Source organism: Apium graveolens, chromosome 11 (assembly GCF_009905375.1).
Source record: "Apium graveolens cultivar Ventura chromosome 11, ASM990537v1, whole genome shotgun sequence".
In the NCBI taxonomy this organism is placed as follows: Eukaryota; Viridiplantae; Streptophyta; class Magnoliopsida; order Apiales; family Apiaceae; genus Apium; species Apium graveolens.
This window is the reverse complement of record NC_133657.1, coordinates 164,558,381-164,628,945: the sequence shown is the minus strand read 5'-3', so window position 1 is coordinate 164,628,945 and position 70,565 is coordinate 164,558,381. Positions and strand designations below refer to the sequence as shown.

At 37.0% G+C, this 70,565-nt stretch overlaps 3 protein-coding genes across 3 annotated transcripts; all 3 read right to left on the bottom strand.

Annotated features, from left to right (window-relative positions):
• Nucleotides 1–17,255: 17,255 nt before the first annotated feature.
• On the bottom strand, nt 17,256–17,729 carry LOC141696090 (uncharacterized). The gene has a single exon (XM_074500278.1). The coding sequence runs from the start codon at nt 17,727–17,729 to the stop codon at nt 17,256–17,258; it is 474 nt and encodes a 157-aa protein (XP_074356379.1).
• Nucleotides 17,730–17,801: 72 nt separating this feature from the next.
• On the bottom strand, nt 17,802–19,166 carry LOC141696089 (uncharacterized). Its single transcript, XM_074500277.1, has one exon. It carries the CDS (start codon nt 19,164–19,166, stop codon nt 17,802–17,804), a length of 1,365 nt encoding a protein of 454 aa, XP_074356378.1.
• Nucleotides 19,167–21,100: 1,934 nt separating this feature from the next.
• On the bottom strand, nt 21,101–22,399 carry LOC141696088 (uncharacterized). The gene is made up of 2 exons (XM_074500276.1): nt 21,896–22,399; nt 21,101–21,781 (listed from the first exon to the last, which is right to left on the bottom strand). Exons 1-2 carry the CDS (start codon nt 22,397–22,399, stop codon nt 21,101–21,103), a joined length of 1,185 nt encoding a protein of 394 aa, XP_074356377.1.
• Between the last annotated feature and the right edge of the window lie 48,166 nt (nt 22,400–70,565).

The following is a 70,565-nucleotide window of genomic DNA, read 5'->3' as shown; positions in this document are numbered from 1 at the left end:
TACGCGGACAACATAGGAAGTTTGGTGGATTTGAGCCAGGTGAATCATGTGTTCTTAAAGGTGTACCTTGTAAGGGTGTGAAGGGTTGTGGTATGAAGGGAAAGCTTAGTCCGAGATATGTTGGACCTTTGATGTTATGGAGAAAGTTGGGAAGTGTCTTACAGAGTTGCATTGCCGCCACAACTATCTCATGTACATAATGTATTTCATGTGTCGGTTTTGAGAGGCTTATTATAAAATATCAATCCATTGCACATAGTGCAGTATCCATTGCATAAGATTAGAGAGGATCTTTCATGTGAGGAAGAAGCTGAGGCTATCTTAGCTCGAGAGGAGCGAGTTTTAAGGAAAAATACTATTCCGTTTGTGAAAGTTTTGTGGAAAAATCATTCGAGAGAGAGGCGACTTGGGAGTTAGAAGAATCTATTCGTGAGAAATATCCGCATTTATTCGATCCGGTAGACTATTTAGTTTAGTTGATTCCGGGGACGGAATCCCATTTTAAGGGGGTATATATGTAATATACATGAATTTTAGATAATAATAATAATAATTGGACTTAGAATTAGAATAGAAAAAGTTATTTTTAATAAATATAGTTAAATTAGAAAAGGAAAAGGAGTGATTATTGTATTTAGCGGTTATTGACTTTTATAGGACCGTTGTGCAATTATATATACCAACACAGTGCACAAGTCCAAAGAAAAAAAAACCTAAGAGTAAGTGCGGCACATAGGTTGGAGAGAAAAAGAGACAGAGGCGCATGGCTGATATTATACTGTGTTAATCCTGTATTGACAGAAGGTACTAGTTGTGTTGTGTAATTAATTAATAAAGTTAGAATAGTATTTTATTAATAAAGTATATGCATGTGTTTTTGCTTCAGAGGGAGGAGAATAGTGTCATGTCATGACATTAAAGTCAATCTGCATGCACAACTGTTTTACATTGTCTTGTTTGATTTTGATTTATTATTATTTTATTAATACAAACTTGTGTCTCTATGATTCAAGTGTTGGAGTATTCTTACATTATTATTATTACTAAAGAATCTAAGTTCAGTACCATGACGCTTCCACTTGCTTATTTTAAAGTTCCTTTTCTTATGATAGTGTGTGAGTTAATCTGATTAACGTCTCTCATTTAATTTATATTTACATGTATTAATTAATTAACATATATCTAATTCATTATATTATTGTTTTGTTTAGTTCCTCTATGTCATGCCTAAGTTCGTTTTAAATTATTAATGTATAGATGTGAGTGTTAATATGGTCGGGTGTGTTGTCAATAAAAAAAAATTTATTTTCGGGTGTGTTGTCATAAATAATTTTATTTTCCTTAGTGTTTCTAAAGAAGTTTGTTTGCACCAGGTTGAAACACTATATACTAAATCATGCATTATGAATTTTATAAAGCCTGGTTAAAATTTATGTACATTAGGCTTTAGTTTTACTATTCTAGTTTATATGTCAAGTTTGATCGTAGAGTCTGCTATACATAATTTAAAATTGGTGATTGTATCTTGTGATATTTGCATGATTATAAATATATGATACGATGAATTAATTGACATCTGAAGTACATGATTTGTTAATACACAAACCATGCTAAATGAATGCGCTAACGTATAATATAAATGTATATATAAAAAAAAGAAACTTATATTGGTTATGAATTATATTTTTAATTAGATTGGGAGCCAAGAGTTTAGAGGATCATTTAAAGATTTCGTTTGTATTAGAGATTGCCATTTTCGAGGTACGGATTCTATCCCCTTTTATTCAGCGCTACTCATCTTAAATTGAATGTCTCTGATTCACTCAATTCCATATTTTATTTGCTCCGTTATATTATCTGATCATTTTGACTTCCGAAAATTATTTTAAAATTTGATTTGGAAAATTTTAGATATCTGTCTATGCGATTTTCAAAATTATTTATGACACCCTTTGTTTTGGAAATCTGAATTACTTGTATCAGGTGATTTTAAATTTGCGAGAATATTTTATTTTGAACCCTTAGTGATTTAGGGTATACCGAGTTAACCAGCTGTAGGGGTACTACAGCCATGTCATTGCGGCACCAGTGACATGACACTTCCGTGACAGTGTAATTGGTCACGGCGTATCCTTCTGTTAGCTCTTGGGAGGAGCTTTTGCGCATTTGATATTTGTTCAGGATACGTGGGTGCACCCAGAGTTTGATTTGTGATTTGATTTATGGTGACGTTGTATATGCCGTACACGTTATCCATTTTGTTGCACATATTAGGTACCCTATGATGTGTGTATTTGTATCTGTTCTGATCTCGGTATAAAATGTCCTAACCCCTCGTTGTTTCAGCCTTACTTATTTTTAAAATTGTTGTTTTATTGAAAATTGCTGATTATTTATTTCTGATCTTTTGTTTTATAAATTGTATTTCAAATCCGTATTGGGCATTTGGCTCATGCCGTATTCTTTTTCTGGCAGGTGCTTAGGGGGATCTGGGACTGTGTGATGGAGAGTTTCCCTTTATTTCGTTCTTAGGATTTCAGACTTCTATCATTATTTAGACTTAATTTCTTATTAGAGATTTCAGCATTATATTGGTTTAGACATTTCGGAGATTTAATATTATTTTGGAGATTTTAGACTGTTAAATTATTGTTAGAAATATATTAGTGCTCTTTTTGCAGGTTTTTGGATTTTAGGTAAGTATCTCCCTTCTAAATTAAAGAAGGGGTGTTACAATAATAATGGATAACATAGTTTGATAGTTGTTTGAATTTGTACTTGCTTTTCAAAGTTTAAATCACTAAAAATCTATACTATCTACTGAAGTGCAATATCCCTACATTACGAATCGATAAGTGTCGTTTATAAACTTTTTCTATATTATAATGAATGTCGGCAAAATAAAAAGTGTGAGATAATTTGATTTATGTACTAGTATTGATCAAAAAAACGTGACACATATAATTATTAATTTATTTTATTATTTACATATATTCAGTTTATATAATTTATAGATATTATTTTAGAAAACTTTTTTTACGGCTGCAAAATATGGCTTAATTGATTATCTTTAAGTCATGTTTAACTCTTTTTTCTAGAGCCCTTTTAATTTAAATATTTAAAATCCAATTTCCATTTCTCACGTCTTAAAGAAATAATCAATCAAAAATTTTGAAAATTGAAAAAATATTCAAATTTAAAGTAAAAAAGTAAAATTTACAACGGGCGTCGCCTCAAGAAAATATGATACAAATTCGCCGCCTCAAGACAATATGATACAAATCAGTATTAATATTCAAAACTTCGGATTTGTGAATTCCAATCAGATTGGAATTTACAACGAGTGTCGGCTCAAAAAAATTTGATAAAAATTAGTATTAGCGAAAATTTAAATACATAATTTATCGCCTATGTATATTTAATTTGTACGCTCATTGTGATCTCTAATTTATATAATGTTATAGATACAATATTGATTTATCAACGAGGGTCGGCCCAAGAAGCGTGACACCTATAAGTGTTGACGGAGGAATTTGGGAACAACAAAACTTGAGGTTAGCAGCCGGAAACAAGATCTATGATGGCAGTTCTTCGTCGGAAACGTGAACAGTAACCGATGAATCCGATGAACAATGTTTGCCGGAAAAGATGAACAGTGTTTGGTGGTGGTGATAATTGGGGGTTGAGATTGCTTAGGGTTAGTGGTGGCTCCTTTGCGCTCTCGCTTCTGACCCCTTACAATGTGCCTACGTACCCCTATTTATAGGGGATCAAGCCCACGTAGTTCTTGGGGAACAAGAAACCTAATGGGCTTAGATTTCTTATCCCGAGGCCCAATGGGAAACCCACTGGAAACCGTCTTCTACTAGCTTTAGGAATGTCCGCCGATGAGGCCCAACCACAAAGGCCCAAGGCTCGTCCGTCGGCTTCGAGACTTCACGGATGAGGCATCTCCCTGGCCAAGGATAACCCTCCGCTACGCAGCTGTTTCTCTAATCCATGGACGCAGGTATAAGCCGTGGTTCACCCCAAATATTGGACACATCCTTATCCCCCGATAAGGAGCCCCTACCAGATTGCAGGACAAGTGATCCCAAGCTTTTGGGTGCAAAGTGCAGGATACTCCAGAGTCTCCCAATGAGGACACCCGTTGACTACAGAGGACAGAGCTCCAAAGCACACACCAGATTTCACCCCACATCCCCAATGAGGACATCCATTGACTACAGGAGGAGGCCTTCAGTCCAGCATACCCTGGAGGTCTCTGACCATGGACACCGCCTTTTCTGTAGATATGCTGCAAGAAGGAGTTCTTCAACAGAGTACCTGCATCAAATATGTTAGTAATAACATTCTCCATCTTCCTTGAGTCTTCAAGAGAATCCATCCAAGCAGCATATAAAAGTTGCATTTATATGTCAAGTGGAAGTTTGAGGGGCGCGCCCTGATATTTCTGTATGTTGGCGCCGCCCTGTGTCACCAGCCTCTGGTCTCTTCTTATATCATTCTATATCATAAGGCACGCCCTAAACTATTCATCGTTAGGGCTCGCTCCAATTCTGTTCAAGCCAATGAGCAAGTCTGTCAAAGCAATCATGTCCAAACAATCCGTCCAGGGGGCCTCCCTTGCCCAAGGCGCGCCCTAAGGCTCACTACACTACAGGTTTCAATTAAGAAAATTATCTCCTCCTTCTCGATAACTGGGCACGCCTCCTCCACCTATTTGAAGGCGCGCCTTTAATACATGATAATTACAACCGTTAATCAGCTACTTAGTCAACGGGGCGCAATCTTTGGGCGCGCCTTCTATTTATGGAAAGTCAATCTCATCTTTTCCCTAGATTTCAGGCGCTTCCCCTTTGACTCTGCTCATTTTATTGATCTTAATCTGAATATTGTTTATACCAATTTTTGGGCATAACAACTACCCCCCAAATTCCATATGTCATTGAAAATGGGATTGGAATTTTTCTCCACCTTTATTAAAACCCGTATAAACAAATCTTCCAATACTTTTTACAGGGCGCGCCCTGAATAGCAGAGGGCTTTTATATACTCAATATTCTTATTTTCCATGCATTCTAGATTGATGCCAACTTATAAGGCGCGCCTTCAAGAGGGCGCGTCTTAAAATTTAAAATAATTCGAAACGGTTTTCCTTATTCTTCGGGAATCGTGACTAACATGATAGTTTTGACAGCTGTCCTTTTCACCTATAAATACAAGTCACCGTCAATCATTTTCATTTTTACTTTTACTCTCCCCTTCCTTTTTATTTTCTCTTTCTTCACCAAAAACTTCAACTTCGGCGACGGAGTTTTGCTCACAACCAGCCTTCCCTGTTATCACACTCCCAATCTCTTCCAGTTAGCTTCTTCCCCATTCGAAAAGGTATGTAAAACTTCTTTCTTCTCTGGATTTCACCGCATAAACCATACTGCATATCCCATTTATCCTTTCAACTTCCTTAACTGTTCTTGATGGTTTACACAAAATGATGTATATATCTGTGTATGTATATTGTATATACGTGATTTGTAGTTCTAGATCCAAAATCGTTGGGTCTAATTTTCAATTTTATGTTTCTGGGAATCCCAAACGTCTATCCCCCAAAAGTATACGCCTTATGGTAAGGCGCGCCTCTTTGTTGATACGAGGCGCGCCCCCTTTTATTTTTAGCCACGCCATTGTCGCCTAATTTCTAGTCTTTATAGATATTTTTTACCTCATTATTGTTTAATAGAATATGACGCGCCTTCTTAGTATATGGCTCGCCTTGCCCTTCTTTTAAGTCTATCCCTACCTTTTCTGTTTCCTTCATTCTTTCGTATCTCGTTCTTTCGTATTGGGCGCGCCCTCAACATTTCTTTTGGTTTTCTTGATAGCTGGAAGACGAGGGCGCGTCCTCTCCTTTTCACCCTTTCAAGAATTTTCTCACCAATTTGGGGATTTATTCGCCCCCAAATACTTACTTCGATCCTCAACCTCCAAACGCCCACCACACTCCTGAATTTCTGAACCGGGTGGCGCGCCTTCTTCAGGATTCTAAAGAGGGTACCTTGATGGCAGATCCTTCAGATAATCCGTCCACGGACAATATTCTTTTATCTCGTTGGCAAGGCAAGCAAAAGTTGGTCCAAAAGGATAGATCTCCAATCCCAGATAGGACAGAACTGGACGATGATGATTGGTTCGAGAGTTTGAATGTTGATAGATATAGGGGTATTGAGAGGGTCGTCAACGTAGGTGCAGGACCCTCTAAAGTATCCTACATAACTGTGTCCCCAAGTCCGTCTCCCCAACACACAGAGGGCGCGCCTACGTCTCCCGTTCCTGAGGGCGCGCCTGAAGCAAGTGCGTCCCCTCTTCGTGATGAAGAAAATTTCTTTGATGAAGACTCCTTCCAATTTTCCACCTCTCCTGAACCTTCTCCAATCCCTTTTCACCACTGGGAAGTTTCTGATAGTGAATTGGATTTTGACTGGGATGAATTTGAACAATGCACTGAAGCTGTGAAGAAGCGTTTCAGGAAGGAGCATGGGAAGCTTTTCTGTGTGGGCATGTCTTCAGCTTGTTCAGATGAGCAACTAGGATGACTTATGGAGTTTTATGACATGGAAGCCATATGGGCGCGCCCTTTAAGCATGATGCGACCCCATATCTTTAATTATGGGAGGAACATTAAAATCCCCAGAATGGTGACCAGCCCCAAGCTAGTATCTTTGGGTATAGGCAAGCCCTTGTTGGATTTTTAACGCAGCGGGGCATGGCAAAACACTTTTACACATACAAAAATCCAAATAAAAGCATACAAATCATGAATAAAAATTCGAGGGATCGAATCTAACCTTTAAAATTAATTCGGAGACAACGATCAGAGATCCTTAGCAGTTGCTCCTCAAGTGTGAAGCACTCCACCGGTATCCACCAAGAAAACGATGTTAAGGAGGAGGAAGGAGGTGGAGAGAATTGGGTTTTCCAAACTTTTTGGGTTTTCGGGTTCGATGTGGGTTCGAATAAAATAGGGTCTATAATAGTGTATTTATAGGCAAAATTTTCAGCTGAAATTTTCCCATAAATATTATTATTATTATCCCATTTATTATTCTCATTAATAATTAAAACACCTTTTAATCATTAATCCTTTTTTCTAAACACTTTAGAAATAATTCTCTCTCTTGATTTAATTTCCAAAAATTAAATCCTTTAATTAATAATATTAAGAACTTTTCTTAATTAATTTATAATCAATTAAATCTCATTTAATCAATTATTAAATTTGCCAATTAATTATTTATTTCACAAATAAATAATTATTAGCCATTATTAATTAATTCCTCCGCCATTAAATCATTCTCTTTTTATGGTGTGACCCTGTAGGTTCAATATTAAGCCGGTAGTAGAAATAAATAATAATAAAACTATTTTATCATTATTTATATAAATTCTCTAATTTATTAAATATGATTAATTAATTAATCACATTTATTCTACATCGTGAGTGATGCTTCTCAACATATCGCGACTATCCGGATAATATGAATTCACTGCTTTGAATACCTAGAACCTGTCAGTGAATAGTTACCGTACAATAAACTCCTTCTACCCTACAATGTCCCGATTAAATACAAGGCATGGATCTCGTGTCAAGCCTATCTAATTCAATCACTTGCTTACCATTTACTATGCGTAGTTCTATGCAAATTAGAAACTCCTTTCTAATTTCATTCACTCTGGCCAGAGATTCCTGAACTAGCATAAGTGGATCAGCCTTGAACATTCGCTTCCTTCACTGGAAGGGGTAGATCCTTTATTGATCATACACTATCTTCGTGTACAAATTCTTATACCCAGAAGAGCCCTAATAATTGTCCCTGGAGACTAAGAACTAAACCAAAGCATGGTTCAGTGTACACAAGATGACTATGAAGACCTTAAGTCTAAGGATACTTGTACAACTATCACTAGGTGAACAACTGCTGACACGTGAGTGAACTCCATCAGTTGTTCAGCTGTGCGAGTCATGTTCAGTGAACTTATTCTATAATAAGCACCTACATACTAGCTATAGTATCACCACACAAATGTCTATGAGAACAGACATCCTTCATAATGAAGCAAGCATAGTATGTACCGATCTTTGCGGATTCTTAATTACCAGTTAGTAATCCTATGACCAGGAACTATTTAAGTTTAGAGTTATCATCTTTTTAGGTCTCACTATTATGATCTCATCATAATCCATAAAAAGCTTTACTCTAAACTATGGTATATCTTATTTAAACACTTAAATAGATAAAGCCCGTAATAAAAACAAAACAAGTCTTTTATTAAAATCAATGAAATCAAAACAGATTACATAAAAGTTATTCCTAAATCCTAATACATGATTGCACTTAGGACATATTCCTTTCAATCTCCCACTTGTACTAAAGCCAATCACTCTGGTATCTAATACCCATCTTGTCTTTATGACGATCAAAGTGACTTTCATAAAGTAGCTTTGTGAGTGGGTCTGCTATGTTGTTATGTGTGTCAACTCTAATTCAATACAATATAAGAAATGTTACCGCACTCCCACTAACCCTTTTGTAGACGCATGGTTCATCTTCGTTTTTGATAAAATCAAACTCTTTGATTGTCTCATCAAAACGAATGTCCCATCTTTCGAGAAGCCTGCTTTAAACCACATATGGTTTGCAGCAGCTTACACACTAGGTTTTCATTTCTCTTGGAAAGAAAACCATCTGGCTAATTGCCAGATCTCATAGTCGTAGTAAGCAGCATTCGCAAGCAAAATCCGAACTGATTTTAACAGGGCTACAGGTAAAAGGTTTCATCAAAGTCAATCCATTGCCTTTGTTTGAATTCTTTTGCCACAAGCCTGGCCTTAAAGGTCTCCACCTGGCCATATGCTCTAATCATTCTTTTGTATCCCGTATACATAGATTTCTTTCCGGATTTCATGGCACTATGCCATTTCTCTGAGTCAACACTACTCATAGCCTCATTATAGGTCACAGGGTCGTCATCATCAATGATCGACAACTCATTGTCATTCTCAATGATAAGGCCATAATACCTCTCAGGTTGGCGAGACACTCTCCCTGATCTATGAATGGGCTGTTCCACAAAAGGTTGTTTAGTCAGAACAGGTGTTTCCACTTGATCCGTAGTAGTTTGTGCTTCTTGAACTTCGTCAAGTTCAATTTTGCTCCCACTGTTTCCTTCAAGGATAAACTCCTTTTCCAAGTAGGTAGCATGTCTGGAGACAAACACCCGATGATCGGTGTAAAAGTAATACCCTAAAATCTCTTTAGGATATCCCACAAAACTACATTTTACGGATCGATATTCCAGCTTATCTGGGTCAACTTACTTGACATAAGCTGGACATCCCCAAATCTTAACGTGTTTAAGACTCGGTTTCCTTTCTTTCCATATCTCATACGAAGTTTGAGGAACAGATTTTGGAAGGCACCATATTTAGTAAATATGCTGAGGTTTCCAATGCATAACTCCATAGGAATACTGGAAGATTTGCATAGCTCATCATGGACCGAACTATGTCTAACAAAGTTCGATTTCTCCTTTCAGATACCAATCTGGAGGAGTCCACTGGGAGACTATACCATTTACTTTGAGATAATCTAAAAACACTCCATTAAAGTATTCACCACCTCGATCTGATCGAAGAGTTATAATACTATGTTTGGTTGTTTCTCCACTTCATACTTATATTCTTTGAACTTTTCAAAGGCCTCAGACTTGTGTTTCATCAAACACATATCCAAATCCAGATCTATCATCTATGAAAGTAATGAAGTATGAAAATCCACCCATGGCTTGCGTAGACATTGGTCCACATACATCTGTGTGTACCATTCCTAGCAAATTTGCAGTCCTCTCTCCATGTCTACTAAATGGAGACTGTAGTGCCACAATGAAGTGATATTTTCATCATCCCTTTTCTTTTATAAGTTTGTTCAATCTGAAGTAAATTATGTCACATTTATACAGACCATTATTTAAAGTACCACGTCCATAAAGAATATTATCTCTAAGAATAGAACATTCATTATTCTCAATAATAAATGAAAATCCAGCCAAGTCTAACTTGGGAATAATATTCCTCACAATCGAGGGAACAAAATAACAATTATTTAAAACAATAGTCTTGCCCGTAGGCTTATGTAAATGAAATGATTCTACATCTTCATCAACAACTCTTGCTCCATTTCCATCAGTAGAATCATCTCCTCTTCCTCAAGAGTCCTACTTCTCCTTGGTCCCTGCAACAATTGCAGATTTGAGAACCACAGGCGGTATCTAATACCCAAGTAGAAATTTGATTTAATGACATATTCACTTCTATCATGAACATACCTGAATCAGAAGCGGTAGTCTCACTACCCTTCTTCTTCTATTCTACAAGGTAAACCTTGCAGTTCCTCTTCCAGTGCCCCACCTTGTTACAGTGAAAGTAAACAACTTTGCTCTCAGGGTCTTCAGCTTTTGGTGGAACCGGCATTTTCTCACCTACTTTCTTCTTCTTGGAAGAGTTCCTCTTCCTTTTCTTAGGATTGGAACCTTCACCAATTAGAAGAACATAACTCTTCTTAGGGGGAAAATTCGATTCCGCAGTCTTCAACATGTTGTGGAGTTCAGGCAGGCTGACATCCAACTTATTCATGTGAAAGTTCACAACAAACTACGAGAACGAACTCGGAAGCGATTGCAAGACCAAGTCTTGGCTCAGCTCCCCATCCATGGCAAAACCAAGTTGTCCAAGACGTTCAATCAAATTGATCATCTTAAGTACATGGTCATTCACAGATGATCCCTCAGACATCCTACAACCGAACAACTCCTTCGATATCTCATATCGAGCTATCCTCCCCGCCACATCATACAACTCTTGTAGATGCATGAGGATAATGTGAGCATCCATATGCTCATGTTGCTTCTGTAGCTCAATGTTCATGGAAGCTAGCATGATGCATTGAGCAACATTTGCATCATCTAACCACTTACGATACATAACATGTTCATCATTATGTGCATCACTAGCAGGTTCAGTAGGCTTAGGTGAGTCAATCACGTATTCCAACTTCTCAATCCTGAGAACAATTCTCAAGTTTCGAAGCCAGTCAGCATAATTAGGACCAGTCAATTTGTGAGCATCTAGTATGCTCCTGAGTGATAGTGCAGAAGACATAATGTACAAATGTAAATCTGTAAATGATAAACACATAACAACACTTAGCAAATATTCGATTTCATTTCAAAACACTATATGAATCGGGTCTTTATTCATAAGTGGCTCCCACTAGTTTTCCTAATTTATTCAACCCCCTACGTGAAAAATTAAGCATTCATAATGCTAGTGGGAATAGGGATCCTACATTCCATTACACAACCCCGGCTGTAGCACGAACCGCCATGTAATGTTCAATAGGCAGACAACTCTTGTCAATTACATCTCATGTTATTCCCTAATCAAACTTTAGCCTCTTAATAATTGAGTCTCGGCTGTAGCATGACAAACTCAATATTCTAAGTCAAGTCTACCCAACATTCCGTACAGTTGAATCAGTCCCCAAAGGCCCACGGTTGTGGCACGTAACGACCTTTAGATTCTTATTCAATGTACACATCTCTATGTAATAGACAAGTATTTCTTATTTCGAAATCAAAGCCCTCGGCTGTAGGCACGAATCGACAATGATTCAAAAATAAGAACTACTTTCTATCATGTTGGAAGGCTATGACCGACACAAGCCCGTTGTATCATTGGCCAATTACTACTTGATATTATTTAATTTTAGAGGGATTATATTACGTTACAATCATAATCATATTATAAAGAAATTCCTTCCTTTTAAATTAAATATTTCAAATCAATAATCAATAATCAGATGATTCCCAGATCGGGTGGAGCATTGTCAAGAGGCGTCACTTAATAACCCTTTCTTACAGATAGAAATCCGTTGTTGACAGAATCATCCTTTCTCTCATATCGAAAATTCATATTCAATTACGTGTTTCATAAACACAAGAATCTCATGATTGTATTCATAATATTATTATTAAGGTTATGAAACAATTTCACTATACTAGGTTGTCTAACAAACGCCTTATGTTATTTAAGTTCACCTAAATCTATCATCGCATGATAAACTAAGCATATATCACATATATCAACATGAATAAACATCAAGGTAGGCATGTTATCATCTAGCACATTAGTCTAAGCATTATACATCTCTATGTATCACATGAAGCATTTAAAAGCAATTAAAACAGTAAAAACAGCTTTAAAACACTTCATGGAAATATAAACAGTTCAAAACTTTTATATAAACTAAAATTGATCACTCCATTAGATCCGTCTCGGAAAAACGAATCCAACGGTATATTGCACGCCCAAAACGGAGTTACGAAACTCCCAGAAAATCAATTTTAAAATAACAGACGGGCTGTAACGCATTACAGGAACGCGTTACAAGCCCTGTAACGCATTCCGGTGATGCGTTACACACCTTTTAATTACGAATTTTAATTGCAAATATGCATTACAGTAGAAGATGTGCAGATGTATATAATATATATATACTATATATACATATATTTACTTATTTAATTACGAATTTTAATTGCAAGAATTTTAAAAATTCATAATAAAAAATCTATACATCCTAAAATTATGAAAAAAATACCCAGACGATCTACAACACTTGTAGAACCCAGATCAACATACAAAATTATTCTGAGAAATGATTTCTCATCAGACAAAATTAATCCATAATATAACTTATAAAAATCATAATTAATTCATACAAGCACATAAAATTCTGAAATTTTTACCACAGATCTATATGCATACAACCTATGCTCTGATACCAATGTTGGATTTTTAAACGCAGCGGGGCATGGAAAAATACTTTTACACATACAAAAATCCAAATAAAAGCATACAGATCATGAATAAAAATTCGAGGGATCGAATCTAACCTTTAAAATTAATTCGGAGACAACGATCAGAGATCCTTAGCAGTTGCTCCTCAAGTGTGAAGCACTCCACCGGTATCCACCAAGAAAACGATGTTAAGGAGGAGGAAGGAGGTGGAGAGAATTGGGTTTTCCAAACTTTTTGGGTTTTCGGGTTCGATGTGGGTTCGAATAAAATAGGGTCTATAATAGTGTATTTATAGGCAAAATTTTCAGCTGAAATTTTCCCATAAATATTATTATTATTATCCCATTTATTATTCTCATTAATAATTAAAACACCTTTTAATCATTAATCCTTTTTCTAAACACTTTAGAAATAATTTTCTCTCTTGATTTATCTTCCAAAAATTAAATCCTTTAATTAATAATATTAAGAACTTTTCTTAATTAATTTATAATCAATTAAATCTCATTTAATCAATTATTAAATTTGCCAATTAATTATTTATTTCACAAATAAATAATTATTAGCCATTATTAATTAATTCCTCCACCATTAAATCATTCTCTTTTTATGGTGTGACCCTGTAGGTTCAATATTAAGCCGGTAGTAGAAATAAATAATAATAAAACTATTTTATCATTATTAATATAAATTCTCTAATTTATTAAATATGATTAATTAATTAATCACATTTATTCTATATCGTGAGTGATGCTTCTCAACATATCGCGACTATCCGGATAATATGAATTCACTGCTTAGAATATCAAGAACCTGTCAGTGAATAGTTACCTTACAATAAACTCCTTCTACCCTACAATGTCCCGATTAAATACAAGGCATGGATCTCGTGTCAAGCCTATCTAATTCAGTCACTTGCTTACCATTTACTATGCGTAGTTCTATGCAAATTAGAAACTCCTTTCTAATTTCATTCACTCTGGCCAGAGATTCCTGAACTAGCATAAGTGGATCAGCCTTGATCATTCGCTTCCTTCACTGGAAGGGGTAGATCCTTTATTGATCATACACTATCTTCGTGTACAAATTTCTATACCCAGAAGAGCCCTAATAATTGTCCCTGGAGACTAAGAACTAAACCAAAGCATAGTTCAGTGTACACAAGATGACTATGAAGACCTCAAATCTAAGGATACTTGTACAACTATCACTAGGTGAACAACTGCTGACACGTGAGTGAACTCCATCAGTTGTTCAGCTGTGTGAGTCATGTTCAGTGAACTTATTCTATAATAAGCACCTACATACTAGCTATAGTGTCACCACACAAATGTCTATGAGAACAGACATCCTTCATAATGAAGCAAGCATAGTATGTACCGATCTTTGCGGATTATTAATTACCAGTTAGTAATCCTATGACCAGGAACTATTTAAGTTTAGAGTTATCATCTTTTTACGTCTCACTATTATGATCTCATCATAATCCATAAAAAGCTTTACTCTAAACTATGGTATATCTTATTTAAACACTTAAATAGATAAAGCCCGTAATAAAAACAAAACAAGTCTTTTATTAAAATCAATGAAATCAAAACAGATTACATAAAAGTTATTCCTAAATCCTAATACATGATTGGACTTAGGACATATTCCTTTCATCCCTTACATCCCTACCTTAGGGAAGTGATAGAACTGTATGATGTGGCTCCACTTCAACTTTCTCCCAACAGCTACAAGTTTATCCTGGCTCTGTTTATCCTCTATATGGACTTGGATTTTCCTCAACCGTCAATGGCAGAGGTTGCTTATTTTTTCAATCTAAGAAAATCTGACCATGGGTACTGCTATCTGGTGGTGGACAAGCAGCATAACAAGAAGGGTTTTTCCTCTGGCAAGCTTAGCCATGAGAAAGGTTGGAAGGAAAACTTCTTTTACCTGTATGATGTTCCCAGAATAAGGATAAGATTCAACAAGTCACCGAGTAAGGGTGCGCCTTTTCGTTTCCTTGTGTTATTTCTATATTTTTTTCTCTCTTTCCTCATCCTTATACTTTTTCAGACAGACCAGCGTCCAAACCCCTCAAAGGCGAGCCCAAAAAACGAGCTGAAGCCCTCCTTAGAGCGGCTACTGACAGGTGGAACTTGAAAACCTTAGTCACTCGAACCAACTTGATGCGAGTAGGGATCCTTTCTGACCAAGTAGGAGTGAAGTGCAAATATGTAAAATTTAGGAAGGGTGCTCCTGTTTCTCGTGTTATTGACTTAGACAGTGAAGAAGAAGCTGAAGAAGAAGAGGAAGAAATAGAGGATGGCTCCTTACAAGGCCAAGATCCTTCAGGTTCAATCATTGTAGAATCTAAAGGCGCGCCTTTTCACTATTGGCGCGTCCTACTTCTTTTTTGTTAACTCTTCATTGCCGTATTGGATAAAAAACTTTCGTTCATTTAATCTTTTCACATCTTCATGGGGCGCACCCTTTTACTCTAGGCGTAGCATTTTACACATGTTTACCAATGTTGTCTTTATCAACTGCTTTTATTTAGTGCTCCACTCAACGTACTTAACTGTCATGCCTAACTAACATGTCTTATGTTTTATGCAGAAATGGCACCTCCAAAAATCCCTAAGTCTTTTGGGGAGCGCCCTGGTGACAAGCCTAGGCCCAAGGCAAAGAAGGATGCTCCTGCAGCTCAGGCGTCTGTTCCAACTTCCGCCCCATCCCTCAAACAGCACCTGTTCTAAAAAATCCCATAATTGATCTCACAGAGAAACAGGGCGCGCCTAAGAGGCAAAGAGCAGAGGGCGCGCCTCCCGGCTCTTCTGTTGCCTTGAATGCTCTAGGCCCCATGGGTTCCCTTCATGTTTCGGATGAAGAAGTGGAGCAATGGCAAGCCATGGATTTGGGAGATGCAGCTCGTGCTTCAATAAAGGCATCTTGCCAATTGTTTATCCACTCCACTTGAGTGGTGGATAAGCTGCTGGAAGAGGGGGCGCGCCTGGAGAGGCTGTAGGGGGACAACAGTATTTTGAGGAATACCCTCAGGGACAAGGATTTTTTGCATGCTAAGGACATCAAGGCCAAGGATTCTGAGATTTCTTTTCTCAAGGATGAGGTTGCCAACCTTTCTTCTCAGCTAGAGATTGCCAATAAAAAAGCCACCTCTCTCCATAATGAGCTTGGTGCAACCAACCTGAGGGTTGAGTATCTGGAGGAGCAGCAGAAACTAGGCTGGCCTGATGAGAAAAGGGAAATATCTGATGAGGCATTTGCCAGTGGTTTTCATTTCTACAGAGTTGGTTTTGTGGCCAATGATCCAGATTATTCCTTTGAGAAGTTTGGGGAAGAGACTGTTGCTGAAATGGTGGAATTTAAAAAGGAGCATGTTGCTGAAATCAAGGCGAGGAGGATAAAACTTGGGTTGGAAGAAGAAGAAGAAGGGGAGGGCGCGCCACAAGAGGAAGTCTCCAAGGACGCGCCTGAAGTTGATCCAACTGTCCCTCTCCAATCTATTCCTCCAACAGACCAGTCCCAAGGCGCGCCTTGATTATTTACAGCTTTAAATTTCTAATACTTATGAGGAGCCAGCCCTCTTTTGATGCTGTGCAAAGTTGTATGACTTGTTTTTCTGCTACTCTTTTATTCTTGCATGTATGACTCGTTAATTTCATCTTTACTCAAAAATTTGTTAAGGCACTTTGATTTTTCCCTTGGCAATCATATGTTTCCATGGAGTATGTTACTATATGGCGCGCCCTTTAACATATTTTTAGTGTAATTAATTTTTGTGTGATCTCAAAGTTTGTCATTGTGTTTCTTTCTTCGTAGTGTTCAGATATAATGGCGCGCCATATTGCAGATAATATGTACTTTTTCCTTTCCATTAGTACCTTTGTGATATTTTAATTGACTTATTAGTTCAAAGGCGCGCCTTTATTTGGGAGGCTTTTGCTTTAGTCTTATTTTGCCTGCCATGTGCATTTATTTCCTTCATCCTCGTCTACAATGTCTGTCTTGATTATAAAGCAGGAGCTATCAGATAGGGCGCGCCTCTACATAGGGCGCACCATTGATGTTTTTCAGATGAGAATTTTTATGTCAAGCAAATTTTTGAAGTAACTTTTCTCTTTTATTGATAATGCGCTCTAGTGTGTATATTACACCAGTCCCGTGGCTACTATGCTCTATGGGGAAATTATTTGAAAATTTTTCTTCCTTCTGCTAGTTCCAAGGTTCGCAGTCATATGTACTACCCCCTAGGCTAGAAGTAATTTATTTGCTTCTAGCCTATTAAATAAGAATCAAAACAAGAAAATAAGGGGGACAAAGCCACACCCTACTGGTAATACTTCCGCAAATGTTCTGCATTCCATGCTCGAGGAATAAGTTTACCATCCAGATCTTCCAAGCGGTAAGTCCCTTTCCAGAGTATAGCTTTAACTTTGTATGGTCTTTCCCAATTAGCTCCAAGCACCCCGTGCTGAGCTATCTTAGTGTTAGGCATAACCTTTTGTAACACAAGATCTCCAACCTTGAACGGTACAGATTTTACTTTTTTATTAAAATACCTTGCGACCCTCTGTTGGTACGCAGCGAGTTTTAATTGAGCGTTTGCCCGAGCTTCATCTAACAGATCCAAGTGGAGCCTCTGGTTAACTTCCGCATCTTCCTCGACGAACGCATCTCTCCGTAGAGACCCTGCTCCTACCTCCACGGGAACCATTTCCTCATACCTGTAGGTCAGCAGAAAAGGGGTTTCACCTGTGGTTGACCTAGGTGTCGTGTTGTATGACCAAAGGACCATGGGCATTTCTTCTGGCCAATCCCCTTTCTTCTCTTCTAACTTTGCCTTCAAGGTATGTTTTATGATTTTGTTTATGGCTTATGTCTGACCATTACTCTGCGGATGATAAACCGCGGCGAAGTCTTTTTTAATTTTTAAGTCTTCACAGAGCTTCCTTAATTCTTTGCTATCAAATTGTTTTCCATTGTCTGAAATGAGCTTGTAGGGAATACCAAACCTGCATACTATGGAATTGAACACGAAATCCCTTATCTTCTTTGCCGTGATCGTGGCTAGTGGCATAGCCTCTGCCCATTTGGTGAAGTAATCCACAGCCACCACGGCGTATTTCACACCCCCCTTTGCTTTGGGTAACTCTCCAACGAGATCAATCCCCCACATGGCAAAAGGCCAGGGGCTTGTCAATGAGGTAATGGTGGATGTCGGGATGTTGGAATAGTTGGCGAACCGTTGGCAACGATCACAAGCCCGGACAAAATTGAAAGCATCTTCCCTCATAGTCGACCAGTAGTACTCTTGTCTGAGCACTTTTAATGCCAAGGAACCACCCCCCGAGTGATTGCCACAAATCCCTTCGTGCACCTCTCTGAGGATATAATTTCCTTCTTCCCTATCCACACAACGTAACAGTGGCTGGTTAAATCCTCTCTTGTATAGTACCCCGTCATACTCGACATACTTTGTAGCTTGATACCGAAGGCGTCGAGCCTGTAGTTTATCCTCTGGTACAACCCCTGTCTGAATATAGTTATGAATGGGGGTCATCCAGTTTTTTTGTGGGATTTCTTGCGTTTGAAACACTTCCACCTCCGGGATACTTGGAATTTCCTGGATTCCCAAAGGGATTTGTCCAAGTCGAACGTTGTCCATCTGTGACCCCATCTTGGCCAAAGCATCCACATTACTATTCTCTTCTCGCGGAACACTTTCTAGCCTGGCACTTGAAAATTTTCCCAGTAGACGTTTTGCACATCTCATATATAGCTCTGTTCGCGGTCCCCGGGTTTGGAATCCTCCGTTGACCTGGTTAACAACTAATTCGGAATCACTCCGAACTATCAAATTCATGACCCCTACCTCCAGAGCTAATTTCAGACCGTTGATCAAGGCTTCATACTCAGCATCATTGTTGGTAGCATAAAACTTGAAATGGATAGCACTCATCAAGCGGTGCCCCTCCGGAGTGATCAAGACTATCCCGGCACCTGACCCGTTATTGTTTACGGCCCCGTCCATATGTAATGTCCACCAAGGGTGGGGGAGTTCCTGCTTCTTTTCGTCCTGATGACTTTCTTGCGGGGTTGGTTCTGCCAGCACTATGGCCTTATCATCAACTTCTTCATCGAACTCAAGTACGAAATCGGCCAGCGCTTGTCCTTTGATTGCCGTGCGAGGACAATATTCCAAATCGAATTGCCCTAGCTCTACGGCCCATTTTAACATTCTTCCTGACGATTCGGGTTTATGTAAAATATGCCGGAGCGGATAAGCGGTGCGAACTTTCTATTCGGTGAGCTTGAAAATACGGTCTTAGCTTTTCGTGCCGCAAGAATAAGGGCGTACACTAGTTTTTCCATGTTGGTATACCTGGTTTCCGCGTCCAACAACCTTTTGCTTATATAGTATACATGCCACTGGTGGCTTGCTTCTTCCTTTACCAAGACGGCACTGACGGAATATTCAGACACCGCCAAGTACAGAATAAATGTTTCTCCGTTTTCTGGCTTGGCCAACATCGGGTGATTTCCCAGTTGTTCTTTAATTTTCAGAAAAGCTTCTTCACAGTCAGGGGTCCACAGAAAATCCTTCCATCTTCCTTTGATCGCTTTGAAGAATTCTTTGCACCTATTCGACGATTTTGACACAAATCAATTTAGGGCCGCGATCCTTCCTGTTAGACTCTATACCTGTTTGACGCTGGTGGGAGATTTCATGTCTAGTAGAGCTTTTATTTTTGCCGTGTTAGCCTCAATCCCCCGGTGGTTGACCATGAATCCCAAGAATTTTCCCGACTCTACGCCGAACACGCACTTCTGCGGGTTTAGTTTTATCCTATATTTTCTCAGGATATGGAACATTTCAGTTAAGTCGGCGACGTGATCTTCCGCCCTTTTTGACTTCATGAGCATGTCATTCACATACACTTCCATAGTCTTCCCAATCTGCTTCTTGAACATTTTGTTTACCAACCTTTGGTAAGTGGCACCGGCATTGATCAGACCAAATGGCATTCCGATATAGCAGTAGAACCCTCTATCAGTGATGAAAGAGGTGTGCTCCTGGTCAGGCTCATACATAAGGATCTGGTTATACCCGGAGTATGCATCCATGAAGCTGAGCAGGGCATGTCCTGCCATGGCGTCGACCAACTGATCAATTCTTGGTAGGGGAAAACTATCTTTCGGGCATGCTTTATTTAGGTCGGTGAAGTCCACGCATGTTCTCCATTTATCGTTGGGCTTTTTTACCAATACCGGATTTGCTAGCCATTCTGGGTAAAAAGATTCTCGAATTAGTCCGACGTCTAGGAGCCTTTCTACTTCCTCTGCCAGGGCTATAGCTCTCTCTCCACTTACGGCCCTTCATTTTTGTTGAACCCCTTTATGCTTGAGGTCGATATTCAATCGGTGGCACATTATTTCTGGATCGATCCCCACCATATCAGAATGGCTCCATGCAAATACATCTAGGTTTGCCAACAGAAATATTGAAAGACCTTCCTTTAACCTTGGTGCCAATTGGGACCCTATTCTCAGAACCTTACTCGGGTCTTTTTCATCAACGGGGATTTCGATCGTATCTTCTGCTGGCCCCATCTTTTCTGTCGGCATTGGTATCCGGGGATCCAAGTCAGGGGGATTATAGATCTCCTGGTCTTGTAGAGAGGGTGCATCCCCTTTAGGAGGTGCGCTTTGCGTAGTAGAGTCATCGACTTCTTCAGTATGTTTTGCGGGCGAGGGTGCTCCTGCAAGAGGGATGGCATCGCCCTGTTCAAGGCTTTGCAAGATATCGAATCTTCCTTCTAAACGTTCCCCATGGAAATCTGCTTGGACTATGGTATCCATCGCCTCTTCTTCTTCCAACATCTCAATTCTGATTGTGTCTTCCAAGTAGAACATTGTCAGGGGTAACTCAGAGGGATGTTCTTCTTCTTGCTCAACATAATAGTGGACTCGGATTTCCTCGGTTGGTTGCTTAATGCTTTTCTCCCGATCCACGTCCGGAGTATCATCGGCGTGGGAGTCTTTTCTGAAACCTTTCATTACTTGCCTGTAGCACTCCCGTGAGTCATATTGGGAATCCCTGATACTTCCCACTCCATTCGGCGTTGGAAATTTGATAGTTAGGTGATGAATTGAAGTGATGACTCTCATTTCTCACAGAAAAGGTCGTCCCAATAACACGTTGTGGGACGATTCCTGATTCAGGACCTTAAATTCAAGCATCTTTGTTACCGACAATGGGCTTTCCCCCAGTGTACATGGGAGCCGAATCGACCCCATGATTCTAACTCCTGCGCCTGAAAAACCATAGACCCACGAGTCTTCCCCCGACATATCCTGATCAGGCAGTCCCATCTTTTTGAAGGTGCTGTAATAGGGGATGTTTGCTGAGCTCCCATTATCCACGAAGGCTCTATGGATATTCTTTGTTCCGATTTGGATGGAAATAACCAACGCATCATTGTGGGGATGATGTACCCATCGGGCATCTGTTTCTCTGAAAGTGATATCCATGGACTCGCCCTTAAACACCTTGGGTGGCCGGGTTTCCACCCTATGAATATCTGTGAGAGGCCTGAACCGGGCTTCCCTAGCGTATTTTGCCAAGGCTCGGTTGCTGCATTCCATTTCGGGATCTCCCCCATAGATTGTTCGGATACTGCCATCCCTGACAAATTTATTTTCCTCCAGGGTATCATTGTTTGTCCCGCGTGGTGCTCGTCTTTCCTCTTCCCTTGTCCTGTCATCCTTGTGCTTCCTTACTTCCTTGACTACCCATTCTCCGAGGTATCCTTCCTTGATAAGCGCTTCGATTTCATCTTTTAAATGTCGGCACTCATGCGTGTTATGTCCAGATAATTCATGGTATTCGCAATATTTTTTCTTGTCTTTGTTTTACCATGATGATAAAGCTTCAGGTTTTCTAAATAGCCCTTTATTTCTGTTTACCTCGTAGATATGATCGATAGATGCGACAAAAGGCGTGTACCGGCCTGTCCTGTAGTCATAGTTTGAGGGAGGGCTCCATCCCCTCCTTGTGCTTGCTGTATTTACCCGGTCTGGGCTTCGACTATCTCTTCGGTACCTTGGGCTTGGAGACCTATCCCTCTTCCTTCCTTTATTTCTCTGACTCGACTGTGAAGTCGGTTGTACATCTGCCAAAGATTGTTCTATGGCTTTAAAAGATTCTGCCAAAGCGAAGACATCTGCGAGAGTGGCCGGATCCTTTCCTTGCAAGTGCTTCCAAAAATCTGAACCAACCCTTAATCCTGCGATCAAGAAGCTTTTTAAGGCTTCGTCCGATGCTTCCCTCACGCTAGTAGATTCAGCGTTGAACCTTTTGAAGTACGATGTCAAGCTTTCATTTTCCCTTTGCCTAACATTGGCAAGAGTTGTGACAGAGGGTGCGTATCTCACCGCGGCTTGGAACTTGGTTAAGAACAAATTCTTCATCTGTCCCACGAGGTGATCACCCCTGGCCCGAGCTTTTGAAACCACTGCTGGGCACTTTCTCTAAAGGTTGCCGCCAAGAGATGACATCGAGCCAAGTCCGGGACTTGGTACACATCCATCTCTATATTAAAACGACCCAAGAATTCCACCGGATCTGAGTTTCTGTGGAAACGGAGATCGCTAGTAGTGTTGCGATACCCGGCCGACAATTGTGCCTCTCTTATTGCTGCCAAGAATGGGGAAGGGATTTCGGCTGTAGCCGTCACCCTGCCTTCGAGGTGGTTAAGTAGCCTTTTTAGATCTCCTATATTGAAAGTTCCCACGCCAGGAATGGTCTGCATTTGATGCTGTGGACCTTGGGGTTGCAATGGAGGTGTTTCCACTTGATTCCCCCGGGAGGGGCTTGCTGCTGGTTCGTATTCTGGGCGTCTTCGGGTATTATGATTATTTCAGGATTTCGTTCTTGGTTTCTCCCTTGATTCCCTTCTCCACCTTGGCCACGGCCCCGGACCGTACCGCGATCATAGTTTTCTACATCTCTGTGATTATCATGTTCCACATAATCATAGCCATCTGCTTGGTTAATCCAGCGGGAATCATTTTGACCGCGGTAGTTGCCACGACGGTATCCGTCTAAATATCTACCTCGGCCTCCACCTCTTCCTCTCCATTGAGGCCTTCTCCACCGATCGTTTCCATACCCACGTCTATATTGATCCAGCGATCTGCGGGGATGAGCTCTCTCATGATCGCGGTGCCGCTCCCGATTTTCCTGGGGATTCGGGGGCACACGCGTTGGATCGTGGTGCCGCTCCCGATTTTCCTGGGAATTCAGGGGCACACGCGTTGGATCGTGGTGCCGCTCCCGATTTTCCTGGGAATTTAGGGGCATACGCGTTGTATCATGAGGCGTCACATCTCCGCGATCAGCTTCTTTCTGCCATTCAAGTAACACCATTCTCAAATCGTCATCGCCCAAGCGAATCCCCAAGCGATCATTCAAAGCTGCGAAGCCTCATTACTGATTCTCCGGCATCGACTCCGCCTGTCGGCGTTCCTCGAGACTACGTCCAGAGCGGTGCAGATGGGTGGCTCCCCGGGTATTTGTCCGCATAATTTCCCGTCCATCACCATCTTCTTCCACTAGCTCAATGACTGGGGACGTGTTATTAGAATAGTCCAGGCGTCGTGGGGTTATCGACACACGCCCTCTTTTAGTGTGGCCTTGGCCGGCCGAGACATCCCTATCTGTCATGGGTGCTTTTCCAGGTGCCAGAGCCGCTCGGTTGTGGCGAAGACCCCCCTGGCCTTGCGCCGTTCCACGGTGCTCAACCTTGAATCGAAACCATTCAAAGCATCACCCATGCGATACAGTTGTTCCAACAAGTCGGCGTTGCTGATGAGCACAGGTGGCTGTCCTCCCACGTCCGGCGTGGGACGGTCAGTCATTGGCGGAACGTAGGGTTCATATTCGTAGCCATGATCAGAATCTTCTTCAGAACTTCCATCGTAAAAACTTCCATCATGATATTGAGACATCCTTCCTCCCAGATGTAGATCTTGATTAGCCCCTCCTTCTAGCGCCAATTTGTTGACGGAGGAATTTGGGAACAACAAAACTTGAGGTTAGCAGCCGGAAACAAGATCTATGATGGCAGTTCTTCGTCGGAAACGTGAACAGTAACCGATGAATCCGATGAACAATGTTCGCCGGAAAAGATGAACAATGTTTGGTGGTGGTGATAATTGGGGGCTGAGATTGCTTAGGGTTAGTGGTGGCTCCTTTGCGCTCTCGCTTCTGACCCCTTACAATGTGCCTACGTACCCCTATTTATAGGGGATCAAGCCCACGTAGTTCTTGGGGAACAAGAAACCTAATGGGCTTAGATTTCTTATCTCGAGGCCCAATGGGAAACCCACTAGGAACCGTCTTCTACTAGCTTTAGGTATGTCCGCCGATGAGGCCCAACCACAAAGGCCCAAGGCTCGTCCGCGGCTTCGAGACTTCACGGATGAGGCATCTCCCTGGCCAAGGATAACCCTCCGCTACTAGCTGTTTCTCTAATCCATGGACGCAGGTATAGCCGTGGTTCACTCCAAATGTTGGACGCATCCTTGTCCCCCGATAAGGAGCCCCTACCAGATGCAGGACAAGTGATCCCAAGCTTTTGGGTGCAAAGTGCAGGATACTCCAAAGTCTCCTAACGAGGACACCCGTTGACTACAGAGACAGAGCTCCCAAAGCACACACCAGATTTCACCCCACATCCCCAATGAGGATACCCATTGACTACAGGAGGAGGCCTTCAGTCCAGGCATACCCCTGGAGATCTCTGACCACGGACACCGCCTTTCCTGTAGATATGCTACAAGAAGGAGTTCTTCAACAGAGTACCTGCATCAAATAGGTTAGTAATAACATTCTCCATCTTCCTTGAGTCTTCCAGAGAATCCATCCAAGCAGCATATAAAAGTTGTATTTATATGTCAAGTGGAAGTTGAGGGTGCGCTCTGATATTTCTGTATGTTAGCGCCGCCCTATGTCACCGGCCTCTGGTCTCTTCTTATATCATTCTATATCATAAGGCGCACCCTAAACTATTCATCGTTAGGGCTCACTCCAATTCTGTTCAAGCCAATGAGCAAGTCTGTCAAAGCAATCATGTCCAAACAATCCGTCCAGGGAGCCTCCCTTGCCCAAGGCGCGCCCTAAGGCTCACTACACTACAGGTTTCAATTAAGAAAATTATCTCCTCCTTCTCGATAACTGGGCGCGCCTCCTCCACCTATTTGAAGGCGCGCCTTTAATACATGATAATTACAACCGTTAATCAGCTACTTAGTCAACGGGGCGCAATCTTTGGGCGCGCCTTTTATTTATGGAAAGTCAATCTCATCTTTTCCCTAGATTTCAGGCGCTTCCCCTTTGACTCTACTCATTTTATTGATCTTAATCTGAATATTGTTTATACCAATTTTTGGGCATAATAATAAGTATTTAATTACTTTATTATTACATATTCGGTTTAAATAATTTAGCTCATTCTGAAAAATCATTCTTTTTTAGCCGCCTATCAATTCTTTTCTTAAACAATCTACATTTTTGATTTTTTATTAATGTTGTGTTTGACGGTAGAGCAACTCAAACTAATTTTTATCTAAAATTATAATATTAGTTCATATTATAATTTATCTAATTAGTCTTTTTTTATTATAACAGGCGTTGTGCTAACAATACATCATAATTGCTACAGTTATTATCGACTTAAGAAACGTGATATAAACTGGTATCATGAAAAAATATGTACGCAATTTTTTTATTATGTATATTATAACGGGTGTCGGCCTAATAAAGCGTGATAAAAAATGGCTAATAATTATGAATAATTAATTTTTTATTTGATATTGTTCATATTTTTCTTAAATGATCTTGATATGAAATTTTTAAAAAATATTTGTTTAGGGCCGCTGCGCAGCGCGACTTTGTCGACTAGTATATAGAAAAAGGAAAACCCTGAGGAGCTCTAAAATCGCTTCAATCATATTTATCTTTTTTTCTAGAGCTCTTAAATTTTAATTCTAAAAATTAAAACTTTCTTATTTAGGTCCTATATTTTAGAAAGTAACATGTAAGTTCATATAGAAGTAGAATAATAAAATCCAAGTTTATATAGAATAGAAAACTTCCTTATTTAGCTCCTATATTTTAGAAAATAAAATCCAAATTCATATAGAAGTAGAAATAAAATCCAAATTTATATAGAAGTGAAATTTAATTATAAAAAACTTCCTTATTTAGCTCATAATCTTTAGAAAATAAAATCCAAATTAATATAGAAATAGAAATAAAATCCAAGATTACATATAAGTGGAATTTAATTAAAATTCTATTCAATTCAAGAATAAAGTTTAATTAAGATACAATATATATGGACATAAATAGGTTTTAAAAAAAACTTTTGTACGATTGATGATTCTTTCACCAATTTTATTAACTTTTTGTTTTCTTCGTTTTGCAGGTATAGGATTACCTTTGTTTTTAAATCATAAGGGACTTACATATATGAACATAAATATGTTTATTAACTATATATTTGTTCTTATATAGATGTTCTGGTGGCGCAATAACTTAATTTGGAGGTTAGTTAAAATCTCTGCTGATATATCTTAGAGCATGTAATTTATGTTAAGCTGTGTGTATAATAATATCTTCAAGTTTGGATATTGGTTTATGTCAAACATCATAATGCTTCCAAACCCTTATGTTTCGAGACATAATTGAATCTAAATATATTCATTACTTGCAAGGCTTTTTTTTCTTTATAACTCATCTACACTTCTACACTAACAAACGAGTATGCACTTTATCTTGGTATTATCTTGATATCTTTGGTATTTTATACTAATTTAGATTTTTATTTAATAAATATTAATATTTTATTGTAGGTATGAAGAAGATATAATTAAAAAGACATGGAGTTCATTTCTATTTCGAATCTATCCCGAATAAGTTAAAATAAGTTTAAATTATTATAAGTCTTTTCCATTTCGAATATGTTAGAAGCAATTTATTTTTTATTTCTATTTTGAATATATTAAAATAATTTTTAATTATTATGGATCTTTCCTTACCTAAATTTTAGGACCTAAAGTTGGTAATCTGATTTTTAATATTTATTTCCACTTAAAATAAAATTCCGAGAAAGTAAAATTTCGTAGTTGACTTTTTGAATCAGATGCTGGGATGATTCGGCTAGATTTTAAATTTAAAACTACTTCTAAATTAAAGTTTTTTCTCACAAGCTTTTTGTAGGTTATTTAATCGTCAGAATCAGACTTCTAGAACTCAAGATAAGACCTAAACAATGTATACTACGCAAATGACCCATAAAATTCGAATTTAAATCAAATTAAACTTCATATATTATTTTTTAAACAAATAAATTACAACCATATATAAATGAAAAGTCTTCGAAAATGTATGATATTTCAAAAATTCTCTTTTAGGTAATGAATAACACAGGGGGGGGGGTGAATGTGTTTTTCTGATTTTAGGCTTTTCTTGAAAGTTAATGGTTGAACAAAGTAAATTAAATCTTGTAGAGAAAAGTGTTCATGCAGACTATAAGCTTACAGAAAATAAAGAACACAGATCTTCAAAACTCACTTAATTTTTATATTAAAAAGTAAGATGTTTTGCTACAAAATTTCTAAACTCTTTGAAGTTAAAGAGCTCAGCTTCTTCTCGAGAGTGTTACAAGAATTTTGATCTAAATTATTACTCCTAACTAGAGGACCAGTGTTAACTTTATATCTCAGTTAACTGCTGGTTTACACAATGGATAATAAACATGCTATTAACTTTTCTAAACTGTCACTTGTCATTTCTATTTATAAAAAAGCAAATCTTCCATTTCTGGCTTAGCATATCTTTGGCATCCCGTGTTTACTTTAATCTTTCTCTGTCAATTAATCTTTGCCATTGATCTTACACACTCTTCAAGCTGCTTTTTGTAGACTTGTCAATCCAGTTGTTGGATTGTTTGTTGATTGTTTATCTTGGATATTAAACTGATCTGCAATTCTGTACTTTGAGACTGTACTTCGAGATCTCCAGTGTGAATTAATAGAACACTTGACATCTCGATAGGTACATAGGCTTATCGAGATCTCTAGCACTCCATAATGAGTTTGGCTTGTAGAGGTCTTCATCTTGTCGAGATCTCTAGTCTTCATATCTTCACTTTGACTTGTAGATATCTCTGAGTTCTCGAATGAATATAGACTTGTCTATAACTCTGAGTTCTCTGGTGAAGGAATGATTTTCGATATCTTCTTGAGTTCTCGAGTAGCTTTCCTGACTTCTCTACTCCCGGTTGATATAATCTTGTCAATCCAAGCCTGGATACTTGTCATCATCAAAGGTCACATCTGTGCTTTCCATAATCTTCTTTTGATCAGTTACATAGACTTTGTAGGCTGTTCTTTCCAGTAAATATCCCAGAAAAATTGCTTCAAAAACCTTTGAGTCAAATTTTCCCACATATTCAGAGTTGTCTTTTAAAATGTAACACTTGCTTCTAAACACATAAAGATGCTTTACAGTAGGCTTTTTCTTGGAAATGATTGAGTAGGGTGACTTGCAATGTGCCTTGTTAATGAGATATCTATTCTGAGTAAAACATGAAGTATTGACAGCCTCTTCTCAGAAACTTGTTGGCAACTTGGCATCTTGCAGCATTGTTCTAGCAACTTCAACCAATGTTCTGTTCTTTCTCTCAACTACTCCATTTTGTTGAGGTGTCCTGACAGCTGAGAATTCTTGAACAATGCCTTTTGCTTTGCAGAATTCACTTAATGTAACATTTCTGAATTCTGTTCCATTATCACTTCTCAGTCTTTTCACACAATTGTAATCTTCATCCTGCTTTTCTATCTTCTTGATGTGCTCAATTATGATATGTGGATTTTCATCTTTAGAGTACATGAACTCTACCCAAGTGTATCTTGAGAAATCATCCACCATCACAAGTGCATATCTGTTCCTTGAAATTGATAAGACATTTACTAGCCCAAACAAGTCCATGTGAATAAGCTGCAAGGGTGCACTAATAGAATTCACAGTTTTTGACTTATGACTAGATCTTTTCATCTTTCCTTTCTGACAAGCTTCACAGACTTCAACTTGAGCAAACTCCAGCTTGGGCATGTCTCTCACTAACTCCTTTTTGACTAAGTTGTTAATTGCCTTGAAATTCAAGTGAGATAGCTTCTTATGCCATAACTTGCTTTGTTCTTCTGATGCCTTGATGTAGAAGCAGCAAATACCATCCTTATTTGTTGAGTCCAAGACTGCAACAAACATGCTTCCTTTCCTTGCTCCTTTCAGAGCAATTTCACCAGTTTTCTTGCTGATAAAGGTGCATTCTTCTTTATTGAATAAAACTTCAAAGCCTTTGTCTGCAAATTGGCTAACACTGAGAAGATTCACCTCAAGACAGCTACTAGTGCTACATCATCAATGACAATATTTCCAGAAACAATCTTGCCATATCCCATTGTGAATCCTTTGTTGTTATCTCCAAAGGTCACCAATGGGCCAACTTTCTCCTCAAACTGTGATAGCAGGGCCTTATCACCTGTCATATGTCTGGAACATCCACTGTCAATGATCCATATGACTTTCTTCACTTTTCCCTACACATAATGAGATTCAGGTGTGTTTAGTGACCCAAGCAGTGTTGTGTACTTTCTTCTTGTTAACTGATTTAGCAGAAGTAGAGTGATTTGTTTCAGATAAAATAGAGTTCAATAATTGTTGTGCATTTTGTAGACTCATTTTTTATTTCCTTAAGATGTACTCTTAGTTTGTGGCAACTTTTCATCACTTTTAAGTTGCAAGGGATGCAATCAAACTTATCACGGAATGAGTATGGATCATTTAAATCTTCTTCATTGTATTTGCAAGTTCCTTCTGTTGGCTTACTAACATCCTTTTTACAAAGGTGAGTTAGATTATTTGTAGAGCCACATTTTTCACACTTCTTATCAGGAACATCTGCAACATAGGCCAGATTATTGCTTTTGGTTATCCCCTTTCTCCTATTTCTATTTTTCTTCTTCTTTCTAGCATCTTCAATCTTGGTTTCTTTGACAGGAGTCTTGGTACTTTGATTGTCCATAAGATTTTCTTCAGCCTTAGAAGATTGAATTGAACTTGCATTTTTCTTTTCATTGTCCTCATCTGCAATTTCTTGCTTGATGATCAATTCTTCTTCGCTGAAGTTTACTTCACAAGTCTTAAACACAGGTGACCCAACATTTCTCAGCATTGCTGGAACATTTTCACTCTTTGTTGCTTTTCCTCTGTCACTAATGTTTTTCTTTTTACTGTTTAAGGCATCATAATCAAGACCAATAGCAATGTTTGCACATGGTTTATTTTTCTCATGATACTGACCTACCAATTCAGATGCATTCTTGAAGGACTTCAACTTTACTTCACTTTTCTCCAGTTTTTCCCTTAGCACAACCTCAATCTCATTTGCACACTTGAGCTTGTTTTTCAGATAGTCATTTTCTTGTTTCAAGGCTTCAAGCTCCACTATCAATAATTCAGTTTCTTGTTTTTCACGTTGAAGCTTCTCATTTAAATTTGTTAATCTGCTAACTTCTTCATTAGCAGCAACCATGCTTGTATGAATGTGAAACATTTTTGTGCTCATCTTTTCAACAATTTTCTCATATTGATTCACATTTAAAACAGTGGAGGTAGGAGTTGGTACCTGTGATTTGGATGAGAATGATTCTCCTTGCTCCAAGGTCATGAGTGCATAGTTTCCAAGTTCTTCATCTTCATCATTTTCAGAATCATCCCAATTTTTACCTTCTGTAATATAAGCTTTGCTTTACTGTTTCTTCAGAAGAGCTTCATAATTTGCTTCAAGTTCAAGATAAGCCTTATATTTCTTTTCCTTCTTGGGTTTCCTGCATTCTGTAGCAAAGTGGCCTAGTTCATCACAGCTGAAGCACCTTATATTAGATCTGACAACAGATCCAGTTCTGTAACCACTCTTGCTATCAGAATTGTACTTCCCTTTCTCTTTCCAGCTGTTTTCTTTGTTAAAGGACTGTCCTTTACTTTTGAAGTATCTTGGCTTCCTTACTCTAATGTTAGAGAATTTTCTAGCCAAATAGGCCATTGACTGATCTAGCTCATACAGTTCTTCAAGAGTGTAGACCTCATCCTTTTCCAATTCTAGAATGACTTGCTCCTGTGAATCAAGTGTTCTCTGCTCGCTTGTTGATGCAACTGGAATACGAGATCTTGGTTCATCATTAGATGTTTGACCTTCATTTACTATTAAAGCACATGAACCATCTACAAAATGTCATTGCCCATATCTCAATGATTGCCTTTGAATCATCTCTAGTTCATAGGTTTTGAGAATTCCATATAGAACTTCCAGAGTTATTCTGCTCAAGTCTCTCCTTCCATGATTGCTGATATTTTCTGTTTCAAATGGTCAGGGAGAGTAAGAAAGAACTTTAAATTCACTTCTTCAGCTTCATAAAATTTGTCATGAAGCTGCAAGTCATTTATCAGCTTATTGAATCTTTCAAACACATCAGTATTGCTTTGCTTAGGCTTACCCATGAAACCCTCATACTGTGAAATCAGTATCTGTTGTGTATATCTTGTGTACTTGATGATTTTATGAACAAAACACCTTGGTAGATTTTACTTAGTGAAATTATGTAGCACTCGACGGATAAGGTTTATAGTCCCGACGGATGACACAATATAGTCCCGACGGATGATGACTTATTATCCATCGAGTGAGTAGCTTATGTAACAATACATCTGTAGCATATTTCTGCATACACATTGTTTAGAATCTGTAGTAGTACTTAAGTCATGTTGACTTTAGTTAGATATGCAGAATAGATTGATTAATTGTACATAGATGATGTCTTGTAATTCTGCATAAGTGAAATGAAGTCAAGTGCCTGATTGCTACCCGACGAATAAACAACAATGAACAACGGATGATCAACAACCCGACGGATGATCAATAACTCGACGGATGATCATAAACCCGACGGATAAAGAATTCAAATATCTGTTGACAGTGACAATACAACCACATGCGTCGAGTGGATGCAAATGGAATGTGGTATCCTATTCAACTGGGTTTTCGAGAACAAAGAAGCATTATCATTTCCATGCTATTATGAAGATATTCAAAGATGCTGGAATAGAGTAATGAAGTAGCATTGTAATAGACTAGATAGTTTTTGTTTTATTATCCTATCTCATTACTTTGTAATCTTGGTGATATATAAACCAAGAAGTAGCAACTAAGAAACTATCTGAGAAAAAAGCAGAGAAACATTTGTAAGCAGAATTCTTAACATTTCTCTGCATTCTTAGTTGTTCAATATTTTTAAGCAGCTGTGAGCATTCTGCACACAGGGTTCTCTCGATATATATTATATATCTCTGGTGGAATCATTTAAATCCACCAGAAAGTTTTTAAAGACTCTTGTTTTTAATTACTTGTGTTTTGATTCATTTAAGTAACTATTCCGCATTGTGCAAATTAATTCACTTATATATATATTCGAGTTAGAACATTTTTAATCAAGAAAAAGTTTCAAGAATTCCATTCAACCCCCCTTCTATAATTCTTGTTACATTGTTAAGAGACTAACAATTGGTATCAGAGCAAGCTCTTAATAAGCAAAGAGTTTAAAGATCAAAATAATACAACAAGATGAACAAGAAGGATGTTGGAGTCAAGATCCCTTTTCTGGATAAAGATAATTACCATCATTGGAAGGTAAAGATGCATCTTCATTTGCTATCTCAAGATGAGGCCTATGTTGACTGCATAGAAAGAGGCCCTCATGTTCCAATGAGAGCTACAACTGGAAATGAGCCATCTGTCCCCAAGCCAAGGCATGAACGGTCTGATCCTGACATTGAACAAGTCAGGAAGGATAAAAAGGCCATGAATATCCTGTTTAATGGAGTTGATGGTGATATGTTCGACAACATTATCAACTGCAAAACTGCCAAGGATGTTTGGGATACAATACAGATCATCTGTGATGGCAATGAGCAAGTTAGAGCAAAATAAGATGCAGCTACTGATTCAGCAATATGAGCATTTTCATAATGAAGAAAGTGAGTCTCTCACTGACATTTTTAGTAGGTTTCAAAAACTGTTAAATGCTCTATTGCTGCATGGAAGGGTCTATCAGACAAAAGACTCCAATCCAAAATTCCTTAGATCTCTTCCACAGGAATGGAAACCAATGACAGTCTCATTAAGAAACTCACAAGATTATAAGGAGTTTACTTTGGAGAGACTGTATGGCATCCTGAAAACTTATGAGCTTGAAATAGAGCAAGATGAGAGGATGGAGAGAGAAAAGAAGAAAGGAGCATCCATTGCACTAGTTGCTGAGTTGGATAAAGAGTAGGAAGTGAAGATGGAAGCTGTTGAGTCAACTTCAAGGGTCTGTGAAAGCAAGGGCAAGGGGCTTGCAGTAGAAAGTGAAGATTCTTTGAGCCAAGATGACATGGAAGACATTGATGAACATTTAGCATTTCTTTCCAGAAGATTTGCCAAGCTCAAGTTCAAAAAGAACTTTGGAGCAACCAAGCCAAATAGAAACATGGTGGATAAATCAAAATTCAAATGTTTCAAATGTGGCTTGGCAGGGCACTTTGCCAGTGAGTGTAGGAAGTTGGATTCTAGTAAGAAAAAGTTTGAGCATGTGGATTATAAGCAAAAATACTTTGAGCTGTACAAACAAAAGGAAAGGGCTTTCATTATACAAGAAAATGACTTGGCAGCAGATGGTCTAGATGAAGATGAAGATGTCAGCTATGTCAATCTAGCCCTAATGGCCAAGTCTGATGAAACAGAAACAAGTTCTTCAAGTAATCAGGTAATTACTACAAACCTTGCACATTTATCTAAAGCTGAGTGTAATGATGCTATAAATGACATGTCTACATAGTTATATCATTTGTATGTTACAATTAAGTCTCTTACTAAAAAAATGCTAAAATTAAAGAAAACAATTTATTTTTAAGTGAGAGGAATAATGTGCTTGAGTCTCAGTTCATTGATTTTGAAAAGTTAAGAATTGAATGTAAGATTTCCAAGGAGGAATTAGCTGAGTCCTTAAAGAAAGAAGAAATTTTGAAGAAGCAACTCGAGCATGAACAGGAGGTGATTAAGGCTTGGAAAATATCTAGGGATGTCCATGCTTAAATCACCAAAGTTCAAGGAATTGAGTCTTTCCTTGATGCAGCCTGGAAAAAGAACAAAGAGAAACTAGAACCAAATTTGGTGGATAGAGTGTTAACAGATGTAGACTCGATGGATGATGAGGATCATCCGTCAGATAACAAAAAGGGTTATCTGTCGAATGATGAAAATCCTCATCCGTCGGCTGTGAGCAAGCCTATTAGTAAAGCCAAACTTGTTAAGCTGAATGAGAAGTATGGATATGTTTCCAAGAACTTTGTTTCAGGAGAATCGAGTCAAGTTAAGAAAGGGAAAAAGGCTAATGTTGGTCACATGACTGTCAAACAGTTAAGTGACAGACTTGAAAAGATTGAGGTAAAAACAGAGACTAAAAAGAAAAATAATAGAAATGGTAAAGTAGGGATTAACAAACACAATAACAACACACCTGATAAATATGCTCCTAGAAAAATCTGTGTCAAGTGTGGTAGTGTAAATTATTTGTCTGTTAATTGCAAATCTGCCATGCCTACTTCCATGTCTATGCCACCTCACTTTCCTAACATGAATGCCATGCCTCCCATGCCTATGAATGCTATGTCTACACATAATATGAATGCACAGTTTGCTAATATGCCATTTGCACCTAATCCTTATTATGCTGCATTTAGTATGCCACAAATGGCATTTAGCATGCCTTACTGGAATAACATGTTTACTAATAGCATGCCATTCCCTGTTGATTATAATATGCATGATAATTCTGTTGTAATGAATGGTTTCAAAGGCCCAACTCAAATGACCAAGGATGAATCTGATATCCCCAAGTCAAATGAGATAAAGCTTAAAAAACAGAAAAAGAAAGCTAACAAGGCAGGACCCAAGGAAACTTGGGTACCAAAATCAACTTGTTTTGATTTTGATGTGTGCAGGGAAACAGAAAGAATCTTTGGTACTTGGATAGTGGTTGTTCAAGACACATGACTGGTGATTCTACCCTGCTCACAGAGTTTAAGGAAAGAGCTGGCCCAAGTATTACTTTTGGAGATGACAGCAAGGGTTATACTGTGGGATATTGCTTGATTTCAAAGGACAATGTCATCATTGAGGAAGTTGCCTTACTGGATGGTTTCAAACACAATCTGTTGAGTATCAGCCAGCTTTGTGATAAAGGCAATTCAGTAACTTTCAACTCAGAAGCCTGTGTTGTGACTAATAAAAGAAGCAACAAAGTGGTTCTCACTGGTGTGAGAAAAGGAAATGTGTACCTAGCTGATTTCAACTCATTTAATGCAGAATCTGTTACTTGTCTTCTCAGTAAAGCAAGTCAGGATGAAAGTTGGCTATGGCACAAAAAGCTATCCCATTTAAACTTCAAGACCATGAATGAGCTGGTAAAGAAAGAACTAGTTAGAGGCATTCCTCTAGTGGAGTTTTCTAAGGATGGATTGTGTGATGCCTGCCAAAAAGGGAAGCAGATTAAAGCATCATTCAGGAAGAAACTTGATTCAACAATTGAAGAACCTTTGCAGCTGCTACACATGGATTTGTTTGGACCAGTCAATGTGTTGTCCATCTCAAGGAAAAGATTTTGCCTAGTAATTGTAGATGATTTCTCAAAGTTCTCTTGGACATATTTCCTAAAGTCTAAAGATGAGGCCAGTGAAATCATCATCAATCACATAAGGCAAGTCAATAATCATCCTGATTTCAAGGTTAGAAGAATCAGGAGTGACAATGGAACTGAGTTCAAGAATTCTGTCATGAGAGTATTTTGTGAGGAAAATGGGATTCTGCATGAGTTTTCAGCAACAAGAACTCCACAACAGAATGGAGTAGTGGAAATGAAGAACATATCACTTATTGAAGCTGCAAGGACAATGCTTGAACAGTCTAAACTGCCAACATATTTCTGGGATGAAGCTGTAAATACTGCATGCTACACTCAGAATATTTCTCTGGTTAATCAAGCAAGATGCATGACTCCCTATCAATTGTTCAAGAACAAGAAGCCAACTCTAAATTTTCTTCATGTCTTTGGCTGCAAGTGCTATATTCTGAGAAATCAAACTGATCAAAATGGGAAGTTTATGCTAAAGCAGATGAAGGAATTTATGTTGGATATGCTGTTGGTAAAGCATATAGAGTCTATAATCTAAAAACCAACATTATTGTGGAATCAATACATGTTGTGTTTGATGATAAAAAGATTGAAGGACTTCAAGATGGAGATTACCATGAGATCCTCAAATTCGACAATGTGGAGATGGTTAGTGATGGTAGTGATGATGAAAGTGATCAAGAAACAGTATCTAAGGATAATGCAGAAAAATCTACTACCAATGAAGCACAAAACTCAACATCTGTCGAGTTGCATAATGCTTCATCCATCGGGAGGCAATCTGCGTTATCCGTCGGAGATAACCAGCTTCATCCGTCGGTACTCAAAATTCACCATCCGTCGGGTTATCAAGAGAAGCTGGAAATCAAGATAGATTACCTATAGAAAGTTCCCCTTTCTCAAATCAAAGATCCACAAACTCAGGGGGAGTTTCTAACAATCAAAACTCAATCACACATTAAGACAACAATGAGGCCTCTTCATCTAGAGCTAATCTACCTCAATAAAGAAAAGGAACAAATGATCACCCCTTTGAGCTAATAATTGGTGATGTTTCTTCTAGAGTTCAAAGCAGGAGAACAACTCAAGAAGAATGTCTATACAACAGCTTTCTTTCCAAGGAAGAACCAAAGAAGGTAGAAGAAGCTTTGTTGGATCCTGATTGGATTTTAGCTATGCAGGAGGAGCTAAACCAATTTGAAAGGAATAATGTATGGAAGCTGGTGCCCAAGCCTAAAGGAAGGAATCCAATAGACACCAAGTGGGTATTCAGAAACAAGATGGATGAAAATGGCATAGTAGTCAGGAACAAAGCTAGATTGGTTGCTAAGGGCTATTGTCAACAAGAAGGAATATATTTTGATGAAATATTTGCTCCTGTTGTAAGACTTGAAGCCATCAGAATCTTCTTAGCCTATGCAGCCCATGCCAATTTCAAGGTCTATCAAATGGATGTCAAAAGTGCCTTTCTGAATGGAGATTTGGAGGAGGAAGTCTATGTCAGTCAACCTCCTGGTTTTGAAGATCCAAATTTTCCAGAATATGTCTATTATCTTTTGAAAGCACTTTATGGACTGAAGCAAGCACCTATAGCCTGGTATGACACTTTTTTAAAGTTCCTTTTGGAAAATCACTTCACAAGAGGTATTATAGATAAAACTTTATTTTTCAGAAATATAAATGGCTCTAGTAAACTTATTCAAATTTATGTAGATGATATTATTTTTGGCTCTACAGATGAGAAACTTTGCAAAAAGTTTTCCAAATTGATGCAAAGTAAGTATGAAATGAATATGATGGGAGAACTGACTTACTTTCTTGGTTTACAAGTTAAGCAAGTTAGTGATGGAATATTCATTAGTCAAACTAAATACATTTTTGATCTTTTAAAGAAGTTTGATCTAATGGATTACACATCTGCAAAAACTCACATGGCTACTGCAACTAAGGTTGAATTAAACACTACTGAAAAGTCTGTGGATATTTCAATTTATAGGGGCATGGTTGGCTCACTTTTGTACTTAACAACTAGTAGGCCAGATATAATGTTTGCTACATGTTTATGTGCTAGATTTCAGGCTAATCCTAGAGAATCTCACTTAATAGCTATTAAGAGAATTTTCAGATATCTCAAGGGAACACCAAAACTTGGCATTGGTACCCTAGAGATTCTGGTTTTGATCTAACTGGTTATTCAGATACAGATTATGCAGGTTGTAGAATTGATAGAAAAAGTACAACAGGAACCTGTCAATTTCTAGGAAACAAGCTTGTGTCCTGGTTCAGTAAAAAACAAAATTCAGTTTTTACTTCTACAGCTGAAGCTGAATATATTGTTGTTGGCAGTTGCTGTGCACAGATTTTATGGATGAAAAATCAATTGCTAGACTATGGTTTGCAAGTTGAAAGGATTCCTATTTTCTGTGATAACACAAGTGCAATTGCCATCACTGAAAATCCAGTACAACATTCAAGGACAAAGCACATAGATATCAAGTACTACTTCATAAGGGAACATGTAATGAATTATACTGTGGAACTACATTTTGTTCCAAGTGAGAAGCAGCTTGCAGATATTTTTACCAAGCCACCGGATGAATCCACCTTTTCAGGGTTGGTAAGTGAGTTAGGTATGCTTAATTATTCTTAAATCTTTATGAGATAATTTGCAAGTTGTTATGCAGCCAGAAATTTAATTGATTTTTCAGTCTTGGATGAAATTTTGGCTAAGTCAAAATTTACATCTCGACAGATGATCTTTATCCATCGAGTTTGATCACCCGTCAGTATATTATTCGCTAATAAAAATCAATTATTTTTCTGGAATATTTTATGACGCGACGGATAACAGTTTATCCTCATCCGTCGAATTGTCTTAATCTTATCCGTTAATTTCTTGAACATTATCCATCGAGTATACTTACAGTTTGTAAGCATAACATGACGGATAATGGGTGGAATTTTTACAGTTTATTTTTAAACAGCTATTTTAGGCAATTTCTATTGGGTACTTTATTTTACTTTATTATTTTTAAAAGTTATTTTTGAGATAGTATAAAAGCTTATTTCATTTCAATCACTTTTCTTTTATCATTCTCAATTCAACTGATCAAATTTCATTCTCTCTCAAAGCACTTACTCTCTTTCTCTTCAAGCTCTTATTCTCTAACCATGGCACCCATTGTAAAGATTATGTCTTAAACTGGGTTCATTTATAAGAAGAAAAATTTCACTGCACTAATGAACAAGGGTATTCTGCAATCTGGTGATTATCACAAGATGATGGACTTTGTGAAGAATTGCAAGCTCAGCTATGCCATGCTAGAATCACCCACAATCTTTTGTGAAGTTGTTGAAGAGATGTGGACCACTGCTACATACAACTCAACAGATAAGACAATCACACTCACCATTAAAGGTAAAAAATTCTGTATTAATAGTGATGTTATAAAAGCATGTTTCAAGATTCCTGATAACACTGTGACCTCTCCACACACTGACACTGATATAATCAATATGCTTAATTACATGAACTATGCTCTTTCTACTTCTAAGTTAAGTGACATTAGGAGAATGGGTCTTAGGAAAGAATGGAGTTTTATGTGTGATATAGTAACAAAGGTCTTTTCAGGTAAAATCAGTAATTTTGATTCAGTAAATATATCCATGCTTAACATGCTCTACATGCTAGTTAAAGATAAATTCTATAATTTCAGTGACCTTGTTCTGTTTGAGTTGGGTTTTAAATTAGAAGAGTTAAATAAAAGAGGTAAAAATGTGTATTATGCTAGATTCTTTATGATATTAGCTAACCACCTCTGTGAAGAGATTGTGCTTGAGAACCCTAACAACAAACTAGATTGTTGGGTTCAAGAGAGAAGGCTCATTGCAGATTTGAACAGGGCCAATCATCACAAAGATGTGCCATTGTTCTATTTTCCTGTAATACAAGCACCTCAGGTAAGTGAGGTAAGTTCATCTATCCCTACCACTATTCCAACCTCACTAATTTCTTTGAGTTCTAGTGTGGTTATGGCAACTGTGTCAATGACCAAACAGTTGCCTACCCAAGCTACCAAAACTGCAAAAATTTTCAAACCTAAATCAAAGAAAGCCCCCTCTAGTATCTCCCAAAAGATGCCAGTTGAAAAATCCACTAAAACCAAAGAGGGGAGTGTGAAGGAGGGCAAGATAGGTGAGGGAAGGGGTAAACATAAAAGAAACCCCAAGGATAAGGATGGAGAGTTGAGTGGATCCCAGCCTAGCTACACTGCAGTTTCCCAACAAACTGTAGTGCTTAACAATGATAAAAGCTCATTTCTAGCTGCATCCTCCCAAAAGGATGTAGTTATTGAACAAAGCTCTCAACCAAGAGCACAGGCCAAGAGGGTTAGGGACACAAGCTCATCCCAAACTTATGCTAGAAAGAAGAAATCTAAAACCCTTGGGGATGCACAGGGTACACACACTGTGCAAACTGGTGCTAAAGACACAGTCACTGCACCTTCACAAATTCAGTTTGATGTGGCTCCAATAAATGTGGAGTTAAAGCCAAAATCTCTAGTCATAGAAGCACCTCAAACACCAAACTCACCAACAAATTCTCTGGATGTGGATATGATAAACACATCAATTCCTGATTCCCCTTCTTTAACTCTGTTGGGGAAGCCAAAATTTAGTGCAAGTGAGCATCATCTTTTAGATGATTTGTTGGCTCACTTGCCAATTCTTTCAGGAATTGTTGTATCATCTGTGCCCAAAATATCTTCAATCAGCACTGGAGTCAATAATAGTTTCGTTTCCCAGTTCATTCATTTCTACTCTCTCGATGGATATTGCTCATCTGTTGAGTAGTGATTGTATCCCGACGGATAAGCTTAACAGCAGTTATCCGTCGGATAGCAAAACCACTCAATCGATGGATATCACTCATCCGTCGAATATCTCTGCACATCTTCAAACTTCATTTATTTCAAGTGTAGAAGATTTAGTGGTTGTACATTCACTCTTAGGATTGAGAGAAAAAAGTGTTTTGAGTGAGAGTCTGGGTTGCTCCCAGGAAAAAGGAGAGGAAATGAGTGAAACTATGCAATCCATTTCTTCAGGATTGCCAAAAGAGAGTGAGTGGAGTCACACCTTAGATGGTGAAGGTGAGGGTGTGAGGGTGGGGAGCCAGGGTGAGACCCTGATGCAACAAAAGAGAGAAAACGAGAAAAATACAGGTACTGGAGCTATAAGGATGGATGTCATTGCTAGTGAGTTAATGAATGTCCATGATGTAGACAGGGAGGGACTATCTCAGCAACCTAAAGTTGTTATAGATTCCACCTCCCTTGATGCTGAGGCATTTACTCACCCTGTTCTAGCTTATCAACTTCTAGCTGAACAGGGCAATGACAATGCATAAAGGATGCTCAATCTGGTACATAACACTCAGTCTATGCTAAGAGCTAAGGATGCCATCACAGATTTGCCTTCTACAGCTGGTGATGTGGACTATGAGACTGGTGGTTCAGCTGATTTCTTTGGAGATGGGAGTGGGGATAGTGAAGATGAGGCAATGGACATAGGGGGAGAAGTAGGTTCAAGTTCAAGATCAGGTATGCCATCATATGCATTTTCAAAGCACTGTGATGAGCACTACTTCAAGACAACCCTGATCCAGCTAATCAATCAGATAAACACTGCTCTTCAAACCTCTACTAATTCCAGCACCAAGAAGCTCCTTCAAGCACACCTAGCCTCCCTGCAACTTCAACAAATCCAAGGCTTCCAACATGCTAGGGATGTAAACACCATGAAGGGTGATATTGAGGAGATGAAGAAGGCCATTTCAGACAAGATGGATATTCTAAACCTCCAGAAGCTACAATGCTAGACATCAAGAGGCAATTAAGGAAATTCTGATCTTGTAACCAAGATAGATGCCTTGGATACAAGAATGTCAGCCATGGAAGCATCTTTAACAGTCATTCATCTTCATCAAGCCCAACAGACAGATTTGCTTCAGAAATTGGTGGCTGCTCAAACCCTCTCCTCTAAACAACTTGATGATAACCAAAAGGGAGAAAGGACCAAGTGAGGGGGGGGAAGCTTCAAATTCAAATCATTAAAGTAATTGTGCCTTCAATTACTATCTCAAAACCACCAGTTACAGATAGTATTGATCTGATCAATGCAGCAGCAGCCAACATAAGAGCAGCTGATAAGGAGAAGTTGAGTTTAGTCAACTGGGAAAAGATTGATGATGAAATACAAAAGAAGTTTGAACTAGTCAAGGAGCCAGTTAAGTCAGCCATCCATCACTCACAAGTCAAGAAATTTAGTGTGAATGAGATGAGCATGAACTATCTGGAAAGGGGACAGTCATCCTGCATCAAATCTCCAAAGGTTGAAATAATTCTGAAACCAAGGGTGAACTACTCAAAATCATCATTGAAGAACCCTTTGGATACCTGTGTATGAGACACCTAAGCCTGATGAAAAGAAGCTTCTGTCAAGGTCAATTGCTTTCTACAAAGATCCAGCTGATTCAGCTTCTAAAAGGAGAATTGCTAAAATTTTCAGGAATGAGAAAGAAATTTGTGTGGTGGCTGGACATCCTCAACTTGCCCAAGCAAAGAGAGAAGAAAAGGCTAGATTGAAGCAGGATTAGAAGCAAGTTGCTCTAGATGCTAAAAAGACTAAACAAAAGAAAGAGCAAATTGCTATCTTGGCCAAACTACATGCTGTAAATTCATCACAACAAATTCCTTCTCAGCCATCTGAAGTTATTGAATCAAAGAAGCAAGTTGAACAACAGAAGAAATCTCCAAGAATCAAGGAATTGGCTAAAAGAACTAAAAGGAAACTGGACATTGTTGATAAGGAATTGGAGAATCAGTTTCCCAAGGAATCCACTCCAACTACAACTCAAGCATCAAAACCCTCAGTGGTATTTGAAGATATCAAAGTGGTGGATCCTTACAGGAACATCCATGGTGAACCTATAGTGCCTAAGGATGAACCAGTAGAATGGGAGAACATACCAATTCCTGACTTCTATTTGCCAATCCTTAACAAGCCAAAGAGAACATAGTCAAGAGCAGTCAAGAAAGTGAAGCTGTCACCTCTCAAATCCAAAACAGTAGTCAAGCTCAATCTAAAGTCAATAGGGGAGATTACATGTACTTGTGTGACATCAAAGAATTTTCTGATCTAAACCTCTATCTAGATGAACTAGATGAAGTGAGAGGAATTGATGCATACAGAAACCTACCTGAAAGGTTAGTGTTCAAGTATAAAGGAGGAAAGGAGATTTAGTGGCCACTTCACAGGATCCTTCAAGAAAGCCAAGCTGTACTGATTAAAGTTTACTCATCCTTCAAGAAGAACTTTGGGTTCAATATTACTGTAAGAAGATTAGTACTGAAGAAGATTGATAGAGCTAAGGAGTGTTAGAGTTAAAGATGCACTCTCAAAGACTCTAATTATCCCTTACACAGGGAGAAGAGTGCATCTAAGGCCCTACTGGCTGATGGAGTTCATGGATGACAAAGGAGTGAGAAGATTTTTCAGATTAGAAGACCAATTGAGCATCTCTAGCAATGAGACTCTTTTGGAAAGGCAAGGAAAACTAAATCTCTCAGAATCTGATGAACTGAAATTCCACAGGCAGCTCCAAAATCAGGTTGAGGAAAAGAACAGAAAGCTTGGAAAGAGATCCAGACCTTCAAGGAACTAGATAAATCTGCTCAGGCTAGAGGAGCATCTTGAAAATGACTGTGAGCAAAACTTTGTACATTTTGTTAATTGAAGCACTTTTCAGTATAATCTACTGTCTTTTAAAAGTTGCATTTTTAAGGTGTTTTGTTATCATCAAGTGTCTCTTAATTTATGGCTACAATTACAGTAGACATAAATTGAGGGAGATTGTTGTGTATATGTTGTGTACTTGATGATTTCATGAACAAAACACCTTGGTAGATTTTACTTAGTGAAATTATGTAGCACTCGATGGATAAGGTTTATAGTCCCGACGGATGACACAATATAGTCCCGACGGATGATGACTTATTATCCATCGAGTGAGTAGCTTATGTAACAATAAGTCTGTAGCACATTTCTGCATACACATTGTTTAGAATCTGTAGTAGTACTTAAGTCATGTTGATTTTAGTTAGATATGCAGAATAGGTTGATTAATTGTACATAGATGATGTCTTGTAATTCTGCATAAGTGAAATGAAGTCAAGTGCCTGATTACTACCTGACGGATAAACAACAATGAATTCAACTGATGATCAACAACCCGACGGATGATCAATAAGTCGACGGATGATCATGAACCCAATGGATAAAGAATTCAAATATCTGTTGACAGTGACAACACAGTCACATGCGTCGAGTGGATGCAAATGGAATGTGGTAGCCTATTCAACTGGGTTTCTGAGAACAAAGAAGCATTACCATTTCCATGCTATTATGAAGATATTCAAAGATGCTGGAATAGAGTAATGAAGTAGCATTGTAATAGACTATATAGTTTTTGTTTTATTATCCTGTCTCATTACTTTGTAATCTTGGTGATATATAAACAAAGAAGTAGCAACTAAGAAACTATCTGAGAAAAAAACAGAGAAATATTTGTAAGCAAAATTCTTAGCATTTCTCTGCATTCTTAGTTGTTCAATATTTGTAAGCAGCTGTGAGCATTCTGCACACAGGGTTCTCTCGATATATATTATATATCTCTGATGGAATCATTCAAATCCACCAGAAAGTTTTTAAAGACTCTTATTTTTAATTACTTGTGTTTTGATTCATTTAAGTAACTATTCCGTATTGTGCTAATCAATTCACTTATATATATATATATTCGAGTTAGAACATTTTTAATCAAGAAAAAGTTTCAAGAATTCATTCAACCCCCCTTCTGTAATTCTTGTTACATTGTTAAGGGACTAACAATATCATTCTTTGATTAGATTTAACCTCCTCAGTTCCTTCACATAGTATTTTAATCTTCTTCCATATTTGCTTGGCAGTGTCACTAGTTAATAATATTGTTGTACATCACATTGTCAAGTGACTCAATCAATATTAACTGTAAGCTGCTATCCAGGGAGACTTTCTTCTTTTCAGGTCCAGAATACTCAGCTGGATCTTTGGGAGCATAATGAGCTGGTATGACCATGTCTCCATCTGTAGATTCCTCAACTCTTACCATAGGAATAAATGGTCCATTCTTGAGGATCTGAATATAGAATGGATTGACCATCCTGATAAACAACATCATTTTATTTTTCCAAAGAGGGTAGTTAACTTTATCAAAGGTAGGAATTTTGATGTTACTGATTTTCTGTGTATTCATTCTTCCAAGATCTTGAATCTGTTTACTTTCAGATTTTGCTCTGATACCACTTGTTAGGTAATGAATCACACACAGGGGGGGGTGAATGTGTTTTTCTGATTTTAGGCTTTTCTTGAAAGTTAATGGTTGAACAAAGTAAATTAAATCTTGTATAGAAAAGTGTTCATGCAGACTATAAGCTTGTAGAAAATAAAGAATACAGATCTTCAAAACTCACTTAATTTTTGTATTAAAAATTAAGATGTTTTGCTACAAAATTTCTAAGCTCTTTGAAGTTAAAGAGCTCAGCTTCTTCTCGAGAGTGTTACAAGAATTTTGATCTAAATTGTTACTCCTAACTAGAGGACCAGTGTTAACTTTATATCTCAGTTAACTGCTGGTTTACATAATGGATAATAAACATGCTATTAACTTTTCTAAAATGTCACTTGTCATTTCTATTTATAGAAAAGCAAATCTTCCATTTCTAGCTTAACATATCTTTGGCATCCCGTGTTTACTTTAATCTTCCTCTATCAGTTAGTCTTTGCCATTGATCTTGCACACTCTTCAAGCTGCTTTTTGTAGACTTTTCAATCCAGCTGTTGGATTGTTTGTTGATTGTTTATCTTGGATATTAAATTGATCTGTAATTCTGTACTTTGAGACTGTACTTCGAGATCTCCAGTTTGAATTAATAGAACACTTGACATCTCGATAAGTAAATAGGCTTATCGAGATCTCTAGCACTCCATAATGAGTTTGGCTTGTAGAGGTCTTCAGCTTGTCGTGATCTCTAGTCTTCATATCTTCACTTTGACTTGTAGATATCTTTGAGTTCTCGAAAGAATATAGACTTGTCGATAATTCTGAGTTCTCTATTGAAGGAATGACCTGTCGATATCTTCTTGAGTTCTCGAGTAGCTTTCCTGACTTCTCTACTCTCGGTGGATATTGCTTATCCATCGAGTAATGATGGATTATCCGTCGAGTAGACATTGCTTATCCATCGAGTAGATGTTGCTCATCCATCGAGTAGATATTGCTGATCTGTTGAGTAGACACTGCTCATCCATCGAGTAGAAGTTGCTCATCCATCGAGTAGAAGTTGCTCATCTATCGAGTAGATATTGCTCATCCATCGGTACTCTCTGGAGTTTGAATGACTTCTTAATAAGCCATTCTGGAGTTCTCGAATGACTTCTCTATAACATTAAATTTGTGATTTGTAGAGATCTTGACTTAGAACATTTTTCTCCAAACAGATTTATTCAACTCCAAGCTTCTTCAAAATTCTTCTGAGGCATGATCTTCTTGATCTTCTTCCAGATAGAATCCTTAGGCTTGATACTGTTTTAGGAAAAAAGACTCCAGTCTGCTCCTTTACATTTTTACAGACTTTAAGTATTACAATTACAAAATATAAATTTAGATAACAATACAACTTACTTAGGGTTGACCCCAAGCTTAACTAATTACTGGAAATAACTGTACATTAATCTTCTACTTAGATCATAGATGCTAATGACATTGTTAGCTCCAGTAATCTTTGACATCATCTATTATATATTACATTCTCTGCATGCAAAAAAGCCAGGAGGGACCCACCATTCTCTGCTGGCAAAGAGTCGATATCCCTCCATGTACAAATCTTTAATATTGTTTATTATAATGCTTTTTTTAAAAAAAATTGCAGGCCGTCGGTTCTTGAGCGTATATAAAGATATTCAACATAATATTTTTTAATTTGTAGGGGTTTGCATCTGTTTATTGTTTCAATATTTAAATATTTTTTGTCTAAATTATAATAATTTTTTATTAGTATTGTATTTGACGGGAGAACGACTCAAACTAAATCTTATCTAAATTTTAACAATTATTTTATTAATATTGTGTTTGACTAGAGAGCGGGTCAAACAAATTTTTATCTAAATTATGTTATTAGTTCTTATTAGAATTCATCTGATTAATATTTTTTTATTACAACAGGTATCATGAAAAAATATGTACGCAATTTTATTTTATTATGTATATTATAACGGGTGTCGCCTAACAAAGCGTGACACAAAATGGCCAATAACTATGGATAATTAATTTTTAATTTATTATAGTTCATGTTTTTCTTAAATAATCTTCATGTGATTTTTTTAAAAATATTTTTTAGGGACTCTGCGCAGCGCGACTTTGTCGACTAGTACTTATATAAAGGAGAAGACGGGGGCATTTAGATGTCGCATCTCAGATCGTCTCATTCTTTTTTTTTTCCTAATTTTCTTAATTTTTTGATTTAATAAATATCAAAAATTGCATTTGCCTTATATATTTCGAAATATATTATCACCGTTCGTAATATTCTCCTAAAATTTCTACAAAATCTTTAATTAATATTTTTTAAATCAACTTACCATTATAATATTCTCCTAAAACTTCTAATTTTCATTTAAATAAATATACCATTTTGATATTCTCCTAAATTTCCTTTTAATAACAATTCTCTTCTTTCTCCTTAAAATAACTTACTATATTTTATTTTTCTATATCAAAAATTATAGTTACCTTATATTCTTCTAAATATACTATTATCGTTCGTAATATTCTCCTAAAGTTTTAAAAAAATCTTTAATTAAAATTTTTGAAATCAACTTACCACCATAATATTCTCCTAAAAATTTTCCTTTCCATTTAAATCAACTTACCATCTTGGTACTCTAATTAATTTCTTTTTAAATATTGTTTCTCCTTTTTCTCCTAATATCAACTTACTATATTACATTTTTCTTAAATTTTTCTTTTAAATTTTAGCCTATAAAATAGTACAAAGGCAAGTATTTACAAATAAGTTTTCTCAGTATTTTTTAAGATCATTATATTATTCTATGCTTATGTGAAGGAGAAGACGAGGACGGTGAGGTGGCTGCTCTCAAATTATTTAAATTTATTTTTTATAATTTTCTAAAAAATTTAAATTATTAAATAGAAAAAATATTACATTAATTATTGACTATTACATAATATAATTTTATGATAATTTGTGAATAATGAGAGAGTGAGGCTCATTGGAATATAAATATTTAAAGAGAAAATGATTTTTCAACCTTTTTAATTTATTATATTTAATTATTATTCATAATTTTCAAATAATCAAGATTAGATAAGAAAAAAAAGAAAAAAAGACGAAAAATTATTTTAGAAGGCCGCTGCGAAGCGTGGCTCAGTAAACTAGTATTTATATAAAGGAGAAGACGGGGGCGTTTAAGTGGCGCTCTCATATCGTCTCATTCTATTTTTATATTTTTCTCAATTTTTTGAGTTAATAAATATCGAAAACTACAATTATCTTATATTCTCCTAAATATATTATCATAAATCGTAGTATTCTCCTAAAATTTCTACAACAACTTCTATTGAGATTTTTGAGATCTACTTACCATCATAATATTTTTCTAAAACTTCTACTTCCCTTTTAAATAAACTTACCATCTTATATTCTCCTAAATTTTTTTAAACATAAATATTATATTACAAATATCTTTATTCGTAATATTCTCTAAAGGTTTCTACAACATCTTCCATTGAAATTTTTGTAATCAACTTACTATCATAATATTCTCCTATAATGTCTCCATTCTCTTAAAATCAACTTACAATCTTGATATTCTCTTATATTTCTTTTTAATAAAGTTTCTCCTTTTTCTCCTAAAATTAACTTAATATATTAATATTTTTTAAAACTTTTCTTTTAATTTTTAATCAATAAAATATTACAAAGACAAGTATCTATACAAATATACTCAATATTTTTTAAATCTCAATATAATATAAAATTATTATATCATTATATTATATTTTACTTATGTAAAGTAAACGACGAGGGCGGTGAGGTGACGCCGCTCATATTATTTCAATTTCTTTTTGTAATTTTTTTAAAATTTTATATTATTAAAAAATAATTACTGTTAGGAATATGTGTATTAGTTTGATGATAAGTTAAACAAAACACTTAAGTAAAAATCTAGTGTTTGTAGCCTCAACGGATAAGACCATCTTGGCTATCCGTTGATGGAGTAACTTTACTTAGAAATAAGTTTAGTATTGTAGCACATCTCAGTCTCTGCATTTAAGTTATAATTCTTAGAAGTTGTGGGAAATTATAAGTCATGTTGACTACTAGTGGATATGCAAATAGGAGGGCTAATTGTAAATATTTCATACCTTGTAATTTTGTATAAATGAAGTAGTATCAACTGATAGATTAAAGGCCTTCAACGGATGAGAAACAAAGATTCAACGGATGTCTCTAAAGTTTCAACGGATAACATCCATCAACGGATGAGTGCATCAACGGATAAAGCTTCAACTGTTAGAGCATCAACGGATGTCACTAGAGCATCAACGGATTAAACCATCAACGGATGAAAGCTTCTGTAAGTCATATGTCATAGCCTATTTGTATATTCGAGGATTCAACTCAACTCAAATAAGAATGTAATAAGTAAATAGTGGATCTACCGTCAGAGAGATCTCGCAAAGTAATATCTGTCAAAGGATTCAGAAACAAGGTTCATCTACAGACTTGAGGAGTTAATTCACTGGAAGAAGTTCAAGAAGTTGATCATGCCTCAGTGATATAAATCAAGATCGTGGATTTAATCAAGTGACAGAGATCTCGTCAGGGTATCAATTAATTACAAGGATTTAATCTGAAGAAAATCAAAGTGTCAAAGTCAAGACATGAAGAAACGTCACGGAAGTTAGTCACTCATGAACCAGACAGTACATCGAGTGTCAACGTTGAAGTGGTGGAATTGATTCATAATTGACTGTGATTATCAGAAGATTTTCAGAAGAATGGTTGCTGCTTAAGATTAGTTTTAATTCTCTATTAATTAATTAAGTCATATAATTTCATTAAGAAAATAAATTATATCTACAAAGATTAATTTATTGATTAATTGAATTAATTGATTAATTAATTCTGAATTAATATTAATGATTTTCAGAATTTTAATTGGATTAAAATCTGCATTAAATCAGCAAGACAATTGAAAATGAACTAGCATGACAATCAGGATTGTCATACCGATTGTCATGCTAGGCCATTTTCAATAGTCTCACCGAAAGTTACACTAGGAGAAGGATTGTCTTGCTAGTTCATTCTGATTGTCATGCTAGTTCATTCAGATTGTCTTGCTAGTTTAATCCATTGTCCTACCGAAAGTCTTGCCAGCTATAGGATTGTCATGCCAGTTCAATTCTATTCGGCTGTTGATTAAAAAGAAGCAGAGCAGCAGCAACTCAATCATCCAGAAAAATAGAAGCCAAGAACAAACAAAAAGAAAAAGCAGCCGCCTCTGAAACATTCAATTTTTTATCTGCTTAATTCAAGATCAATTTCCAGATTGCAAAGTTAAATCCAATCAACTAGAAATCATTCTCTTGTTCTTGTGTAACAATCTAGCGGATCAAAATCCCTAGAACTTAATCTCAAATCGCGTTTAGCATTTGATTCTAATTATTGCAAAAATAGAAAAAGTTCATGTCGAATTTATTCTAGATTTGTGATAATTGATTTGAGATTAATACCTTGTAATCGATACAGTTATTGTAACACCTTTCAAGTTTAATAATATTTTTATTTAACTTGAATTTTGTTTCACTTTTTTTTATTCCGCATTTATTCGATTATTTGGTACTGTTTGTATTCAACCCCCCCCTTATATAAACACATTGGGACCTAACAATTGGTATCAGAGCCTTCTGATTAACGAACAAATCAAGATCCTAGACTTTTGTGATTTTTCAACTCCTTGAATTTTTATTTATTCAAAAATTCATAATGACTTCACATAAAGTTGGAACCGTTAAAATTCCACAATTTGATAAAGAGAATTATATCATGTGGAAGAAGAAGATGCTATTATTTTTACAAGTTGCAAATCCCAAATATTCAAACTTGTTAAAGAAGGGTATAAAAACTCCGATGGTTATTGAACCGGAGGTAATAATAGATGGTGTGGTGACTACTAAAGCTAGAACCTATCCAAAAGAGCCCAAAGATTTTACTCTTGCTGAGAAGGAAGAAGCCTCCTTGGATGCCAGCCTTCAATTAATATTAATTGATTCCCTTGATCCCTTGATGAACAGACATGTGATGAACTGTAAAAATTCCAAACACATGTGGGAAACTATTGAGGTGATTAATGAAGGCACAGAGGAAGTTAGGGAGAACAAGTTGGAGATCCTAACCTCTGAGTATGAATATTTTAAATCAAATCCAGGAGAAGGAATTACTGAAGTGTTTGAGAGGTACAATGCGTTGATCAACAACCTGAACATAAATGGGAAATATTATTCAATCAGGGAGGTCAACAAAAAGTTCCTTTTAACACTGCTAACTCATCTTGAACATAGAATCACTACCATTAGAGAAGCTAGAGATCTGAGTGAGATTTCTTTGGACAGGCTCTATGGAGTGTTAAAAACCTATGAGTTGGAGCAGATTCAACAGAAGGAAGTCTACGGGAAGGATAGAATGGTCAGCACATCTACTGTACTTGTAGCTGAAGGTCAACAACAACAACAATCTCAACAGTTAGAAAGAATGGTACAGTTTCCCAAGGGTGAGGAAAATGAGTTAGTAGCAGAATATGATCCTCCTACTATAAATCAATCAAGTGATGATTTTTATTCCTTGGAAGAGCTGGAGCAATTGGAAGATGAATCAATGGCCCAAATTGTCAAGAGATTCTCTAATGTCAGATTCATGAGGAATCCCAAGCTTAAGTACAAGTCCAACTACAACAAATTCCAGAAAGGTGGATCTTCATCCTCTAACACCAGCAGTGGTGGGTACAAAACAGGGATGGTTGATCGAAGCACCATTAGATGCTATAACTGCAATGAGTTGGGACACTTTGCCATATGTAGGAAGCCAAAGCAAGTAAGAAAGAACTCTGAAAGGGCTTATCTGGCAAAGGGAAGAAGCTGGGATGATACTGACAGTGAAGATGAAGAAGAAGGAAATCTTGCTCTTATGGCTATTGATGGAAAAGCTTCATCGTCAAGAATAGAGGTAAAACTTTCTGATGCTGAAATGATTTATCATCTAAGAGGTAACTTAGATTGTGCACGTCGTGATAATGAACTGTTAAATTTACAGATCATAGACCTTGAGAAAGAGGTCAATGAATTAAGACTTGTGCACATTAATCAAGACAAATTAAAAGAACAGGTATCTTTTCTAGAGAATAGAGTTGACTGTTATAGAAAACTCGAAACTATTCTCAAAGACAAGATCACCGGTCTTGAGACTAAGGTTAGAGCCTACTTCAATTCTTGTTCGAAGGCTAAAGAGTTCTACAGTAAGCAAGCTGTTAATCAAACATCTGGAATAGGTTATGATTACAATGCTGCTATTGGAGAATTAGGCATAAACTCCCCTCCTCATGTCTGTGCTAAAGGGAGGGAAGTACCACATGTGCTTAAGGGTGTTGATGAACCCCTCTATAAAGCATCAATTGCTGAACCATTTGATGCGACCTCTTCTGTTATTCAAGAAGAAATACGTGCTGAGGATCATGCTTATGAGAAGATTGTTTCCAAGTCAAGTGAGTCGAAAGTTCCAGTCAAAGTTGTGAAAGCAACTGAGAATAACTCAGACACACATGAGTTGGATAACAATAATGCCATGTCTACCATGCATAAATTACCTGCTGTTAATCACTCTTATAAAGCATGTGGTGTTGCTTATTGTATGTCTTGTGCTTTTAATATGATGTATGCTTATTTTAATGGTAAGCATGTGTCTAATGATAAGACTACTCCTCGTCAGCATGTGAATAACAAGAAGCATGATAGGTCTAAGACTGCTAGTCCTTCTAAGGCTAGAAAGGAGACATTTGTGCCTAAGCTTAAACAGAAATTTGTTAAGGCTGTTTACAAGGTCAAATGTTCAGTCATTGAGAATGTTGAGATCGTTAAAATTAAAAATGTTGTTTTGCATGACAAAGGACAATTCTACAAGTATGCCGGGCCCAACCAAGTTTGGGTTCCGAAGAAGGTCTAATCCATTTGAAGTGCAGGGCAGTATACAGGTGTAACCGGTAGTGTGGATTCTTGACAGTGGATCATCAAGACATATGACCGGAGATAGAGCCCTGCTATCAAATGAGGATTGAGAAAGCTGGCCCCCTGATTACCTTTGGAGATAACAGCAAAGGTTTATCTGAGGGATATGGCTGTTTGCAAGCTGGGAATGTTATCATTGTAATTTTGTATATTGTGCTAGGTTATTATCAGGAAGCAGTATCTAACATATAGCACCAGTGACGAGACTTGAGAATATTATGACATATCAGGCACCTGCTGCACATTACACTTGGAATTGTACTCTAGTATGATGTGTACAAGTGTACTCCTGATTGGTGAGTTAAAAGAGGAAGTCAGTGCACCACAGTTCATGGACTTTGCAGCTGCAGATCTATTGGACTATGCAATCTCTTCTTCACAATCTCACCTCAGGTTGGTATGAACTAGTATACTGCTCAAGCAATCGTCAAGGACATGGTATGGCACTCTAACTGCAGTTACAGTTTTATATGAATAAGTAGAGTCGTCATATTTATAACTATCTTATCACTAGGCACAATCATATTGTTTTATAAGTGCAGTGGTATATTGTTTATGCAACATAACAATTAGTATCTAAAGTACTTGACAAGTATCGGTCAATGATATCTTGTTAACATTATGTTGCAGATATTTGTAAGCTTTTGACATGAATGAGAATTACTTAGACTTTACCCTAAGTGATCAATGTTTTATCAAAAACTCATTCATATTGAAAAACAAAATCAAACTTCTTTCTACATTAGTGATTTCTTATTTCGTGTAAAATCTTTTGAAATCACTATTGTAAATCATTTTCTCTCTATCACCATATGTTCTGTGTTACAGGTTCAGTCCCCAATGACTTTCTTTCATTGGCAGTCATGAGGTTGAAAACCCACAACATCTATCCCAGACTGTAAAGACAAACACAGAAACAGAACCAACCAACACTCTCTTACCACTAAATATAGTATGAATGAGCATGAGGGAGATAGTGCCTTAGTGCACCACATAAGGAAGGTTCTGTAGTCAACCCAGTAGCTCTGTCTCCTACATAGATGAGTAGTATTTAAACCGAGACAACTGCTAGCCCCCATACATCTTCTCAAAAAGATGTAATGGTTGAAAAGGCACAAAAACAGTTACTAGATTCATTCTCTCAAAAGGGTGCGTCTATTGAAATTTGCCTGTCGGCCAGGGTATCCGATGTAGTGTCACCACTTCAAACATAAACAATTCTTGATGCAAAAGGAAAGGTTACACACACAAAGGATGAGTTGACGGAAACAAGAGTTTCGACCATTTTAAGGTCAGATTCGATTGTTCAAGGTTCGTTAATGGACCAATTACCTTTACAGGTGTTAGGAGAGGATACTGATCCAAAAGCCATATGTCAGTGGTCAGTGTCTACCTCCCCAGGCTTAAATCCCCTGGATGCATCTGCGGATAGTGGATCTGACATAGGCGCAGATCGGCAACTTGTTGACAATGATTCAGATATTACCTGATGTGTCACAAGGAAATGTCTTCACAGACATTAGAAGGGAACTTTGATCTTTATGCTAAATTCGTTGGATCATTGTTTACCTTCCCAGAATTCAAGTCTGGAACCCTAAAAGGGAAACTAGCAACTTATAAATTATGACTCAGATTCATCTGACGAGTTTAACAAGGATGGGGATTTGCGAACTCCCATTGCACCACCTGTGACCTCCTTAAGGATGGCTAAGGTGATTTTCCTTGCAGGTACAGCTGGATTATGGAGCTATGAGAGGAGTGATACACTTGTGAGAATGAGTGTAAACACGAGTATAGAGAAGAGTGAAACATATATGAGGTACACTAAAACACAATCACACACTCACAGTGAGGAAGAAAGAGAAACTACTTGTTATTTCTTTTCCAACCAAGTGAAATATGAGAACTCCTTCAGACGACGGCATACATTCCTTCTTTAAGGGGGAGATAAAAGCTTAAGTAATAGTTTGGAGGATTCCTCAACTAAGGGGGAGAAATAGCAGGGAGGAAGAAAAAGATCATATGTACACTACTCCACACCATTGTTGTTTGTAACTACAGATCCTATTGTACGGGAGAGGTGGTAAACACAAGGTGATTTTCTGATAAGGGAAGAAGCTGTTAAGGGAGTACCATTGGTTTTATCTGCGGATCCTATTGTACGGGAGAGGTGGTAAACGAAGGTGATCTTCCTTAATCAGTTGATTCTCATAGGGGGAAAAACAAGAGAGATATGTGCTTCTCAACAGGAAATGTGGTTGTACAAATGAAGAACTACTTGAAGATATGTTCAGTCTAGAGGAACATCTACTTGGAATCTGGAAAATGTTAAATCTCATCCAGAACTTTTCTGCTATTTACTTTGCATGTATGTTTATATCTTTTTCTTATTTGTTAGTTGAGTTATCCTCTAGGTATTTGTGTGTTATTGTCTAACAAACAAATAGGGGGAGATTGTAAGTCATATGTCATAGCCTATTTGTATATTCGAGGATTCAACTCAACTCAAATAAGAATGTAATAAGTAAATAGTGGATCTACCGTCAGAGAGATCTCGCAAAGTAATATCTGTCAAAGGATTCAGAAACAAGGTTCATCTACAGACTTGAGGAGTTAATTCACTGGAAGAAGTTCAAGAAGTTGATCATGCCTCAGTGATATAAATCAAGATCGTGGATTTAATCAAGTGACAAGAGATCTCGTCAGGGTATCAATTAATTACAAGGATTTAATCTGAAGAAAATCAAAGTGTCAAAGTTAAGACATGAAGAAACGTCACGGAAGTTAGTCACTCATGAACCAGACAGTACATCGAGTGTCAACGTTGAAGTGGTGGAATTGATTCATAATTGACTGTGATTATCAGAAGATTTTCAGAAGAATGGATTGCTGCTTTAAGATTAGTTTTAATTCTCTATTAATTAATTAAGTCATATAATTTAATTAAGAAAATAAATTATATCTGCAAAGATTAATTTATTGATTAATTGAATTAATTGATTAATTAATTCTGAATTAATATTAATGATTTTCAGAATTTTAATTGGATTAAAATCTGCATTAAATCAGCAAGACAATTGAAAATGAACTAGTATGACAATCAGGATTGTCATACCGATTGTCATGCTAGGCCATTTTCAATAGTCTCACCGAAAGTTACACTAGGAGAAGGATTGTCTTGCTAGTTCATTCTGATTGTCATGCTAGTTCATTCAGATTGTCTTGCTAGTTCAATCCATTGTCCTACCGAAAGTCTTGCCAGCTATAGGATTGTCATGCCAGTTCAATTCTATTCGACTGTTGATTAAAAAGAAGCAGAGCAGCAGCAACTCAATCATCCAGAAAAAATAGAAGCCAAGAACAAACAGAAAGAAAAAGCAGCCGCCTCTGAAACATTCAATTTTTTATCTGCTTAATTCAAGATCAATTTCTAGATTGCAAAGTTAAATCCAATCAACTAGAAATCATTCTCTTGTTCTTGTGTAACAATCTAGCAGATCAAAATCCCTAGAACTTAATCTCAAATCGCGTTTAGCATTTGATTCTAATTATTGCAAAAATAGAAAAAGTTCATGTCGAATTTATTCTAGATTTTTGATAATTGATTTGAGATTAATACCTTGTAATCGATACAGTTATTGTTACACCTTTCAAGTTTAATAATATTTTTATTTAACTTGAATTTTGTTTCACTTTTTTTATTCCGCATTTATTCGATTATTTGGTACTGTTTGTATTCAACCCCCCCCTTCTACAAACACATTGGGACCTAACAGCTTCAACGGAATGCTTAGTTCCATAGCAGTTGATATTGACAATTCATAAGCTGACAAAGACACATGGGTTGACAGAGACAATTAGAATGTGGTAGCCTCTTGGAGGAATCAAGAAAAAACAACATTTCCATTATAGTACAAACAAGGAAGTATTCAAAGATTCACAGATTATCTTAGATTGCACTGGATAGAGAAATGAAGAAGAAACATGTGAAGAACTATTTTATAATTGTATTTTATCTTTGTCTTCACTTGTAAACTTGGTGATATATAAACCAAGTAGCAGCTAGTAATTAGATGTGAATTTTCCAGAGCGGTTTAGAAAAACATAGAGAGAAAATCATCTAGTTTGTACTAGGAAGCAACTGTGATCAATTCTTTGTATCACAGATTTTCTGAAATACACATCTCTGGTAGAACAACAAATCCACCAGAAAAGTTTTTAAAGCCTTTGTGTTCTTTACATTTGTGTCTTGAATATATATATCTGTCTACACCTGCTCAAAGCAATTCACACACAATTGTTCATCATACACTTAGCTTTTGAAACTGCTCAAAACTTGAAAAAGTTTTGAGATTTACATTCACCCCCCTTCTGTAAATCTCATTGTTAGTTCCTTGGGAATAACAATTACATTGATTATTGACTAATTAATAATATATTTTATGATATTAGATTTGTGAATAATGAGAAATCGACTCATTGGAGTAATTTTTTTAACGAGAGAACGACTTTTTAAATGTCCTAATTTATTATATTTATTTATTATTCATAATTACTGAATAACGAAGATCGTATTAAAAATATAAAAAAATTATTTTAGACTGCTGCTGCAAAGCGCGGCTTAGTAAACTAGTTATAATATAATATACCATTGATGAGATTTAAAACATTCAACTTATTTGCATGTTTATAAATAATAGTAATATAAGAGCTTGTTAATTCTGCGGTTCGAACTTCAAAACTTTTTTGTATATTCATAAATATAAGTAATGATATAAATGTTTATTAGTGGCATGATTAAAATATGGGAAATTGTTTATTCCATTAATATTTGGATTTAACGGTCCCCGTCATTTTATTACAAAGATTTGATGCTTGTAATTGAAAAAAATAACCATAATAAGGGTTATACCAAACTATACCGCATTTCGGTTATTATAGTTTGGTATGTATATTAAAATACACGATTAATCTATTATCAAGTATCATTTTTTTATTTTAAGCCAACGATAGAATATGTATTTATATTTTTATGCAAAAGAATATACATTTATATAAATAAAGTATGTAAATGTTTACAATTTTTTATACAATTTTATATAAATATTTCATAAAAAAATTACTTAAAATATATATACAATTTGTTGTTGGAGTAAATTCGTGACATCACGAATTGGAGGGTTACTGGAATAAAAGAGCATATTTTGTATGAATGTGACTATTTTTGTTTATGAGAAAAAAAAGAGGGACTGGACTTTGGAGGTGTCTAAAATTATCTGCTTAGGCATGATCCATTTTGCCAATATTTACGTACTAGTCAATATTGGATCAAGCCCATGCAATTCTACGAAATTAGGTCTATCCCTGAGATACATTAGGGATAAAATTTATTATATGGGATCTTATAGATTTTTTTATTTACTCATGAACTATTTACTAAATCAGATATCACCGGTTTAGTGGTGAATTTTATTCGAACCTTGATTTTTATAGAATTCTTGTTGGAAAGCTTGATTTTTTATATAAACACATGTCCTGACTTTGGCTTATACCTTGATTTAATTTATGTATTCTCTTCGTTCACATCATTTTGATGTTTTACAACATATTTTCAGTTATATTGTTGGGACTATAGATAGAGGAATTGTATTACATGGCACTGATCGGTTAACCTTAAAAGCTTACTCGGGTTATGATTGGGCAACTTGCCCCGACACAAGATGATCATTTTTTGGCTATTTGCTTATACTTGGTTCTTCACCTATTAGCTGGAAATCAAAAAAATAAATTACGGTTTCAAAATCTTCATTTGAAATTGAATATCGAGCCATGGTACCTTAAGCATCATAGGTTGCTTAGTTAGTTTGTTTACTTGGTGATATTAGTGTTCATGATCTGCAACCAATTACCTTATTTTGCAATAATCAATCTGACATACGGATAGCAAAAAAATATTGTTTTTCATGAGCGTAAAAACACACATACAGTATATTGACATTGATTGTTATTTTACTTAGAACAAAGTTTTTGAATATTTTATTCAATTATTTTATTTACCTACCAGTGATCAACAAGTTAATATTTTTATACAAGTATTGTCTTCTCCTCATTTTAATCACTTGAAATCCAAGTTTGGCATGTATTTAACCATCCCCAACTTGAGGGGATATATGACAATACACCACCAGCCCGGCAATCTCCCATGTCAGCACAACTAACATCAGCTTCTCCATAGTCAACACATCAACATATTTTATAGCTTGCCACTTGTAAATAGATGATAGAAGATTATATATTTATTTATGTATATAAATATGTTAGCTATTGAGTACAAAACAGAGGGGGGTGAATGTGTTTTCTGATTTTTAGCCTTTTTGAAGTCTGGATATTAGGTGAACAAAGCAGTTTCTAATTTGTAAAGATATTGTGTTCAATAGAAATAAAATCACAAGCATAATATTTCAAAACTCACTTAATTTGTATTAATTAAGTTTGTCTTTCTACAAATTTCGTGTTCTTAAAAATATAAGAACTCAGCTTCTTCCTTGAGAGAATTGAAGAAAATATGAATTTGTTTGTTACTCTCAAACTTAGGACCAATTCATACTTTATACACTAGCAGCACGGGTTTACAAAACTTGCACTAAAATGTACTAAACTTTTTTCTAAAATAACCTTTTTCTATTTTCATTTCTAGCTTAGCAAATTTGTGCAGAATCTTGCAGGTCTGTGACCATCCTTTGTCTAGTTAATCTTGGCCCTTGATCTTGTATTCTCTCTAGCTACTTTGTAAAATTTTCAATATAGTTGATAGATCGTTTGTTAACTGATAATCTTGAATCTTGAATTTGTTTGCATTCTGTATTTGAGAGGCATATTGAGATCTCCAGTTTTTTCTACAGAGAAGTGACATCTCGATAATTTTTTAGACCCTTAATCAACTGTAGAGGGGGGGGGGGTGAATACAGTTAATACAATCAATTCGACAAAGCTTCAACAGAATCAACAGTTTTTATATTAACAGATAAAAACTGATTACAAACGTACTCTCTCGAAGGGATGAACAAATATCCTTGAGAACTGCTAGGTTATGCGAAAGATATAACATTGTCGTAATGCATATAGCATGAACCTAATATGTGCTTTATACAGAGCACAGCTATACAATGTATAAGGATATCCTATTATATTAACAACAAGGAAACATATACAATAGCTTTTGAGATAAAGTCCTTCACCGCCTTGAGTTCCTGTTTCCTTTTCCTTCTCGAAGATCAACTGATGTGATAAATAATGATTACATCATCCATTGACATCATCATCCATGTTACAACCGGCATTTTCTTGTAATACTATTTGTAAATTTGGTGCAATTTTAAAACCGAATGCCATTATATTCAACTATTGTATGCTTGTGTGAATGAGAATTTCTGCGTCTTAAATTTGCGTTATGTGGTATATGATTTTTCAAAGCAAAAGTTTATTTATATCTTTTATTTTAGATTTATAAGGAATATTTTAAACCTTGAATAAATTTCTTTTTTAAAAGTTATTTTGTTCACAAAATTTCAAAAGTGGTTTTATAAAATTTCTAAAAATCCAAGTTATTTTATGGTATAAATTTTATAATTTTTGAACTTGTATTTTATTTTAAAAAAATAAATATTTATAACTTTTATTTGTCATAATTAGCAAATTATATGGTTGTCCTTGCATGCAAATCCTTTGCTATTCAATTTAAAGGGCTAAAGAGACAATTCCAACCCCACTAACTCTTATTTTACTAGCCAAATTCCTTCTTTGCCCTTGCATGCAAAATGATCCAAGTATAATTGGAAGGTTATTCTTGTCAATTCTCATTTCCACTCACATTTTATCAAATCAAAAACCATAAAACAAGCATATGGCATGATCATTCACTTCACTCACACCACACTTTCTCCTCCCTCCCTCCTCCCTCTCTCACTCTCGGCCCTCCTCCCCCTCACTCTCGGGTTTTAGCCGAGACCAACCCCCTCCCCGTTTTCTTCATTCCTCAACCAAGATCCCACCTTCTATACAAGTAAATACTACTTCCACTATCATGATCACATATATTTCAAGGAGTTTTGAGTAAAAAGTTTAAGTTTTAAGGTTGCATGTCAAGGTTTTAGTTGAAACTCAAAGTACAACCTTGATTCTTATGGATTTAAGGTTGTTTTTGAGAGGACTACAAGGAATGGTGAAGTGCCAAGTCTTGAGAAGGAAACTCTTGATGTTGAAGGCCATTTCCCTTCCATTTCATTCGGCCATGACCTTAAGGGATCCGAATGAATGGTCCTTGAGATCATTCTTGTTGCTTTGTTCAATCTTTGTATGTTTATGTGATAATGGCATGAATCTTGTAGTGAAAATTTGATGAAACTCTTTGCATGCTAAGTGATCATCTAGATATAGCTTATTCTAGGCTTGCATGTCAATTTCATGGTGAAATATATTTAGAAAACATGTTGCTTTGGTTGGTAAAACTCGAAGACATGCATGCATATGGATTTCTCTTAGAATGTTATAAGATTTTGATCATTTGGAAAGATTTTGTTAGTAAGCTTTAATTTCAGTAGGAATAAGGTGTTAATATTGATTAGTGTTCCTTGATGCATGGTAATAATTCGGGTATATTTTATAAAAAAAAACATAACTTGTTATTTTCAAAAACTTGATGATTTGTGAGTTGTGAAATGTGGTTTCTTTTGTTTTGCCATGATTGCACCTTAGGTAAGGATGATCTCCACCAAGATTATTTTGAGTATAAGGGATTTAGTTCAGTAGATCACCATGTTTAAGTCTTGGTTTGGGTATTGGGTTGTTGGTGGTTGAGTTTGTCAAGTCAAAACCTTGGAGAAAGGAGAGTTATAGTTTATGCAGAAAATCAGCTTAGTACCCTGAGGTTTAGAGTGAGTTTTGACCATGTCTTTGATGTTCACTTTGAGGCCCAAGCCACCAGAAGTTAGTATTGGGAGTATATAAAAGGTTTTAGGTGTTGGTTGGAGGTTTGCATGTCGTTTAGTTAGGTGCACAAGTAGAATAACAAAATCTGTCCAGCAGGGGACAGTTTTGTTGTAACTTAGAAATAGGGAGATTTGACCATGTCATGGGTAGGACCTAATTAGGCCCTGTTGGGCCTTAGTTAGAGGGAGTGTCAGAGAAATTTTTCCAACCATAGTTCATAGGATATGAGTTAGAACCATGTGTCACAACTTAATTCAAGAGGGCGTTTTCTGCCCAGAAAAACAGGGGAACCATGTACTTTAAGCTTAGGCCCAAGAAGGGCCAAGCCAGGCATTTGAGCCACATCAAGTTTGGGAGATGCCCTAAGGTCAGGAGAGTCTTGTGTAAAAGTTTTGAAGGAAAACCTATAGTTTAAGGGTGTCTAATACACTCAATGAAACCATAGATGTCATTCTGAAATTTGCACCAGTGAGCACTTTCACTTATCACATAGTTTTAGAATACTTAGGAGTGAGATTTAGGTTGACCACCATAGTTGCAAGATAGTATAAGGTCAGTAGAGCAAAAGGCCCAAGTGAGGGTCAATAGGTCTAGGATAGTTTAGTAAAGGCACACCGAGTTAGGAAGCCAAAATTTGAAGACTTTGTCTAGTTTAGCGACCAAGTGACTTAAGTTGTGAGTCGAGATCATCCAAGCCTAGTGTTGCATTATGGTGTATATGGTAATATTTGGTATTAAAATATGATATGTGAGTATATGTGGCTTTGTGTGCAAGTATATTTTGAAGGTGAATATAAATTAAGTGCATATAGGCCTAAGTGCCATTTGTGTTTAATTACGGGATGTGAATAGGTTAAGTTGGTGAGAATATATTATAACTGAGGATTATTATTATTTATGTAGGATCTCGAGACGAGGGAAAACTTGCCATAAAGGTCGAGTGAAGCTTCCAGTTGCTCCTACTAGTCAGACCAGACCAGCCTTTCTCAAGGCAAGTGATTTAATTTGTCTTTCGTATTCACTGTAAATAGTTCATATATATCGATGCAACTATCCTGAGTCATTTTGATATATTTAAATCAAGCATATCTTATGTTTATCTTTGAATCATATAAAAATGCCATGAACCATCGAGTACGTATTGCAAGTAGTTCAAAAGTCTTATCATGATAGTATATTAAAGTAATTTTGAATGCCATGATAAAAGTAAGCTTAGTTATAACTCTTGGTTGATTCTCTTGATTAACATGCTGATGATTCCTAAGTATTGATATCTCATCCTGGTACTTGAACCCCTATAGAACCTTACCTTGAACCCTGAAAGCCAGATATTTATCAAAGTGATTCCTCATTAATTGACACCCCTCTTTCTTATCTTAAAGCTTGACAATTCTTATATAACCTGAGTTAAAGATCATTTCTACATACCTTAACACCCTTAGTATTCATGAAGCTTATCTTCTTGATGATCCAGCACTTGTGCCTTGACGAGAAACCATTGCTTTAAGCCCAGTTTGGCATTACCCCTACATAATATCCAATAGCCTCACTAAATTTTCTTGTCCAAGTTTTATATATGAAAACCTTTCCGTTACCCTAATGGAGTAAAGTTTAGTGGATCATGGCCTTGAGATTTAGTACCATATTTCCCGTGTTTCGAGTTGATCTATAATCCCTAGATAAAAATGTTTACTGTTAAAAGAGATTTTGGTCATAAATCGGCATCAGTTTTAAAAATAAATAAAATGTGGATTTTCAGTCCCAAAGGGGGATAAATGTTTTCTTTGAATAGTGGATCTGGACTGAGACGCGAGTCCTTTCCACACTTATATTAGGCTTAAAAGTTGCCTAGGGATCCCATTAATGTTTTAGAACCCAGCGAGGTTCGGGATTACTTCGCGGCTGATCAACGGCTGTAATCCGTAGCGTCATAAAATGATTTTGATTAAGATATGGTTTTGAAATTGTTTTGGTACAAGCAAAATGATGCCATCACCCAAAGTTTTATCTCTCGTTATCATTGGTTATGTCTTCCCATTGTCATTCTTTAATGTATATCTCGATTTGTGTTTTGTATCGTACTGTTTAGTACTTGTTGAGCATTTGGCTCACTCCTTGCTTTACCCTAATAATACAGCTAGCAGCTATGGTTAGATTCAAGCAGACCGCCCGTAAGACCTGCGATGCTGATGCTTATGTTCGAGCTCAGGTAGAATAAGAGATAGTAGTTTTGTGTGAGGACTCAATATTTAAAATTAGCTGTAATAGATGGTAGTGTTGGGCTGTTCCAAACCCTAAACTGTAAGATCTTGGATTTGGTTATGTTTATTTATTTTTAAATAATGTAATAGTTATATTTAATTTTGCTGGATTAGTTGGGGGGTGTGACAGGTTTTGGTATCAGAGCTACGGTTTAGAGTCCCTGGACAGCCCAAATAGGTTATAGGGTATATATATAGGCTATAGATAATACGCGAGAAAGTAGGTTAAGTAAATTTATAATTAATACTCCTCTTATTGGTTGTCAGCAAAGGGCGCATTCCTCAACACCCTTTGGGTCGGACGACACTATTGCTTTCTCCGTGTATGCTGAATTGAGGCGCGAGTTTGACATGCTTCAGGGAAAGTACGACCGACTGTTAGACCGACTGAAGAACGTGTACCCGGACAGCCGAAACGACGAAGGGAAGCCCAAGGAGCAGATGACTGCGAGACTTGAGACCTTGGTACAGTACGTCAACACTAAGCTTGAGGAGATGTTCAGCGCACCGGGACCGCACCAGCCAGTATGTCATTTAGATGGTGGCGGATGAGCTCCAGAGCATTGTGAAGACTGCTTCGAGAGGAAAAGACTCTCAAGCCCCGTTCAGATGGAGTGGAGCCTTAGTTCTTTCCATTTACCTTTCATGTTATTGTACTATTAGACTCCGTAGAATCCCCAGTTATTTCCGTTGTTTCCTTTAAATAAGCCTGTTGATCCTAGAATCAGACTTTGTCCTAATCCAGTTGTATTGTGACCTTTAAATTTCAATAATCATGCACTATTGTTCCATTTGCTCTCAACTGTTATTTTACGCTTTTATATGCATCACCATATCTGCTTAACTTGAAACTTGACCTCATAAGTAAACAAGAATGCCATGCGATACCCTCAAATTATTTTATCATTCATATCTGTTTTGACATAACTCTTATTTCAGGATCATGCCTCCCAAAAAGAAGAACCCAACAACCACATCTACCACAGATCCAAGTATTCTTCGAATACTGGAAGCTTTGTAATAATAAACCAATGCTATAGCTCAACAACAACTAACTCTTCAACAACAAATTGAAAACCAAGATAACCATGAACCACACCAACCACCTGAACCACCAGTACCACCTAGACAAGTTGTCACTTTCAAGGCTTTTCAGAATGTGAATCCACCTGCATTCCTATGATACCACTGATCCAGTAATAGCTAACACATGGATTAAGGAAATGGAAAGGGCTTTTGAGTTGGTACAGTTAGGAGACGATCAGAAGACGCCGTATGCTACTTACTTCTTGAAGGGCGAAGTCATCTATTGGTGGGAATCAGTAAAAGCTATGGAAGCAACCCAGCAGTTTCTTGGGAGAGATTTAAGAAGTTATTTCTGGACAAGTATTACCCTAAGTACATGCAGAATCAGATGGAGCTTAAATTTTTGGAGTTGAAGCAAGGGAACATGACTGTACTGGAGTATGAGAAGAAGTTCACTGAGTTGTCAAGATTTGTGACAAAGTATACCAGCACTGAGGAGGAAAAAGCAAAGAAATTTCAGCAAGGATTGGAGCCTTGGATCAGAGATAGAGTGGCTATGTTTGAACTTGAAACCTATGTGGGAGTAGTACAGAAAGCTGCTCTGATTGAGAATAATGGGACGCAGTCAAGGAAGAAAAGGGATAACAAGAAGAGGAAGGTTCTATTGTATGGAGAAAAGTCTGAAGCCGAAAGTTCACAAGATCAGGAATGTAAAGAGGATCGGATTCCATAAAGGCGGAAAATTTTCAAAAGAAAGGAAATTTGGGCAAAAGGCAAGAATCAAAGGGGAACAACCAGGCAAGCCTAAGGCCAAGTTGGAGAAAACAGGTTCCAGAGACCCGAATGCAAGCACTGTGGAAGAAGGCACCCTGGAGTGTGCAATAAACTGAGCATGACCTACTATAGGTGTAACCAGAGGGGGCATTTGGCGAATGAGTGCAAGATACCGAAGCCAGGAGTTATGTGTTACAAGTGTGGGAAGACTGGACACATAGCTAGGGAGTGCAAAGCAACTGGACCAGTCAAAACTTTAATGAATATGGCAAGTACCAGTGCGAGCGTGCCAGCTGAGGTATTGGCATTACCTCCACCACCTACATCAACCCCGCAAGCAACAGCAAGGACATTTGATCTGAAGATGAAGGATGCTGTTCAGAATTCTGAGGTGATAGCAGGTACACTTTTACTCAATAATGTCAAAGCTAAAGTATTGATTGATTCGGGAGCAACAAGATCTTTCATATCAGAAACTTTTGTTGATAAGCTTCAATTTGATAAAATAATTATGAGCGAGGTAGTAAATGTGGTAATTGCGAACCAAGAGAAGATTCTTGTGAATCAATTCTTTCCGAAGTGTGAGATTGATATTTCGGGATATAAGTTTTCAGCCGACTTGATACTCTTCAAGTTGGGGGAGTTTGATATAATTTTAGGAATGGATTGGTTAGGAGAGAATAACACTCAGATTAATTGTAAAACCAAGAAAGTGTATTTAAAGACGAAGAGTGGAGAGAAGGTAGTATTTAAGGGGCAGAGACAAGAACAACTATTTCTTACAATTATTCAGGCTAAGAAGCTACTTAGAAAAGGTTGTGAGTCATTCTTAGCTTATGTAGTAGATTCAGAAAAAGGCAGTCCCAGCATAGAAGATATACCTGTAGTTAACGAGTTTCCCGATGTGTTTCCAGACGAATTACCAGGCTTACCACCAGATCGACAAATCGAGTTCGAGATCAACCTTGCTCCAGACACGGAACCAGTTTTAAAGGCCCCATATAGGATGGCACCAGCAGAAATGAAAGAGTTGGCGAGCCAGTTACAAGAATTGTTGGATAAAGGAGTGATACGGCCAAGTACGTTGCCATGGGGAGCACCTGTTCTATTTGTAAAGAAGAAAGATGGGAGTATGCGACTATGCATAGATTATTGGGAGTTGAATAAGGTAACGATCAAGAACCGCTACCCGCTACCAAGAATAAATGACCTTTTTGACCAGCTGAAGGGAGCAAAATGCTTTTCAAAGATTGACTTGAGATCGGGATACCATCAATTAAAGATCAAAGAAGAAGATATTCCCAAGACAGCATTTAGGACCAGATATGGGCATTATGAATTCCTAGTAATGCCGTTTGGATTGACCAACGCCCAGGCCGCATTTATGGATCTGATGAATCGAGTATTTAAGAAGTATTTGGACAAGTTTGTAGTAGTATTCATTGATGACATCCTTATTTATTCTAAGTTGGAAGAAGAACATAAGTAGCATCTCTGGATAGCATTGGAGATACTTCGTCAAGAGAAGTTGTATGCCAAGTTTACCAAATGTGAGTTTTTGTTAAAGGAAGTTCAATTTTTGGGGCATGTCATTGGAAATGAAGGAGTTAAAGTGGATCCGGCAAAGATTGAGGCAGTTATGAGTTGTGAGAGGCCAAAGACTCCTACGGAAGTGCGAAGTTTTCTAGGATTGGCAGGATACTATAGAAGTTTTGTCAAGGATTTTTCAAAAATTGCCACGCCATTGACCAAGTTAACCAGAAAGAATCAAAAGTTTGAATGGAGTGCAGAATGTGAGGATAGCTTTCAAGAGTTGAAGCAGAGATTGGTAACAGCTCCGGTGTTAGTGCTTTCAGATGACCAAGGAAACTTTGTGATATTCAGCGACACTTCACATAAGGGATTGGGCTGTGTGTTAATACAACATAGTAAGGTGATTGCGTATGCGTCAAGACAGTTGAAATCGCATGAGTTGAAGTACCTGACGCATGACTTGGAACTAGCCGCCATAGTGTTCGCACTTAAGATTTGGAGACATTACCTCTACAGAGAAAAATGTGAAATCTACACAGATCATAAGAGTTTAAAGTACATTTTCACTCAGAAGGAGCTCAATATGAGGCAGAGGAGATGGCTGGAATTGATCAAGGACTATGACTGCTAGATAAATTACCATCCTGGAAAGGCGAATGTTGTGGCCGATGCTCTAAGTAGGAAAGAGAGACTGAATATGATGACAACACCAAAGGAATTATCTGAAGAAATCAAGAGATTTGAACTAGAACTTTGTGATTGTGGAAAAGTTGAAGAAGTTTTTCGTGCAATGACTTTTCAGCCAACACTAGTGGAAAAGGTAAAGAAATGTCAAGAAGAAGTAATGGAGAAAGAGAAGAATCAGTTAACTGAGAGGAGATTAATACTCAAAGGGATGAGCAAGGATACTAAGGTTTTCTTCCAGAATTTGGATTCCTCATGTACCTGGATTAAAGAATGAGATCCTACACGAAGCCCACAATTCGAAATTTTCAATCCACCCGGGAAGCACCAAGATGTATCGGGACTTAAAGCAGAACTTTTGGTGGCCAAATATGAAGCGAGACGTGGCTGAATGGGTTGCAAAGTGTTATACTTGTCAAAAGGTGAAGGCAGAACATCAACGACCAAGCAGATTAATTCAGCCCCTAAAGATTCCAGAATGGAAATGGGAAAATATTGCTATGGACTTTATAGTAGGACTACCGCGAACGAAATCCGGGCATGACGCTATATGGGTTATAGTTGATCATCTTACGAAGTCAGCGCATTTCCTTCCAATTAACGAGAAGTCGTCACTAGACAAATTGGTTCATCTGTATGTGAGCGAAATCGTACTAAGGCATGGAGTACCCGTATCAATAGTTTTCAGACAGAGATCCCCGATTTAACTCGAGATTCTAGAAGCAATTTCAAGAATGTCTTGGCGCGAAGTTGAATATGAGCACGGCGTACCACCCGCAGACTGATGGTCAGAGCGAAAGGACAATTCAAATAATCGAAGACATGTTGCGCAGTTGTGCAATCGATTTTGCAGAAAGTTGGGACGACCACTTGCCGTTGATTGAATTCTCTTACAACAATAGCTATCATTCCGATATTGGCATGCCACCATACGAAGCTTTGTACGGGCAAAAATGTAGATCACCAACAAGTTGGGATGAAGTAGGAGAAGGAAGGATTATCGGCTCAGAATTGGTACAACAGTTGCATGATACAGTCAAGTTAATTCATAAAAGGTTGCTTGCTGCTCAAGATAGACAGAGGAAGTATGCGGATCCAGCGCGTAAGGATGTTCGATTCCAAATTGGCGAAGGTATTTTGTTGAAGGTGTCACCTAGAAAAGGGTTGTCTAGATTTGGCAAGAAAGGGAAGTTAGCACCTAGATATATAGGTCCTTTTGAAATTTTGAGTCAAGTGGGGAAGGTGGCCTACGAGTTGGCCTTACCACCTCAGTATCAGCATGTGCATAATGTGTTCCATGTGTCGTTGCTTAAGAAGTATAATCCTGACGCTAGCCATGTGATAGAATATGAACCTGTAGAAATTCAGGCAGACCTGTCATTTGTGGAGCAACCTGTCAAAATACTCGACTGGCAAGAGAAGAGTCTTAGGAATAAGACGGTAAAGTTAGTAAAAGTACTTTGGAGAAACCCTTAGGTCGAAGAATCGACTTGGGAGTTAGAGTCTGATATGCGTTCCCGGTATCCTCATCTGTTCTCTTAGATTCTGGGGACAGAATCCCTTAAGGGGGGGGAGGATGTTACAACCGGCATTTTCGTGTAATACTATTTGTAAATTTGGTGCAATTTTAAAACCGAATGCCAATATATTCAACTATTGTATGCTTGTGTATATGAGAATTTCTGCGTCTTAAATTTGCGTTATGTGGTATATGATTTTTCAAAGCAAAAGTTTATTTATTTCTTTTATTTTTGATTTATAAGGAATATTTTAAACCTTGAATAAATTTCTTTTTTAAAAGTTATTTTGTTCACAAAATTTCAAAAGTGGTTTTATAAAATTTCTAAAAATCCAAGTTATTATATGGTATAAATTTTATAATTTTTGAACTTGTATTTTATTTTATAAAAATAAATCTTTATAACTTTTAGTTGTCATAATTAGCAAATTACATGGTTGTCCTTGCATGCAAATCCTTTTCTATTCAATTTAAAGGGCTAAAGAGACAATTCCAACCCCACTAACTCTTATTTTACTAGCCAAATTCCTTCTTTGC

Bases quoted from the DNA above. Each gene is read 5' to 3' on its own strand.
- LOC141696090 (XM_074500278.1), bottom strand. From the start codon at position 17,729: ATGCCCATGGTCCTTTGGTCATACAACACGACACCTAGGTCAACCACA.
- LOC141696089 (XM_074500277.1), bottom strand. From the start codon at position 19,166: ATGTTAAAATGGGCCGTAGAGCTAGGGCAATTCGATTTGGAATATTGT.
- LOC141696088 (XM_074500276.1), bottom strand. From the start codon at position 22,399: ATGAAGAATTTGTTCTTAACCAAGTTCCAAGCCGCGGTGAGATACGCA. The intron at 21,782-21,895 runs GTAAACAGAAAT...AACACGCATGAG, and splicing joins CTATCGATCATATCTACGAG to TGCCGACATTTAAAAGATGA.